The following is a 72089-nucleotide window of genomic DNA, read 5'->3' as shown; positions in this document are numbered from 1 at the left end:
TGCTAGCTTCATCGGTCAGGCTTCGTCTTGGACACAACGCGGATAGTTAGGCCGCCAGGTGTGGCACTTTGGATTACGTTTTTATAATAAATTAATGATAGTTTGTATTGTTTTGGTAATATATTTTATACTCGTATACTACTCGTTTGGTACTCGTATAAACCTAAACTGAGATAATAAATGAATAAAAGGAAATAATTAGTGAAACTCTGACATAAGTAATAATTAATGAGACTAAATGCGTTTTCACATTATCCGATCCGATATCGGATGTAGGACTGATACCCCATACATTACAGGCGCTATCTTGGATTTTTTCCATTTAAATCCTTCCGACATCCGATATCGGATCGGATAATGTGAAAACGGACTAAGACAATAGATACCTTGTTAGTGTTATATACCTATGCCTATGTATATCCCACCAAAAACATTCTGTAAAAAATAGCCGTCTCGATGGAGCTGCTTGTTTATCTCTAAAAAGTAATGAAATCTACATAAAGTTCCTTACTGCGATTTCTTTATTATTATAGTTAACTAGCCTTCGCCGCGGCTTCGCTCGCGTTAAATTCGAAAATCTCTCCACAAACTTCCATCCTCCATTCTAAGGAAGTGGGGGATATAAAAAGAGACAAAAAGTAGCCTATGTCACTTTCCATCCCTTCAACTATCTCCACTTAAAAAATCACGTCAATACGTCGCTCCGTTTTGCCGTGAAAGATGGACAAACAAACAGACACACACACTTTCCCATTTATATTGGGTTGGTAAGAAAGTAATGAGCGAATCATAACCAATATTGTAATTTTTATTTAATTTATTATTTTAATCATTTATCAAAAATATAACGGCCTTCGTTATCTACTACTTGTCTCCATCGTTCTGGTAAAGAATGAATAGCATCAGCGAAGAAGTTCTTAGGTTTAGATTCAAAAAACTCAGCTATGTACTGTCGTAGATGGGCTTGATCATCGAACTTTTTTTCATTCAAGGCATTGCTTAGCGATCTGAACAATGCGTAATCCGTAGGTGCCAAGTCTGGAGAGTACGGTGGATGAGGTATCACTTTCCAACCTAGCTCCAATAGCTTTAGCCGAGTCACTTTTGCAATGTGTGGGCGAGCATTGTCGTGTAAGAAAAAATACTTTAAATAATTTTTAAATAAAGAAAAAACTTTAGCATGCTGTGGACGATTCTGACAGATTTTTTGGTTTAAATTTTCAAGCTGATTACAGTATACTGACGGTACCAGTCATTCCACTTGGTAGGAGTTCCCAGTGAATAATACCATGAATATCCCACCAAACGGACAGCATAACTTTTTTCGGGTGAGGCTCTGTTTTTGTTGCCTCTATTCCTTTTTCGTTTGGAGCTAGCCACTGACGTTTGCGTGTGTGATTTATATATAAGATCCATTTTTCATCTCCAGTGATAAGATGGTCCCACCAGTTGAATGTGCGGCGAAAAGACAGAAGTTGTATGCAGATATCGGCCCGGCGGTTTAGTTGATGTCTATCTAGTTCGTGCGGTATCCAAACACTGTATTTGTAGTTTTTTCCCAACTCGTGTAAATGTGTTTCTATGGTGACATGAAAGCAGCCTAACTCGGTAGCAAGAGTACGACTCGTTAGCCTCGGATCTCCTTCAATTAAGGTTTTTAATTTGGCTACATCAATCTTCACCGGTCGACCAGACTTAGGTTGATCTGATAATGAAAAGTCGCCACTACGAAACCGCTGGAACCATCGTTTCGCCGTGGCCTCAGACACAACTTCAGGAGCAACACGCTGACATATATTACGCACTGCTTCGGCGGCTGAATGGCCAGACTGAAATTCATATAGTAAGCAATGCCTTACATGCACTTTTAATTCGTCCATTTTCTTCCTTATATTAGCTCGGCGACAGCTAGTGAATGACTGACGAGAAACTGTGCGACTCGCTCTTTATATACTTTCGACCATAGAAGATTCTAGAACTCTCTCAAAAATTTTATGTGGAATTCAATCGATCGCTCATTACTTTCTTACCAACCCAATAATATTAGTATGGATGTTGTGTGACTTGGCCGTTGAAGTGTAGCGGTGCTGGCGACAGATTGGTGCAATGGTGTCATAGAGCACCTGGTTATAAACTTCTTTATACCCTTGTGTATAAAGAAGTTTATGAGTTTCATATTCGATGGTCCGAGCTAAGGTTCGTAAAGCCATGAAGCCGAGCTGATAATCATTGTCGCTAAACGCCGATCGAAACGCAGTCTGAAGTGGGTGATAAACGTACGATACGAGCAGGTATGCGTACTTATGGCTCGACGACCTTTTTCGATTGTGTGTCACCGTAATTACGCGTAAAAACCGCTGCGCATAGTAGTCGACCATCCAACGCGTACTTGCTCGTACGCCTATCACCCACTTGACGTCGCGCCAACACTTGGAAAAAGCGGGTTTTCGACAACTACCAATAAGATTTTAGACATTCAAAAATCTTCAATAATACTCAACTGTTTCGGTCGCACTCGTTCAAATATAGGATAGGATTGGTATGAGCGAGACGGTCAGGAGATTGATTGTCAACATGATATCTATCATAAACACCGTTCGAAATGGCCTCATTAAAATCTAAATTTTAAATATATTGAAAGTAATATTACTAATCATTGACGTCACGCTCAAAATGAAAGAGATAGAAAATTTGACAGTATGGTACTCTTTTGCATGATTGTCATAATTCAAAATAAGAACGATGGCTGGCGTTGTAAACAGGGACTGAAACATGACACGGGCCCCTAGCGTCATCTATATACTTTTCACTGTATCACTTGTAATGCCGTTGAACTACCGCGTGCGTATTTAAAAAAAAAACGACATTTTTATTCAAATGACACTCTTAGTGACATCTAGTGACATAGATTTACGGCTGCCAACGGGGTACGGTATTTAGTATGGACTCTGCTGGTCCTTTATAATCGTCCTTGCTTTTACGCAATCAGGCAAAAACAACATCAGACATCTCATCTATAGATTTTCTGTGAATGAAGTAATTCAGAGCAAAAACAACACTTTCTGACACTTTAAGTACGAGGCATAAAGGTCATTATGTCAGTGATTGATTTGACACGAATTCTATGACGTCACTACATGGCCGACAACGTTTTCAGTGGACAAAATTTTAAAAAATTACTCAAATTTTTGAATTAAAAATATGTAGTCAGTCAGCGTACACATTTAATACCCAAAATAATTAAATATTTTATTCTTATGTCAAATATTACAGAAAACAATCATTTATTTAGTCAAATTAGATATGAGTCTAGTACTATTAAGATGCACCCTCAGAGCCTTATAGCGGCACTTACTGACCACAATTGATGCTTTGGTGCCAATCAGCTAAGTGCATTAAGTATGTCAGTAATATTAGATTTGCTATTTTCGCTACAGCAGCTGGTGGCTTTGTCCCTATTAGTAGAAAGTATGTTCTTAAAAGATAGTTCCGTGTGGAGACAGATAATAATTTCTGCGCCATCTTCTCTCTCGATACAAGTTAAGTCATAGAAACTAAAGAAATAAAGTTTTTTCTTAAAAAAAGTTTTTTCAAAAACGAAAGGTTCCTTCGAATTATTTAAATTAAGTTCGACGACCGGTCTATTATAACTAGTGGATAGATACCCTATCTGCGAAGCCGATGCACTGTGCTCCTTAGTTAGAATCCCGGAAAGGGCATATAATAAATGTATGATGAGCACAGATATTTGTTCCTCAATTGGGGGGTTATTCTTTGTATACTTAATCATCGGCTGGGTACCTACAACACAGCTTGAGCTTAGCGTGGAACTCAGTAAATCTGTGTAAGAATGTTCTATATATTCATTTTAGTTATTCAATTAGAAGCTATTTCTCATTTGAAATTATGAAATATGCTCGAGTCACAATGCAAGGGAAAGTTGCCTCAGTTGAAGGCCATTGAACTTTATAAAATGAGCCGGATAAAATTTAATTTTGGAACCTTTTGAAGTTGCATTGATTCAGCGGGGCGTTCTTGGTCCTGATCCCGCTCGACCGTTATCGTTCACGGCACGCTGGGTTTATTGCGTGCCGCACTAAATCGCATTATGTACGGTTAATTATTCGGTTCTTTATGCTTGTGTGTAGACGTGGCATTAGTGCCACAGTATCGATATCATAGTGTCACGGTAGTGAAATGTTTTTGGGTTTGCGGTTAACTCGACGTTATGACATAATACTGATATGTCATAATATATCATAACGTCGAGTTTGTGTGAAATTTTACATTCCCTGCAAAAATGTGCTGCATTATTGCTGCAACTTTGGCCAGCATCTATACAAGGAGTAGATTTTTGAATGACGACCATTCAATTTCGTGAATATCGTTTAATATAATATCTCCGCTACGAACGATTTAAATTCTACTAACAGAAATAAAAACGAGTGGTCATTACCACTAGATTTAAAATTACTACTAGCCTTTCTCAAAAATAGCATTTTGTCGTTTTCCGCAGACTTTCGAATGGCTAATTTATGCTTTTGAAATTCAAAAATTGGTCCCCAGTAGGTTTTATTTTGTCGTGAAAAATACAGATCGAATCAAAATGGACATAGACATAGACATAGACATTCTTTATTGGTAATGAAAATTACAGGTCATAACTTTTACCATATTAGATTATTGCACATATTTATGTAATTACATCTATACACATTATCTACATTTTATACATTTGTTCAATAACTATACATTTTTATATAGTCTGCGATTCTTTACATATAACATTATTATTTATTATCATTAATATTTGATTATTATTAAATGAATGATAGAGTGTCCAAAGGACTTCCTACTTTTGGGAATACCTTCTAATGCCTTAATAGCGCAAAATTATGAACTAGTAGTTCTCAGATTAGGAAGGAAGATGATATACAGTGTGTCCCGGAAGTACTACCATAGGTACGGCAGCTCAAGAGGATCCTAACCAACCGAACATGACCTCAGTAAAGTGTTCACCATTTTGGAGTTATTTCCAAACTAAGTTTTCCTTTTTCAGCACACCAAAAAATGACTTCTATAGGATTTAAATTGGATGCTAGAACTAAAATTGTAACGCGAAAGCCGATCCTGAAAAAAAAACTTATTTTGGAAATAACTTGAAAACGGTGAACATTTTACTGAGATCATGTTAGGTTGTTTAGGGTCCTCTTGAAATGCCCTACCTCTGGTGTCACTGTGGCGTGGCACTTCTTGTAGCGCAGCTTTCTGAGTACGCAATGGTTAAATAACACGAGACTGTTTAGGTATAATTAAGATATATTAAATAACGTGCATCCTAAAGTAAACAAACAAATCAAGTGACATGATATTGTCATGCAGACAAAAATAAGAACAGGCGAAATATAAAATTCAAATACTATGAAGAATAGACATGCTTGCTGTAAGCCAGTAACATAATAGGTAACATGCAAATAGTAAGATTATATAAATACACATTACATTTAAATCTAACACTTCTGGGACACCCTGCATGTTAATGTTGATATATGATCAGACATATTCATCTCATAGTCTTAACTCCAAGAGCATTGCCTCCGGTAGTATAAGTATGGCACTTCTTGGGAACCCGTGGTGACGGGTTAAGAATTTCACCACCCCCTTTCTTCCCGTGGGTGTCGTAGAAGTCAACTGTGGGATATGGGTTAAATCGTGGCGTAGGCGAGAGGCTGGCAACCTATCACTGCAATGTCACAATTTCGATTTCTTTTAACCCCTTTTTGCCAAGAGTGGTATTGCAACTTTAGTGGTTCCCCTACCCCTTTATGGGACACAGGCGTGATTTATGTTTGTATGTTATGTACTTCTTGAGAAAGTCTTTCCTGGAAAAGATGGCATGTCTTACAAAATAAAGTGGAATAAAAAAGACGTGTGAAAGAGAAGGAAAAGCCGCTTCTGCGTGTCATTCACCCTACGGCACTAGCTCCCTCGGCGATGGGATTAATCTTGTGGAAAAACGTTGATATCCGCGCGGCACCGAGTTTGTTTTGGAAGAAACGTTTCCTACATGGGGACTTGAAAGAGCATTTATTGGCTTTCAACACTTGCATGAAATAGAAACTTTCTTACTACTTCAGTTTCTTTAAGATCGCTCTCGTTGGTTTTGATTTTCTGTCATAATCATATATATATTGATTTAAACTAACACGATCTTCACTCATATTATTAAATTAAAACGGGACTTAATCGCGTAAAACTTACGTTTTATATTTAACCCGACGTTTCGGACATGACATTACGTCCGTGGTCACGGGTAGACTGGCTGGGAGTTGTATCAACATCTTCTAGCTGTACGAGTTTTTCGAACTACCCGCACTTGATTGTCATCAGTCACTTTTACGCTAGGGTTGCCACTCTGCCTACATACAACACTCACGACATCCGATGGTATGAGACGGGAAGTTTTCTCACGTTTACACTTGCTAATCACTGGATTCCACGAAGATGAAATCCCTTGCCCTTCATTTTGATTGAAATTACGATGTTTCCTGATTTCAATCGCTTCACGTACTTTCCTGCTATAGTAAAGACGTTCAGTTGAAAGGACTTTGGGATTATGCAGTTCAATCCAGTGGTTCGGTCCTGACTCTAGCAAATGCTCGGCAACCGCAGACTTATTTATTTGTCGTTTTTTGACCGCCGCGATATGTTCTTTGACCCTTTCCGCTATGGTGCGTTTGGTTTCTCCAATATAAGAACTACCACAGCTACAGTCAATCTTATAAACGCCTGGCGTCTGATATGGAATAACATCCTTTGCTGACCTTAGTTGCCCCGCCACCTTCGACAACGGCATGTACACAGTCTGTATCGAATACTTCTTTAGTATGGTACCAACCTTGTCTGTCACTCCCTTGACATAGGGCATAAATGCCGGTCGTCTTGCAACATTCGGATGCTTCTTCGCAGGCTTTCGTCTTGGTTGCCGACAATCCACCCTGTACCCATTCTTTCTAAGAACCTCCTGAATGTGTGACATCTCACTCTCTAAAAATTCAGGGTCACAAAGGTCATGTGCTCTGTTCTTTAGGGAATTAACGACGGACAGTAGGTGACGAGGGTGGTGGTGAGACTGAGCATTGAGGTATCTATCTGTGTGAGTAGGCTTCCTGTAGACAGTGTGCGCCAAGGATCCATCCATCCGACCTATCACTTTTATGTCCAGAAAAGGCAAACTTCGATCTGATTCCAATTCATACGTAAATTTCACCTTCTGATGAATGGAATTGAGATACTGGAGTAATTGCTCAACTTCTTGCTTGCCACCCTTCATGATACAAAAGACATCATCGACATACCGCTTCCATAACTTCACTGCCCATGGTTGCAGGTCTATGTTTGCCTCAAAATGCTCCATCCAGATATTTGCTAAAACCGGCGCCACCGGGCTGCCCATAGCAACTCCGTCAATCTGGAGATAATGCTTTCGTCGATATAAAAAGTAGCTCCCTTCTAGACAGTTTCGCAATAACACCATGACCGACTCCAGTATCTCATTGTCAGCTAGCCTTGTCCTAACTACCTCAAGACATTCCTTAACTGGAACATTGGTGAAAAGCGACTCGACATCAAAACTCACCATTATGTCATCTGGTTCCAGCTTAACATCCTTCAGAATGTCCACAAAGTGACGAGAATCTTTCACAAAGGACGACGTTTTACCCACAAGCGGCTGCAACACCGATGCTACATGCTTTGCCAGATCGTAAGTAGGTGAGGCGATTTGACTTACGATTGGTCGCAAGGGCACGTTAGCTTTGTGTACCTTCGGCAGCCCATACAATTTCGGCGATTGCACTATTCTAGGCCTGTGTAAACGGTCAAAGACATCATCCTGGAACAACTCCCTGTAGTCCCTAATGACAGCCCTTATCCGGCGCGTAACTCTGGCAGTAGGGTCATATGAAACGGGCTTATACACATTCGTATCATTCAGTAAAAGCCGAATTTTGTCGTCGTAATCTGTCGAGTCCATGACCACCGTGGCGTTCCCTTTATCCGCCTTTAGAACCAGGATATTCTCATTCGCTCTCAGGTTCTTCAGAGCTAAACGTTCTTCCGTAGTCACGTTACTCTTGGGTAATGTCGCCTTCCGCAAAATAACCGCAACATCCTGTCTAAGTACCTCCGCATCCCTAGACGGAACCTTGTTACGTGATATTGCCTCTTCAACACTACAGATCACGGCCTCATATGGAATCCGCTTAGGTGTCATAGCGAAATTCAACCCTTTTTCCAATATACCGACGGTCACTTTTTCTAAAGGAGTGGTTGATAAGTTTATTACCGTGGAGGTGGGATTAGAATTGTTATTTCCACCCGCAGTCTCGTTATTTCCATATCGATACATCAGCTTCTCATACTTCCTATCATGTACCTTAGTACGATAATAATAAATACGGTCCGCTTGTTCGAAGGTTATCCGATCCCACACATTAAAATCACTACACGATAACACTGCACTACACTCGCTATGCAACCCGTATAATTCGCACTGCACTCTATCTAACTCAGCGTAATTGTTCCTTATTTGCTGTTTCAATAGACGGATACTAGCAGCCCTTAGAATGTTTGCAGAAAACGGTATATCCCTACGCGGTTTAAGTCTTACGCACGTAGGCAATAAGTTCGAATCGCGACACTTAATTAAAAATGACAACGATGTTGTTACACGCACTCGTTTTTTCCGCAACCATCCTAGACGTTTGAGTTTTATTGCTATCTCCGGCCCGTACCGGTTTACAATATATTGATTTAAACTAACACGATCTTCACTCATATTATTAAATTAAAACGGGACTTAATCGCGTAAAACTTACGTTTTATATTTAACCCGACGTTTCGGACATGACATTACGTCCGTGGTCACGGGTAGACTGGCTGGGAGTTGTATCAACATCTTCTAGCTGTACGAGTTTTTCGAACTACCCGCACTTGATTGTCATCAGTCACTTTTACGCTAGGGTTGCCACTCTGCCTACATACAACACTCACGACATCCGATGGTATGAGACGGGAAGTTTTCTCACGTTTACACTTGCTAATCACTGGATTCCACGAAGATGAAATCCCTTGCCCTTCATTTTGATTGAAATTACGATGTTTCCTGATTTCAATCGCTTCACGTACTTTCCTGCTATAGTAAAGACGTTCAGTTGAAAGGACTTTGGGATTATGCAGTTCAATCCAGTGGTTCGCACAAAGCTAACGTGCCCTTGCGACCAATCGTAAGTCAAATCGCCTCACCTACTTACGATCTGGCAAAGCATGTAGCATCGGTGTTGCAGCCGCTTGTGGGTAAAACGTCGTCCTTTGTGAAAGATTCTCGTCACTTTGTGGACATTCTGAAGGATGTTAAGCTGGAACCAGATGACATAATGGTGAGTTTTGATGTCGAGTCGCTTTTCACCAATGTTCCAGTTAAGGAATGTCTTGAGGTAGTTAGGACAAGGCTAGCTGACAATGAGATACTGGAGTCGGTCATGGTGTTATTGCGAAACTGTCTAGAAGGGAGCTACTTTTTATATCGACGAAAGCATTATCTCCAGATTGACGGAGTTGCTATGGGCAGCCCGGTGGCGCCGGTTTTAGCAAATATCTGGATGGAGCATTTTGAGGCAAACATAGACCTGCAACCATGGGCAGTGAAGTTATGGAAGCGGTATGTCGATGATGTCTTTTGTATCATGAAGGGTGGCAAGCAAGAAGTTGAGCAATTACTCCAGTATCTCAATTCCATTCATCAGAAGGTGAAATTTACGTATGAATTGGAATCAGATCGAAGTTTGCCTTTTCTGGACATAAAAGTGATAGGTCGGATGGATGGATCCTTGGCGCACACTGTCTACAGGAAGCCTACTCACACAGATAGATACCTCAATGCTCAGTCTCACCACCACCCTCGTCACCTACTGTCCGTCGTTAATTCCCTAAAGAACAGAGCACATGACCTTTGTGACCCTGAATTTTTAGAGAGTGAGATGTCACACATTCAGGAGGTTCTTAGAAAGAATGGGTACAGGGTGGATTGTCGGCAACCAAGACGAAAGCCTGCGAAGAAGCATCCGAATGTTGCAAGACGACCGGCATTTATGCCCTATGTCAAGGGAGTGACAGACAAGGTTGGTACCATACTAAAGAAGTATTCGATACAGACTGTGTACATGCCGTTGTCGAAGGTGGCGGGGCAACTAAGGTCAGCAAAGGATGTTATTCCATATCAGACGCCAGGCGTTTATAAGATTGACTGTAGCTGTGGTAGTTCTTATATTGGAGAAACCAAACGCACCATAGCGGAAAGGGTCAAAGAACATATCGCGGCGGTCAAAAAACGACAAATAAATAAGTCTGCGGTTGCCGAGCATTTGCTAGAGTCAGGACCGAACCACTGGATTGAACTGCATAATCCCAAAGTCCTTTCAACTGAACGTCTTTACTATAGCAGGAAAGTACGTGAAGCGATTGAAATCAGGAAACATCGTAATTTCAATCAAAATGAAGGGCAAGGGATTTCATCTTCGTGGAATCCAGTGATTAGCAAGTGTAAACGTGAGAAAACTTCCCGTCTCATACCATCGGATGTCGTGAGTGTTGTATGTAGGCAGAGTGGCAACCCTAGCGTAAAAGTGACTGATGACAATCAAGTGCGGGTAGTTCGAAAAACTCGTACAGCTAGAAGATGTTGATACAACTCCCAGCCAGTCTACCCGTGACCACGGACGTAATGTCATGTCCGAAACGTCGGGTTAAATATAAAACGTAAGTTTTACGCGATTAAGTCCCGTTTTAATTTAATAATAATCATATATTTCAATAGTTTACAATTAGTACAGTCAACCAATTTGAAACATAGGCCACTGTAGATCCTTTTCACAGTCAACGTCAAAAAGTAACTTCTGGCCAAATGCACGGTGTCAATAAGACAGGGTTCTAGAGTGGCCTGTGATTCAAATTGGTTGACCGTACGTAGCGTAGTCAGCATCAATAGTAGCGAAGAAAACAAAGCACCAAAAGTAACTAAGATCCCGATGAGCTTTTCTAAATCTAAAAGATTTCTATCTGAACAGTTCGTCATTATTAGCATAGGTATGATCAAAGACATATATAACTCCGTATAAACAGCTACAGTCTAAGAAAAAAATGTACCTCAGAACCATATAGAAAAAGGTCCGGTGGCCTAGATGGCGTTACACTTTTGGGGGACGCTCGGCTAGATGGCGCTAATATTAATATATGACATTTTAACACAATCATATCAAGCTAAGAATATGGTCCATATTGTCAAAATTTATGTTTAAAAGTTTTAAGCTTGTGTCGAGAGATGGCAGTCTATGCACTGTGATTACTCATTTTACTTTGACAGTAACTCTGTATAATACTCAATCCTCTTTGGTATGACATGATGGTCTCATCTACTGAGCATGCGTGTCGAGCATACACTTTTACTTTAGAGTCAGTCCAAGAAAAGTTGGCAACGATTTTGAAGGCCCCGCCGATGCAAAATCATCATCCTCCTTGCGTTATCCCGGCATTTGCCGCGGCTCATGGGAGCCTGGGGTCCGCTTCAACTAATCCCAAAATTTGGCGTAGACACTAGTTTTTACGAAAGCGACTGCCATCTGACCTTCCAACCCGAAGGGTAAACTAGACCTTATTGGAATTAGTTAGGTTTCCTCACGATGTTTTCCTTCACCGAAAAGCGACTGGCAAATATAAAATGACATTTATTCCGAGCACATAAATTCCGAAAAACTCATTGGTGCAAGCCGGGGTTCGAACCCGCGTCCTCCGTAACGAAAGTCGCATGTTCTTACCGCTAGGCTACCAGCGCAGGCCCTGCCGATGCAAATGTTATATTAAATGTCAAACTTCGATGAAACTATGACATTTAGGTACTAACCCTTGTAGGTAACGGCTAAGCATTGGTCTAAGCGCGACAGCCGAGCGGTGAGCGGCGGCCATACATTGGAGCGAGACACAGCGATGGGACTTTTCATTCGTACGTATGGCTGGCGCTCACCGCTGTCGCGCTTAGACCAATGTCGTGGCTGGGCCGTAAACAGGGCTATCAAAATTGCTGTTGGAATAGGCTACTTTCCTCCTAGTCAAAACAGCTTCTTGTTAAGAACTGTCAAAACGACTTGCTAATATGGAATTAATATGAAATCCAGTTGAGTGACCTCACGGTCAACTGATTTACTTAATATATTTTTATCTGACTTATAAAATATAAATTGAAGTTAAAATTAACTTCTGTCCTTGTTTTTCTTATAATTATATGATGCTTTATTTCGTGCATGGTATAAAATATTTTATATTAAGTACAGTCAAGTTCCCTATTAAAGAAAACTTCCCATTTAAGTCATAGGAACTTTCTGTATACATCGTATACAAATAGCTTACTTATACACTGTATCAAATTAATGACTCTGACACGTAACTGAACCACCTTGATCCTAAACGTCGCTTGCATAAGTCCTTGTAAAATGTTTGCGTACGCACCCGTGAGGCTTAGGACGGCAAATTATGGGCTGACGTTTATCCCGGCTTTTAATTGTGTTTTTAAAGTTAAGTTTTAAAGAATAATTAGGGAGGGGATGGAGTAGTGACTTCATAAAATATAAGAAGATATTGTGATAAATGGGACTATCATGCTGCAATTCAAGTGATAAAATGTTATCTCAAGTGTCCATGCATTGTAAGAAGCCAAAAATCGACGACAAAAAATAAGTCAACTGTCAACGAAGTAACGTCCGAAATTTAAAAAATACACCGTTTTACAAGTGTTTCTGCGAAGATATTTACAGATGAGTATTGTTTTCATAATCTTTACATACAGTCTTCATGTAATCTTTCAAATTGCTAGTAGTCATTAGGTATTTGGTTATGTTTGTACATGTTTTGATGACAACTTGTTTAGTGTTTTAACTTACCGTGTTTCTTAGTTCATTGTTAAATCTCTTCAAAAACAATAAGACTACACACAGTGGAAACCAGTTAAACTTTCAATAAAGTGAATTATAAACCTACTATATGTTATCATACACTAGGAATTAAGATTAGTAAATTTTGATTTCCTCATTAAAGTCATATTGTTATTATTGAATAGTGTATCAAGTGCAAGTATTAAGTTAATAATTACAAATTCTCACTGCCTATACATATATTTTATTGGCTATATTGTCTCAAATTACAAATATGTCTTCAGAACAACCTACCAAGATGACTACAAGGAGGGACGTCCTGATTGCCAAAATGCAACAATTACAGAAGGAGCTCAAAACAGCCAACGAGCTGAACAAAAAGCTCCTTCAAGAACAAGAAGAGAGTGAACAGGAGATTGAGCGTGTTGTAAGAACAAACACAACACTAAAAAATCAACTCGCCAACCAAGACGTTGAGTATGAAGACTTGCAAGGGCAGCGCGATGAACTGCAGGCCATTGTCAACCGGTTCCAGCAATGCCAGGATATACACGAGCTGGCGTTACAACGCGTCCGGGACTTGCAACAGCAACTGGAGGAGTCGGAATCAAAACATGTTTGCAAGTATTGCTCCGGCAACCCCGTGCCCGCTGACAATAATATGAGTATTTTTGCTGAATTAAATAGTTTTGATGTAGATTTAGTTCTTGATAGTACAGTGTCCTCTCCAATAATAGAAACTTTAGATATTAAAAATTCTGTGCAATTTGAGGACCACAGTGATGTTAGAGTTACATTGAAAGGTAACAATAAAATTAAAAAATACTTGAAATTGAACAGATTCATTAAGAAATCAAAGCTTTTGCTGAAACGTCATACTTCACTGTTTAAGACAGTGCAATCTAAATGTAAAAGTGTTTCCCTCAGCGAGGAACTTTTAAACTGTCAATATCAACTAGACAGGACAACTGAGGAGCTGAATCTCCGCTCCGATGAATTAAAAAAATTAGAATTAAAGTTGATAGACTTAACTAATAGGGATGAATTGTCAAGTAAAGCTTTACAGGAGTACATAGCCTTTATGAATAATGTTCTAGAACCGGGCAGCGGCTACAACCTGAGCTTCGAGTCACCACGGCCACCGACGCGCCCCGCCGCGCCGAGTTCGCCCGCGCTGCGTGCCGTCCTAGCCGCGCCGGGATCGCCCGCGCTGCGAGCGCTGTTCGCGTCGCGCCCGAGCCTCGCGCTCGAGCCCAGCAGAGACCTTCACCCCGTCTCGAGCTTCGGGGATCCTGCGCCAGTACCGGCTCAACCGCCATCGTCACCGCCGGGCGTCGTCGAGCGGGTTCCATCGCGACCGTCCATCGCCGGGCCGGCTCCATCGCCGCCGGCCCTCGTCGAGCCGGCCTCGTCGCCGCCCAGCCTAGCTACGCTGGCTCTGGCGCTGCTGACCTATGTCTCGCCCGCTCCGGCGCCGCCACCCCTCGTCTCGCCGCCGTCGCCCCGCCTCGCGCCGCCATCCTCCCCGCCGCCGCCGCGGCGTGCTCCCCGCCGCCGCCGCGCGCCGCCCGCGCCCGCGCCGTGCTGTACAGCGACGAGGCGGGCGCCGGGCTGGGCGCGCTGCTGGCGGAGCGCCTCCACCGGCGCGTCATCAACCACTGTCACCCGGGGGCCACCGTCGCTCGTTTGGTCGAGTGCATCTCTGCAGGCGAGTTTGACCGCGATTCGACGCTTATAGTTTTTGTAGGGAACAGTTTAGACTGTACTAAACGCGATATTTTAAATTTGTCCGCTACTCTGTCGGCGCTCGATCGGGGAGAGGTAGGGAAAATAATTATGTGTGCGCTCCCATACAGAAGGTCGAGAAAGGTGAATAAGAGAGTTTACCATTATAATTCTTTGTTGTACAATCTCTCAGTATAGTAGTACGATTTCGTATTTTGATACGAATAAATTTATATATGATTTTGTAATGCCCTGTAACAGAACCTACCTACCGAAAAGATGTCTAGTGGATTGTGCTAACCTGTTAGCATATAATATTGAGGACTCCGTCGTATCTAGGGCGGCGTCTAGTAGTTTTACTTCGCGTAGCTCTTTATGTCTCGGTAGCGTGGGTTCCGAGACGGAGTCGCCTGGTGATTTGTATTTAAACTAACCGCTACGACAACGTCTGCACCGGCCGGCTCTGCTCGTATTGAAGCTAGTATGCTTAGTGAAACCGAGTTATTAAATTTAGTTCACCAGAATATTCAAGGCTTTGCCAGCAAGGAACTCGAAATAGATTTGTTTTTACAGTCCTCGAATATTGACATTCTCTGTATAACCGAGCACTGGCTTAAAGGGCATGAATTTATGTTTAATTACAATAATCATAGTATAGTTAGTTATTTCTTCAGAAGATCCTGCATTCGCGGCGGGTCATTGATAATGGTTAAACATAGTATAAAAAGTAAAGAGCGTAGAGACATTGTTGACTTGTCTGTAGAACGCGTTATAGAACTTTCTTGTGTCGAGTTGGAACGATTTATTGTTGTATGCGTGTACAGGCCCCCATCGGCGGACTATAATGTATTTGAATCGGTTATAGATGAAGTCCTTAGTCGTGTTTTTAGAAGTCAGAAAACTATAGTTGTATGTGGCGATTTTAATATTAATTTGCTAGAAAATTCGCCTTTGTGTGGAAGGTTACTAAATACCTTTAAATCTTTTAATTTAGTAAATTTATTTTGTGAACCAACTAGAATCACGGCAACCAGTGCAACATGTATAGACAACATCTTCAGTAACGATATTGCGATTAGTAAATCTGTAATAAACACCTTGAGTTCTGACCACTGTGGACTAAAAGCCTCTTTTGGCGGGAAGATAGAGGATATTCCACAAGACACTGTGTGCAGACTGATTTCCGAAAGGCGCTTACAGTCATTCAATCGTAATATTAGGAACAACTTACCTTTTCTTTCATGTAACCGAGAGAACCCTGACTGTCTGAGTTCTGAGTTGTTTAACTGTATAAAAAAGGAATTTGATGCCTGCTTCATCCCCAAGAAGATGCAGGGCAAGGTCAAGGTTAAATTTAGCGACTGGGCTACGCCGGATATTCACGATAAGAGACGCCGGCTCTATGATTTGTATGATCTGCGAACAACTGATAAAAGGCCGGAATTTATAGAGTACGTAAAGAATTTCTCGAAATCTTTTAAAAGAATGTGTGTCGCCGCTAAAGCTGATTATTTATCCAAAAAGATCTTAAATTCCAGCGATAAAGTTAAAACTACATGGCAAGTGATCAGCAGTGAAACAGGAAAGCGTAAAATAAAAGAACGGCACTACAACCTACGAGTTGCTGATACTTTAGTAAGTTCCGACCGTGAAGTGGCAGATCACTTCGAGCGATTTTTCTCGAATATACCGGCAGAGACAACAAAGTCTCTTAACTCATCGCCAATTGTCGCTGAAGAAATGCTGCAAGCTAATGTAGAAGAATGTTCAGAAATATTCACATTTTCTTATGTTACTCCGACCATAGTTATTAAAACGTTCAGATCTTTAAATTTAAAGAAAACTGAAGATCTATGGGGCTTGTCAGTTAAAGTATTACACTCAATAGTAGAATCAATCGCACCCTATTTAGCTGAGATTTTCAACAGATGTATTGAAACTGGCATTTTTCCTGATATTATGAAACACAGCAAAATTATCCCGCTGTTTAAATCAGGAACGAAATCAGACCCGACCAACTTTAGACCTATTTCAATATTACCAGCGCTAAGTAAGGTCTTTGAGAAGCTTATTCTTAATCAACTGTTGTCTCACTTTAACAGAAATAAATTGCTTGACAATAATCAATTTGGTTTTACCAGAGGTCGTTCAACTACTGATGCCGGTGTGGTACTTCTAAAACACATCTTTGACGCCTGGGAAAGAGCTCAAGATGCTGTTGGAATTTTCTGTGATCTATCAAAGGCCTTTGATTGCGTTGATCACGAGAATTTAAAGAGAAAATTGAGCCACTATGGGGTTAAAGCTGCTGCCCTTGACCTTGTTTCATCGTACCTTTCCGACAGAACTCAGCGAGTTGTTATCAATGGGACTCAATCAGCAGGTTCACCGGTAGCACTTGGAGTGCCTCAAGGTTCAATTCTCGGTCCCTTCCTGTTCTTAGTATACATTAATGATCTACCGAAACTAGTGCAAGATAAACATGATATAGTGTTATTTGCTGACGACACTTCTCTTATATTCAAAGTTGACAGAAAGGAAAGCAGCTTCGATAACATCAACGATGCACTGTCTAGCATAACAGACTGGTTTACGGCGAATAACTTACTTCTAAACGCCAAGAAAACCAAGTGCATCAGATTTGCGCTTCCGAACGTTAAGCAGGTAAATAACAGTAAGATCCAAATGAAAGGTGAAACGCTGGAATTTGAAGATCGAACGGTTTTCCTTGGAGTCACTTTGGATTCAAAACTGCAATGGCATGCACATATAGCCACTTTAGCTGGCAAACTTAGTTCTGCAGCTTACGCAGTAAGGCGAATCAGACAACTAACAAACGTAGAGACGGCCAGGCTGGTATACTTTAGCTACTTCCACAGTGTTATGTCATATGGGATCCTGTTATGGGGAAAAGCTGCAGACATTCAGGCTATTTTTGTGCTGCAAAAACGAGCAGTCCGTTCAATCTACGGATTGGGCGGTCGAGCATCTTTAAGAGAAAAATTCAAAGAGGTGAACATTCTTACCGTTGCCTCTCAATACATATACGAAAATATTATGTATGTTCGGAAAAATATCCACGAATTCAAGCTTAACAGTGACATCCATAACTATAACACAAGGAACAAACATAAACTTGCTGTGACCGCCCACCGTCTCCGTAAGGTTGGTACGTCTTTCGTCGGGAACTGTACACGTTTTTATAACAAAGTACCAACCGATATAGTGGATTTGCCATTTGACAAATTTAAGGCACGCATTAAGCGTTTGTTGTTATGTAAGGCGTACTACACTGTGAAGGATTTTATAGACGATAGGGATGCCTTTAAGGTGGTTGCTTGTCAATAGATGAATGAAGTCGTATATATTTTTTCATTTTCTCTGCATTGTGTAATTAAGCATACTAGTGTTCAATTGACGTATGAGAACATATTCTCGTCTGATTATATTGTTTTTATTTAAGTTTAGTTGTGGACACTTGGAGACCTTATACATCTCCAAGATTATGTGTTTAATGTTTAATGTTTATCTTACTTTAATTTTATTGTATAAATCTATATTTCCTTCCTTTGTAACATACGAGCACAGAATATAGTGTCTTACAGCTATGTTTTATTATTTGAATATTTAATTTAGCCTGGCAGCTTGAACATGTCATGCACACTTAAAAGTCTTTGCTTCGGTGGCGTCGTTGATCGGGTCGCCACCTTCCCGAATAAAGGTTGAGGGAGGCGATGGCTGAGATACGCGTCATACTCGTGAACGGGTGCCGTCTGTGAAGACCGGTCTGTTTAAGCTTACTGGGGCTGTTATAACTTAGTAACTTTAATTCTAATTTTTATTAAATTAAGACACTTTGTTCGGTTGTCGTTTGTTTCCTTTCTTTTAGTGAATATTTTAAATATATGATTTTGACTCATGGAGACCATATACATCTCTAAGGAGAATTAGATTAAGTAGATATACATTTTATTTTTAGTTGTGACATTTAGAGTCATTTGCACCTCTAAAGTAATTTTAGACTTTTTTTTTTTTTTTGTATTTGTACTTTTTATATTAAAATTTAGTGTAGTTCTTGGTTGTAATTCGACATTTAGAGACCTTCTACATCTCTAATTAATTGTATAGAGTTAACTTTAGTTAGAACTTAGAATTAGTATATAATAGTATCAATTGTAATTTCAACTCAATTTTAAATATTTTTTTAAATACCTATGTACATGTGACGTGTAAAAGTGCCCCTGTGGCCTATTTGCTGAATAAATTATTTTGATTTTTTTTTTTTGATTTTGTAGATCCTTTTATATAAGGTAAAATTCAATTTGGTTCTATATTGAAGAAATAGCATAAACTTCAGTCTATCATGTATACAAAATAGTCTAATATATAACATAAAGGTAAACATACGCTGGCGCTCGACGCTGCACATGGCAATTTATGTCAACTTGATAAGGTTCCGAATATAGAAAAATATTCGCTGTTTTTTAATATAAAAAGACCATACCATCCCATACATTCAAATGCGACTGCCTAAGAACGCGCATACACTACACCACACATAGATGACGCCACAAAAAATCGATGGATTATTTGTACATTGGCGTTAAGTGTCACTTTCGAGTCATAAATCTATGTCAAGAGTGACACTTAAAGCCATCTACAAGTATAATCGAAAGCTACAAGACATTTTTTTTGTAGCGCCATCTATGTGTGGTGTAGTGTATGCGCTTTAGGCGGTCGCATTTTAATGTATTGGATGGTACGATCTTCTTATACCTATTTAATCTATGATTTAACCAGCCGGCGTATCATGCTTCAAATTTTATCACTTGTCCACGTGGATAAGACATCTGTCACTCTCATACTGACATACTTGCTAAAGCGTGACGGATGCTTTATCCACGTGGAAAAGTGATAAAATTGGCAGCATGATACGCCGGCTGTCTGACTTCGACATAAATTGTCCATATTGACTACTAGCGTGTAACGACGACCATTAGTACTTTTTCATTAAGTCGTACGTAGATACAGTTGCGTTATTATGCTAAATAGTTGTATATCCCCTATGCACCTAAAATATTTACTTTTTTTCAGACAGATAACAATCCTGTCCCATAACACACTGCGTACTTAACACAGCAAAAGGGAATGTACTAGTGTCTAATAGGGTGGCAACGCGCATGTGACACTGTTTGAGTTGCAAGCGTCCATAGGTTACGGTGACCGCTTTCCATCAGGCGGACCGTACGCTTGTTTGCCACCGACGTAGTATATAACAGTTCAATACACCCACGAACGCTAAAGCTTAACAATAGGTTCTTAAAAAAATTTTGGACAAATGAGGACTTATTTTAAATACACCCCAACAAAAGATAAAAGAGAAAAAAGATACTTCTTACGCTACGCATGTCTACTGTCTCCCCTAACTTCTAACAAACTTCCAACATTTTTAAAACGACATAAAAATCAACAAAATTTCCGATCCACGTCCCCGATGACTAAATCCAATTTAAAACTTCTATTTACATAGCATCCCCTGGCTTCAAAATTAGAGCAGACGTTTGCGTTTTCCTGGGGCTTTATTCGACATGAATAAGTGACAGATTTGGTATGATTTTAAAATCAACAGTTAATGGTAACTAAATACAAGATGTCGATCACTTGACTAAATAAAACGTGTAAAAAATTAAATCATCTTTTAAAAAAAAAACCGAGAACCTAGTCTCACATAGTGCAACGGGTACAACAAGGGAGTTTTGACATGTTAACCTCCTAATTAGTTCAACCAACGTTACCTACTTACAATACTTAGTCAAAAATTGTGTTAGACTTATCCCACTACACCGTTTAAAGATCATTATTTTTTGGCATTATTTTTTTATTAGAATCCACATTGATTCTATAAAATCTTGATTCGATTAACATGAAATAAATTCTCTTTGGTCCACTACATTACCGTTTATAGTATGATAGTTAGGATTGTTTTTGACACTTGTTACCTAACTTTAGACAAAGAGGATCGATATATTGACCGGGATATAGACCGTGATTACCTTTTTGATTTTTGTCGAGCTCCCGATATTTCGACGCAGTTGCATGCATCATGATCACGGAAAAGGTAATCACGGTCTATATCCCGGTCAATATAAGTCTAATGAAAATAACCGTGAATCATTCAAAACTCTTAAAGAGGATCGAGTATTATAGAGAGTTACTGTTAACGTAAAATGAGTAATCACAGTGCATAGACTGCCATCTCTCGACACAAGCTTAAAACTTTTAAACATAAATTTTGACAATATGGACCATATTCTTAGCTTGATATGTGTTAAAATCTCATATTAGCGCCATCTAGCCGAGCGTCCCCCAAAGGTGTAACGCCATTTAGGCCACCGGACCTTTTTCTATATGGTTCTGAGGTACATTTTTTTCTTAGACTGTAGCTGTTTATACGGAGTTATATATTATGTCTTTTCTTTAGATAACTAATGACGACGAATGATTGTAACAACTAGATAAATGACAAATTGTCCAACATCAACACACAATCAACATAGAACGTCAGTGTTCGCATCTCAAGTAAAGCCCCTGGAGCATGCTTAAATGCGTAAGCAAATGTAATTATCTTTGGATGAATGTCGCCCCTCGGATGGTGATTAAATCAGTCAAATTTAAAGTCCGCTGGAATGTCAGTAATGCTATTTAATCATGCGATGGGGTTACGATGTTTATTACGAAGTTTTGGAAGATTAGAAGCCTGTAGATGTTAAGGAAAGAGGGAAGTTATTGAAATGAAATGAAATGAAAGCATTTATTTCGGACAACAATACATCCATATTATGTTAGTAATAACTTAAAAACTAAACTAAATATATGTTAGTAGAAAGTATAGCTACAATTAGACTGAAGATGCAAGGACATCCAGTGCGTGAGGATAGGGCTGTCCACCCTCTCAGCAATCACCTTCAGGAGAGTGTTGGTACTGCCTCGCACGCGCTCGCACAGAGACGCCACCCGCTTCCGCATCACGGCGTGGAAGCCGAATGAAATTATTGAATGTAATTATTATTTATTAACTTGTTTTAAGTTGGTTTGTCAGTTAAAACATTATATTGCATGAAACAAGCGCATGAAATTACAACGTCCTACATACTAACGTAGGTACCTACGTACTTAACTACCAATGTCAGATCTCAGAAATTCTCATCAAGAAGGTTGTATTTGTACATTTGGATCGATTCTTCACCATTGATAAGAATTGGCAGGCTGGCAATAGGTACTAGGTACGTGATGTAACAAGATCTATCAGATTTTCCAAAATGTCCTCGGAAGTTTGTATGAAACCTTCTTCTTTTGTTAGTAGTGTTACCGAAACTAAATGGACATTTTCAGTCTTCCAGTTGCAATCTCAGTACATCTTAATTATCTAGAATCTTCCAAGTACCAACCTAACGGCCCAGCCACGACATTGGTCTAGCGCGGCAGCGGCGAGCGGCAGCCATACGTGCGAATGAAAAGTCCCATCGCTGTGTCTCGCTTCAATGTATGGCCGCCGCTCGCCGCTGTCGCGCTTAGACCAATGTCGTGGCTGAGCCGTAAGGAACAAATAAAATATCATTAAATTCCACGCTTCCTTCGAACTCATTCAGGGTAACTAGCCAACACAAAATACATTTTCTTACGCGTCGTAAGCGTACCGTAGCTGAGCATTTCTTTTTTTTTGCCACTTTTATGAAGTGTGATATTTATAAAAAAAAATATGTTATTTCTACTCAGAATTACTAGCTTTTTCAATCCTAGTAGTTAAAAAAATTGTCCCATCACTTTTACGAAGTGTGATATTTATAAAAAAAAATATGTTATTTCTACTCAGAATTACTAGCTTTTTCAATCCTAGTAGTTAAAAAAATTGTCCCATACGGTTTTTTCTTATTTTGTTACCATTTCCATACATGTTGTATGGGGTAACAAAAGAGGAAAGTAACAAAAATGTATGGAAATTCTGGGACACTTTTTGTCTCCCAGTGAGATTGAAAGTACTCGTGATTCTGAGTACAATTGACCTAAAATTCCCTAAAACAATCAAAATTTTTTTATTGGCAAAAAAAAGAAATGCTCAGCTCTCTCTATCGCTCTTCTGTAGTGGCGCGATAAAACCAGACTGCGTTTTGATCGCTACGTCGCATCAACGACTGTCACTTTGGCTAGACCAGCAGGTGAAGTAACGCTTTGTTCACCTTTAATATAATTACGATCTTACGCACCCAAGTTAAGGTGGCAATTCGATTGATACGAGTTAATAAGTCGCCAGGATCCAGGGCTGTAACACAATAAAATCCTTGGAACGGTAACTTGGCTGTCAATTAGGGGCGACACCCACTTGGCGACATTGTGATGGAAATTATATGAGACTTGCTAATTAGGTTCGCTGCGACAATACTGCTCTGTGACGTGCCGTTTTCATTTGCGGTTGTAAATTTGGTGATAAAAATGAAGAAAACTTGCACTCACTCGGTAGTTTTTTTTTACTGAAGTACTCGATATCGAATAGTGGTTTCAATAGATAAAGAGATTTATGGGGTAACGCGGTAGCTCTAAATTTATGCTATATTGTATAAATGTTTCCCATTTACTTACCTACATAAAAAAAAAATCTCCGTCAAATTAATAAATAAAAGTCACTGATTGTGTATAATTATGAATTTTTAAGAAATAATCAAGCATAATAACTAGTGCCTACGCCAAATCTTGGGATTAGTTGTCAACAGACCCCAGAATCTCATGAGTCGCGGAAAATGCCGGGATAACGCAAGGAGGATGATGAGTTAAATAAAAATAGGTATGAAATAAAGGAAGTCGGTTAAAAATAAGACGGAATAAGACATATACCTATCTTGTACAATACATATATAAACCTCACGCTTGTTTTTTCAAAGAGTATACCTTTCTTTCTTTTTTTTTAAGGTTGGGGAAATTCAAAGATACCTAGGCAGAGGATATGAGACTGCGCAAGTTTCAGTTCCACACTTAGCAATTAAGGGGTTGAAAATAAACGCGATATTTTGATATTGCAGTGACAGGTTGCTAGCTCATCGCCCACGACATAATGGAGCATATGAATGGGGGAATTTTTACTTATTTTTAAAATATACCGTATACAATAACGAAGTTCCAAAGGAAAAACTGGGGCACACAAAACTCGGGTATAATGGGGAAGCGTAATATTAAGTGTTATGTAAAAAGTTTTTACATAAATGAAGGCAAGTTACCGCTCGCTCATAAAACTTCAAGAGCATATGCTTTGTGATGGGTTTGACGGTTTCCTGTTTGTTTACATCATCAGGATGTAGATTCTTTTTTTTATTTTGTTATGGTTATGAACTGGGTTTGACATGATCCTGACGATTTCGCATGTCTTTGTGACAAATTCGCTTATTACTCTTATTAGGTACTTACATATCTTTTCGAATTAAAATATGCATGACCTTTTGTACAACGTTTTGTATATATAAATAGTAATCTTATCGTCTTAATATTTCATTTCTAATGTCGTATGAAAATAAGATCAGATCCGTAACAAATTGTTAAGTCTATACTTTATTATGTTTTCCAATGATAGTATATTATAGTAATAAGCGCTTAAAAGAATAAAGGAATGATACGTAAACAAGTTATAATAAATAGAACTTTTATGAAGTTAGCTATGAACATATAAGTATTTTTGACTTTTAAGCAACTTTTGGACACTAAATCTTCTACTCGTGACTATACAAGGGCGAACTTATCCTTCATAAAAGTTTATCCGATATCAATTCTGTTTGATATGATTTATTTTGTACCAGATTTTTGATTTTCACTTGCTTAGATACTGTCTACTTGGTCCAATAAAATAAGTGCCTTTAAATGTTATTGCTGCAATTTCAGAAAAAAGCAAGCTTACTCATATTTATGCACACATTGAACAAGGACAGTGTACGAACACAGCCACGCAAACAAGCTCCTTGAGCTCATAAAGTGAACTCAAGCAGTTAATGAACAAATGTTTTCGCCGTTCTACAATCATAGGGACAACCGGTCATTTTTCATCATAAAAATGAGGCGAACCATGCCATGCCGGCCTAGCCCAAGAGGCAATCATTGACGCTACGTAGCGATCGAAACGCAGTCTGCCTCTGTCTATCCACACAGAAGTGTGATAGGGAGAGGAACGTTTTCGAAGCTTTTTTAAGCGAATGTGACATTGGCTTGGTGCCCTGGGGGAGTTTTGTGGCCCCAACAACGGGTGACAGACAAAGTTCGACTGCTCTTTATAGAGGCTGGCCTTGCGCTTTTTACGACACATAGGAGGGTGTATCTGAATTTTTTAAATAGCCTTCTCCATAGGTGCAGACAAAAACTACGATTTCTTTATAAACAGGATACTTAGATTCAATACCCTGGCGGATAGGAAGGTCACTTTTTTGATTAGGGCCTACCGCGAAACTAAATAATCCTAATATTAACAGGACTTGGACATTGTCCAATCGGGCGATTGCGGCTCCGTTCGTCTCGATTGCTACGTTACAATTAGTACGGTTGGCACAACTTGTCGCCCCTTCGTGCGCCTTTGCACTGATAAGATAAGATAGATAGCAGGTAATTTGCTTGTGTGTCATATCTATATATAAATTATATTGAGACACTTGAGACCTTTTAGTCTTTATTTTGAATTTATCTAATTAGCGAATGTTGGATGAATAAAACTTGCATTAGTTGAGTATGTACAGTCAACCAATTGGAACCCTAGGCCACTGTAGAACTATGTCATAGTAACGTTATAAATCAGATTGTAAGAAATCTCTTACTGCTTGTCATTTTGACATGGTTGTAGATTGATCTAGGACTCCAACTGGTTGACTGTACTTAATACTTACGTATACACGATTTGGTACAATATTCAATAAGGACTGTCGTGCGGTCATGGACTTTAATTGTTGATCCAACTTCTAGCTCATTTTATACTGGATATCTTATAATTAAGCATGGTTAAGCTATGAAGTTCCAGTATAAAATGAGCTAGAAGTGGATCAACAATTAAAGTCCGTGACTGTACCATGTAGCCTGGCATTGTCATCTACCCCTCTCTAGCCCTCAACAGCCGCACCCTCATCTTTCAGGGGCGGGTTTTATTTAAAGAAGCGAAAGTTTGACTCGGGCGCAGCCGCGCGTAAACATTTACTTGAAAGGTTTATTGATGTTGGTCACCGCAGGTTGGTTTATGGCGACCTCAGGACTTGTTGGGTTTATGCCCGTACGTAAATTTTCTTGTAACTTTGGAGATTTGCGTTTTAATATACTTTTTTATCACTTCAGCGATTGACCTTAGTCATAACTGGTGAAAAGTGAAGACAGAAGCTAAGATGAGGTTCAATTCATATCCTGTTACTTTGCTCTTGCTTTAAAGTGGCCCTGGGTCTTTTTCAATGTAAATTATAATAATACAAATGATATTAACGCATTCCATTATTTCATAGTTCGGGCCACAAAAGATGAGGCAAATAAAACTAACGTTTAAAATAAGTAACAAACCGTACCATATAGGTATAGTGTTATCACTTATCAAATTTTCTGCAAAGTAACTTTATCTAAGATTGATGGTTATTATTGAATGCAATTGCATTTAAAACTTACGTCTTTTGTGTAAAACTATCGCGTTCTTAAATCCATTGAATAGCGTGTAATAAAAAAAAATCCATTGAATAGCGTGTACTGAATACAGTACAGGTGCCGCAGCCGAATGGCATTTCTTCGACGCGAAACGAAAACGAAACGCCGCGAAATGTAGTCTGGCTCTGTCGCGCCAATACGCACGAGCAATAGAGATACATATCTACGAGCGTTTCGTTTCGTGAGCGTTTGTGCCATTCGGCTACGTACCCTGGGAGTATAATATTATAAATATAGATAGATTATAGTAGGGGGAAATTAGCTAAAATTACGGCATAATTAATGGAAGGTTTTTTTTAATTGAAATATGTACGTTATAGACCGAAGTTATTTTTCATCAACCCTCCCCACTCCTCCCTCCTCTGCGTCACCCCTCTACCCTCCCTTAAAGTGCCGAAAATGCGGTTTTTCTCGATTTCTGACAAAACTGTTGAAGATACAGAAAAAGCGCGTAGCAACGAAGTAATCCTTAATAAATTTACTACAAATCATTCATTAACACTTTGGTTCTAGCACTTATAGTTTTCGCGTGATCCATCACGAAAGTTGGTCCTTTGCTGCAATTTTCTTTAGTGAATGTTAAGTTTTCGCCCAAAATGCATACGAAATCGTCGAAATTTGTTTGATATAACTAAAATATTGTAACTCCATGACTTAAATAAAATTAAGGGGGAAAAATCACTACCATGGGTGGAATTTCCAATATGTCTTGGAATTCCAGTAACTATTTAAGACGTAATATTTTCACGGTAGTAGTCGCTAGGAGTATCATTGATCTATATAGTATATCTATGACTGGGGATGAGCTTTTGGTAGCTGTTGGTAGAGCCCTGGAGTATCAATCCAGTAGCCGTGAGTTCAAAACCCACCCATGGTAGTGATTTTTCCCCCTGAAATTCATTTTCAGTTTATAATATTTTAGTAATATCAAACAGATTTCGTAAGCAATTTGGGAGAAAACTTAACATTCACTAAAGAAAATTGCAGCAAAGGACCAACTTTCTTGATGGATCACGCGAAACCTATAAGTGCTAGAACCAAAGTGTCAATGAATAGTTTGTAGTAAATTTATCAAGGATTACTTTTTTCCTACACGCTTTTTCTGTATCTACAACGGTTTTGTCAGAAATCGCGAAAAACCGCATTTTCGGCTATTTAATGGGGGGGGGGGGGAAGAGGGGTGACGCAGAGGGGGGAGGGATGGGGAGGGTTGATAAAAAATAACTTCGGCCTGTAATGTACATATCCCAATCAAAAAAAAACTTCCATTAATTATGCCAACATTTTCATACATAACTTTCCAGAAGCAACGGACTATTAGGTAATAACATAACCTAAATTTTGCTATACCTATTACCTATGCTCATGCTCACTAAGCACCATGTCCACTTATCACCCTAAGTTCAGTCCTCCAACCAGACACTTACATCCCTTCAGTCGTTATTTGGTCACAAAAAGTCTTAATTCCACACATTATGAGTCTGCGACGCCTCGCACTCCAGCCGGCGTCGCCAAATGGCAATCGTCGACGCCAAACGCCGGCCGAAATGCAATCTGGTTCTGTCGCGCCAATATGCAAGAGCGATAGAGATAGATAGCTACGAAACAGATATCATTGTGAGCATTTGTGCATTTGGCTACGTAGAGACAGACGAGGCATTACAACGCGTTTGAGGGGGAATAATCCCGGCACAATGCCTCATAAACGAACTCCACTGAATTAGAAACGTATGTTTCCGGGACATGCGTACCTAAAAATGGCGACGATATTTTGGTTCGAGGAAATATTGAAATTGTCTGAATTCTTGGAAGAAATATGAAGAATTTCGCTAAGAAGCCTCCATTGACAAGGAAATCAGGAGTTTTGGCTCACGTACTCTTTTGCGTTACTGATATAAATTTTTCCACCCGTCATATCATTGAATGGTGTATTGTAATATCGCGTTCAAAGTAAGAAGCACTAGTGTTATTCAGATCACATCTGGATATCAATCTGTAGCTTTGTATTGCTACGTTTTTATTACTGAAGCGGCATTGCCGCTATACGAGTTGGTGCCTTTCAATTTTTTATTGTCACTAAAGTTACCTGGAGTATGTACTTATCCCATCACATACAACTTCATGTAAAATGTTGCCAAGAAGAGACCATAAGACTGGACAGAGGAAGGGTAAATAGTGCTCTTACGCATCGCTTGGCTCATTTTGGTTGGAGTAGGTACTACAGTCTCCACATACATACATATATCATCATAATTAATGTGTTAACCACCTCTGCCTGTCACGCTCATCTCATAGGTAGACTTATAACTTATTTACCTACTTAAAATATACTAATTAGCTTGAAACTTAAGAAAAGACATACTTGGAAGGGAATTCATAAGTTCCTGTTATAGAAGCTCGTAGTTTGTGGTCATGGTGTAGTATGAAAGCGTATTAATATAGCTTTATGCTTATAGCAATAACTAGACCAAAAGCTTCTCGAATAAGCCCCCAGTTTTGCATACTAGCTCTGAATGCTAATATCTCGTGCAAGTTGCATACGTTCTGGGAAATCGGTTTAAAGTAGCAAGTTAACGACTCTGAATTGCAATTCGACTTCGATCTGCAGAACTGTTTTAGGTAGTATGCAATGAAAATTTAGCATAGGTAACTCAAAAACTTCGGATGTATAATTGGCTTTTGCCAGAACTTCTAGTGTAAATTTTATGCGAATATCGTAACGTAATATGCGTCTCATTTTGAACTGTGCGCCAAGTGGGGTGTTTTATGTTACACAAACACAGATCAGCTGTACAAAATGACGCTACCTTAGCCAAAATGCGTAACCTACGTCTCGTTTTGGAAAATGTAGGTACACCAGGGTACAAAAGGTCGTCAATATCTATTCCTATTTAATTGGGAATATCAAATTACTTTTCCATTATGCGTACAAAAATATCTAATTTAGTTTTGATTCACCCCTAAAAGAGGGAATCAGCTTAACTCGATCGTAATACAGATATTGAAAGATATTCACCAACTTGCATGAAACTTTGTGATTTCTTTCATGCAAAATTACATTCGGGAAGCCCCGAGAATAGAAATTTCTGAGGGTCGGGATTACATTGAGCGGTGAGAATATTAAAAAACTTTTGCTGCCAAACTTGGATTGTCTTTTTTGAGAGGTTGTTTACTTCCGAGTTGGCCGCTTTTAGTTGGCTTTTGGCGTTTTAACGCCCATTTGGTTAAATTAAACAAAACTCGTTGATTTTTGTTCAACTTATTCGCAATAAAGTTTGATACAGTTTTTTACCATTTATATTTAATTATTTACTTCTGTTTTGAAACGCAAATTAGACACGCTACACAGTGTAAAACACAGAAACTTTGCACATAAAATATATTCTTGTAATAAAATCTTAACTTTTTTCTCTCAGCTGTGAAAAAGGCTACGTTAAATCCCATACATATATCGATTAAATAAGCTGAAACGATCCTTTATGACATCAGTATACGATTTAAATTCAATTTACGTCAATCATTCTATGCTATTTTAATAAAATTCCCATCGTCATTTCACTACGCAGTACTCATAACAATAAGCGTCCCCCGCATTCCAAAAGTTTGAACCCCCTACATTCCATCAGTCTACGTATGTAAAAGCCTCGTGTAGTATGAATACACTTCAGATTTTCCCGGACAATGCGACCTCCGGCTGGGTCCTTTGTAACTATGCTTTGAAAATGGCTTTTACATTTGGAATCAAAAGGTTCAAATGTTGGTACGGATACCCTCTGGTGAATTAACAGGGCACGTGTAAATTCTCTGAGTCTTACAAACGTTCGTTTTTTCATCCATGCGTCTGTGACATCATTGTTGATGCTAAAATTAACATGTAGTAGATACCTATTAAAGTTTCGACTTATAACTGAATAGATGAATTTAATAATGACATTAATGACACTAGTGGATTTTTAAAATTGTTTATTTTTTGTATGAAATTATAATTTGTGCAATTCGTCACTAACGGATGCCGATATTGAATAAGTTATGTTTTAAACAGATAAACGCTGAAAAAACCTTTATTTAACGTACTTTTCAATTCCATTCCTACTGTTAGCTCCTTCTGGTAAAAACATTATTTTTCTTTCTAGCCTAATATAATTCTAATGTAATTTTTGTCCATGCTTAAACCAAAATAATTAAGATTAAAATCAAATAATAAATGAAAGTCAATGATACTGAAAAAACGTTTACAAAATATTGTTTATATACATAGGTGATATTGATAAAGATATCGATTGAAATTGCAGGTTACCGCATCTGCAGCTTACTACCTACAGGTCCATACCGTTTAAGTACGTTGCAATTGCAAGACCACAAACTAAAATCAAAGCGCTGCTTTGACCGTTCAAACCATTCGATTTTGCCGATGCTTTCAGAGCAAATTGCCAACGATGTCGGGAAAGAAAGCGCAGCGCGGGTAGTTAGCGTCGTGTCCGATCCGAGCGGCGGGGCGGAGCGCCCTGTTTCTTGCGGACCGGACTTTGGCTGCCACTTCACGCTGTCCAAGTCATAGACTCCAAACTATTTGTGCTATTATATTAAAATGCGAGCATACATAAGTCGTTCTGTTCATTATCATTCCCTTGCCCTTTTCCCATTATTTGGGGTCGGCGCAGCAGATCATCTTCCTCCATTTCTCTCTATCAGCCGTCATTTCCATACTAATACCTTTCACTCTCATATCATTGTTCACACATTCCATCCATCTTTTCTTAGGTCTTTCACTACCATTGTATCCATCCACCTTCATATTTACTACTCGTTTTATAACATATCGCTTTCATCCCTCCGCATTACATGCCCATACCATGCTAATTTACTTCCTCTCAACTTCTCTGTCACTGGCGCTACTCTCAGGCTTCCTCTTATATACTCATTCCGAATCCTATCCAGTTTTCAGTATCCTATTCAGTAAGTTGTTCTGTTATATTACAAAAATACTCACCAAACAAAACCAGTAGGGTACCTACGCAGGAACATAAATTTTACAACATTTTTACTTCTACAGCTTTACCGAACTGTGTCAATAGAAGCTCCAGTCAGTGCAACCGTCCTCACTTCATTGAGTCAAATGGACAGATTTTCAAGATTATGTGCCTTGCACCAATTTCAATGAGTAAAAGCAACTTTGAGTGTGTTCTGCTAAAGGAGCTTTTACTAACACTTCATTGAAATTAAAATGTTTATTGTTATACCGGTCTGGCTCAGTCGGCAGTGACCCTGCCTGTTAAGCCGCGGTCCTGGGTTTGAATCCCGGTAAGGATATTTATTTGTGTGATGAGCACTTGTGCACAAAATTGTTTCTGAGTCATGGATGTTTTCTATGTATATATGTTTTTTTTTATACAAACTATATTTATTCAAAAGACATCGGTACATGTAAAACTAACTTAAAAATACTAATTAATATAATACTAATTTATTAAAACGAACATTACTATAAAACTAAATTCTATTCACAAAACTCGTTCCGAGCCCTCTCAGATGCAAAGGTGCCCATTACACTCGATGCGTTCCCACGCTGAATTGCGATAGACAGCCTTTGCATCAGAAAAGACCCGGAACGAGGGTCATGGCCTCTCTCGCTGAGCCTGTATATGTATTTATCTTTTTAAGTATGTATATCGTCGCTTAGCACCCATAGTACAAGCTTTGCTTAGTTTGGGGCTAAGTTTGATCTGTGTAAGGTGTCCCCAAAATTTATTTATTAATTTATATTGGAGGTATCGCCACAATTAACCGTGATGCGACATACGATATGTGTAGTAAGTAGTAATGCTATTATTACATCAATGCTAATATTAGCAATACTTATATGAACATAAGTACCTTTCTCTCACATCTCTGCAAGTTATTAACTTAGGCTACCTTTCGATCCGTCACTGCACGCGGCGGAAGCGAAGAAACGAGCTGCGGAAATTGGCCGACTGGGCGAATTAAAGCGGCCGATACACGGCAGAAAATCTCACAATTACCCGCTGGCTGTGAAGGAACGTGTCACACCGGCAGGGCTAGCATATAATTGGCGCGACGGTATCTCACTGCGATATAGATTACACGTATTGTTTCCAACTGTATTAAAGACATACGGTTGGTAAATTGTCTATTTCTAAAATAGATGCGTTCGAAATGTGGTGTTGGCATAAAATGTTGGGAATTTCACGTCACACTAACGTATCTATTCTACAAGAGCTTAAAGTCAAGACACGCCTCTCCTGCTATCTGCCGGGAGAGAGTTATAGGCTTCTTTGGCCATTTGGCCAGACGAGATCCTGACAGCCTTGAGAAGGCGTTGATCATCGGACCAGTGGAGGGCCATCGTAAAAGAGCCGGGTTACCCACGCATGGTTCAGCATAATCATGAAGGTCACACGTAGGGCTCCAGGGATCCTTTAGGAAGGCAAACGATGCCTGAGTGGAGAGCATTGCAACGTACAGCGACTTATGAAGTTTCGACGAAGGAGAAGAGAAGTCTATCTCTAATACCCGCTTTGGTTGAAATTTGGATGAAAATTGCTAGTTGTAATTAGTACAACAGCCTGATATAAATAAATAAATATAATAAGACGTTATTACACCAGTAGATTGAGTACCACAATAAGCTCAAGATAACTTGTATTATATTTTGGTTGGAATCAGGCAGTTAAACAATTTTGATTGCATATTCCAGAAACATTAATTCGTCAAAATTTTGTTACATAGGTACCTAAGTACCTACAGTACCTATCCGCCAACTATGCATCACCACCTGTTTACGGTAGAACTCATTTAAATTTTAATTTACATCCCTCTACTCGTACTTTATGTGTGTCGTATATTCGGATGTATTGGTTTTGTGAGACTATTATCCTAACCAAGTAGTGGTAATTCCATCATTTCACGCTCCTGTCTCTTTTATCCCACGGAACATGTTTTGAATCTGAAACTACATTATTATTGTGAGCTCCTGGATGAATCTAGCTAACTCCGAGCACCTGCGAGTTGTCAGAACAAAGCAAACAATACAGTATTGTTTGTACCTACGTATTGTCGAGCGTGGCACAATGCCAGTTTCCCCGTGATTCACAAGACATGCTGTCTGGATTTAAAGCTAATCTCTGATATAACTTGAGCTGAGAATATTTTCCATCTGCTCTTGACCGAATTTTTCCGTGATACTAATATAAGCATGATCTCTTGGAGCATTCCACGGGTTGTCCCGTACAAACGCAGTATGTTTCGTATGTTCCGATTTGGTTTTTCGGCGTGGGATTTAGGGCATGCAATCAATTTACTGTTCGTAATTCTGCACATTACCTCAGAAAAAGTTTTACCCCAGCGTTAACGCCAAAACGCGTTTGTACGGGACATTGGTAGTCTTTTTCATGGAATGCTCCTCTTATATACTCAGAGAGAGAGGGATCTCCCTCTCGCTAGATAGCTACGAAACATTACGAAGCATAAACAATTTTATTGGCCCCTTGTCTACGCTGGTGATAACGCAAAAAGCATCAAACGATTTTCTCTGTAATTTACTTGGAAATATTTATGTCACGAATTCGGAGAGAAAATTCTGTGAAAGGCAAAATACATAAATAAACTCTTTCAAACGTGGAGAATAACACTTCCGCTTCCTTTACTTGGTGATTATCTTTGAAAGATATAAAAAAAATACCTTATAAAAATTACCCCTGTAAATTAGATAAGGTATTTTTAAAAGATCACAAAATTTTTAACGCGCGTTTTTAAACGTGCGGCCAAAACCGTTGAAGTCGCTCTGACTAACATAGCCACGAGGCCTACCAGATGTTTGGATTTTTTGCCATGAAGTTAATAAGGATTTTTTTATTGGAAACAGGTAAAGCATTTACACTTCATTCTCACCTGATGGAAAGTGCCGATACAGTCTAGGATGGAGTATGTTTACCCAAAAGACGTCTATTCACTTTTGATGCGTTTTCAATGGGTTGGGAATAGCAGCTCACTATACTCGCTTGATCTTTGGCATCAAACATTCTGATAAAAGTTTCTTGCACAAAAGATATATGGAGACAAAGTTGTCGTGGTAACTGTTCTGGAACGGCCGAGATTTGGGACTGAATTAAACTTATCCATTGTATTGTATTGTATTGTGATTAGGTCCGTGCACATACGTGTGTACATAAAATGAGTTAAGCTCAACCGGGATAAATTAGCGCTTTGAAGATTATATGTATTTTAAACAGTAGGTATATTTTAGAACTATTTTTTAAATAATAATAATATTGGGGGACACCTTACACAGATCAACCTAGCCCCAAACTAAGTAAAGCTTGTTGGGCAGAGATCGGAAAAATTTGCGTCATTGCTCGCAATAATGTGGACATGTCTCCAAAATTAATCAAATAATTAATCATTTCATTTATTTCTTACTTGACATATAATTTGATTCCTAGTCAATAAATACAAAAGTTTTATTAAAGAAAATAATCAGTATTTATCGAAAAACTCCGCTCGCAATCTACTGATGTTAATGGGACAAACTTAAGGCTGCTTTAAAAAAAAACGTCAAAAGAATGTAAAACTGATATTTTTAGTCGGTGAAATACTACACTTTCCGTTATCCAATAGATTTATTTAATTCAAGTTCCAGTTAGAGCATCTTATTATCTTGATTTTTATAAGACTGGATTTTTGAAAACTAACTCATTAAATTAATTATGAATTTTTCTCTAATGCACGTTTAGAAAAACGCACGCATAGAGCTGAATCAGTCGATCTTATTTGTAAAATTTGGACAATTTTGAATATTAAAACGGGTAAATTTATAATTCGTATATCCTGTACCATAATCATTTCAGACTAGATTTTTTTTTTTAAGTTTTTGAAAAAGAGTAAACTAGCCTAAGGCGAATTCAATTTTTTTCAGAAATTACCTAAAATTAAGTGACAATTTCTTTGAAAATCTACATCACATCGAAGTAAGTTTATGATTAAACATAAACACACAGTATACACATAATCAGCCTTAACATCTAAAATTTCAAGGACCTTACAAACTAAACTATCAAATAAAATCTCCCAAATCTGATCCCTGCGGAAGAGTACCCATAATGCTGGCCACATTTCCCCGCTGGATGGCAATGCCAATCCTCTGGCCCAGGAATGAACCAGCCCTAGGAACCCCTGGTGGTGTCAAGGAGCCTTTTCTTCAAATCCTTGAACAAAGTTCGCGCATCCTGACACCAAGGCCCTAAGGTCTCCACTGCAAACGCCGCAAATACGTGGCTACTCAAAAGACCAGCATATTTGCGGCGCTTCAGTGCTTCAGCCGTTGCCGCTGCCCTCTTTCCGCCCGGCCTTCCAAAACGGAAGTAGAGGTCAAATGGGACGGCGCCAAAATATTCAACGACAGGCTTATTCATCCCAGATGGCGGCCGTCCCACTCTTCCGGCACGAAAGACCGGATAACCTCGACCAAAGTCAGGTATTGACGGAGAGAGTATCTTTCCAACGATGGATAGCGTACCATTGACGGATGACAGAAAAGCCGGCAACGCAACACAAGAAACGCTCCTTAAACCCAGACCGCCGAAACGGATCGGTAAAGTCGCCTGCAGGAACTGCCTATCGTCGAGCTTAATATTGAATTTTTTTTGTACTACAACATGTATAATGTATAGTGTTGTCGATCGCCTGGCACAAATTTAAATGTCTGAAAAAAGGACTGCACCTCATTGCATAAGTCAGCTTTGGAACAAGAAGGCAGAAACGAATGATAAAAAAGGCCATGTGGGCGTTAATTTTGAGTAGGCGGTCTGAATGCTCAGAGAAACGAAGCATTTGGCCATCAACAAAGTCGGGGATTGCCTCGTCAAACACTGGGGCTCCAAGAAGCTGAAATGAGCTTTTTGACAGCAACTTTATACCCGGACAACCAACCTCAAACTCCCTGACTATTTCCGACTTGTTTGGATGGTCGGGACTTATGTAGAGCTCACATTTGCTTGTATTCAACTCCAGGCCAATCTCAGCAAACTTTACGATTAGGGACCGTAGGTCTTCCAAAACAGATCCTGCCTCCCCACCCAAGGTACCGTCATCCAAATACCAACAATTAAATTTGGAATTAAGCGCTGAAATTATTAGATGAATCGCGAGGCTGAAGATAGCGGGCCCCATCGGATCTCTCTGCTGATAGCCCATTGCGGAGGGAATATTGTGAGGACCATACATCAGATTAGAGGGGTACCTATAGCATTTTTTTATTAAAGGAAAAAATGGAAAAAATTACGCTTCCGGCGGGACTTGAACCCGCACCATTTTTGCAATCCGTGCAATGCTCTTACCAATTGAGCTACGGAAGCCACGCCGGACTTCGCAAATCTTTCCATGCCTTTCCTTTTGTTTAGCACATTGTTACTGGTGAATTCTCAATATAACTTGAGACTCCAGTGCCGTTACAAGATGTAATAGTCTGTCGGTAGTTGGCGCTAGACGTCACCCCAAGACGTGTGTACAAAAGGAAAGGCATGGAAAGACTTGCGAAGTCCGGCGTGGCTTCCGTAGCTCAATTGGTAAGAGCATTGCACGGATTGCAAAAATGGTGCGGGTTCAAGTCCCGCCGGAAGCGTAAATTTTTCCATTTTTTCCTTTAATAAAAAAATGTTTAGAATCGTTAGTAGACGTTTCTGCTTAAAAAAATTAATTTACCTATAGCATTGCCAGAGGTAGGGGTACAACTTCGGGATACTTTTCTGCACCTCCGTCAACATGGCGCCACGGTCCACAGAGTTAAAAGCATTCTTGATGTCCACCTTCAACAGGACTTTGTCCTCAGAATAGTGCAAAAAAGTTCGACAGGCATGGACTGCCGCCTCACAGCCCCCCTTGGAGCCGAAACCCAATTGAGTCGGCCGGAACATGGACTCCAGGTCGCTGGCGACACTCCTGCAAGCGACCTTCGAAGCAAGCCTCCGGAATGTTGACCCAATGGCAATGGGGCGAATTCCTGGCTGCTGGCCTGGGGGCTGTAAATTGTCGACAACATCATCAACTTTTGTATTTATTGACTATTAGGAATCAAATTATATGTCAAGTAAGAAATTAATTAAATGAATAATTATTTGATTAATTTTGGAGACATTTCCACATTATTGCGAGCAATGACGCAAATTTTTCCGATCTCTGATTATGGGTGCTAGGCGACGATGTACTTACTTATATAGATAAATACATACTTATATACATAGAAAACAGCCATGACAGGAACAAAGATCTGTGTTTATCACACAAATAAATGCCTTTACCGGGATTCGAACCGGGACGGCGGCTTAGCAGGCGGGTACCTATTACCTTTTCCAGTCATAAAAAAAAAGTTATACGCGCGATTTGCACCCACAATAAACTTGAATTAATAAATAACCCGGAATAAGTATAAAATTGCAATTAATGAACCCTATAAAAAAGAAATAAGGTAAAACTCCGGCGGTCGGTCTGGTACAACTTTTAATTGACTCTGGTTCGTTAAATTTAATATAACTATCATGGTTAACAACGGCCAGCATAATGGATTATTAAACGAGTCTATGTATTTTGGTCCATAGGGACCTACTTTTTTTTATTTTATATTTTATTTCAAAACAAGCAGTCACATACAAGAGAATACAGAAAAATGAGAAAAATCACATGGTATTTATGTTTATTTTAGTAGTTACTATTTTCTCTTACCACTATTTCACTATTATGTCTGCTGTCATAACAACACAATGAAATCAGTTGGACACCGTTGTCACCTATTGGCTGATGTCACTGCTGGTGTCAATGTGGATCAACGGAAATGTGTACGGCGGAAACTCGTACACTGTTGTTATTTTAAATTACCTATCGCTAGTTTGGAAACATTTTGACTGTTGAATTCGCAAACAACTACTTACATAGTAAACTTTGAACTAAACAGAGATTATCTTTGTTTCTTTATTTAATAACTAAAGTCTCACGATGTATTGTTTCTTTTTGTAGTTATTATTCGTTCACCATTATGTCTCCTGTCGTAAAAATACAATCAGTTGGACACCGTTGCCACCTACGGCCGATGTCACTGCTGTCAATGCGGATCAACAGAAATGTGGACGGCGTAAACTCGAACACTCTTGTTATTTTAAAGGATCGCCAGTTTATAAACATTTTCACTGTTGATTCCGCAAACAACTACATACCTTGTAAATTTTGAAATAAATAGAGAGATCTTTGTTTCTTCATTGAATAACCTCGTAAGGCCCAATGTACATTACAATGTACATATTGTTGCAATCTAATTTGAATCTTTCATGAACCAAATAAAGTAGAATTTTCATTGACACATTGATTTTTGAAACAAACGAAATTCGTACCAATTTACTTACAGAACAAGATTCAAATTCAAAATGGGAAAACTAACTATGGTGGGCCTTACGAGGATAAAGTAACACACTGTATTGTTTATTTTTGTAATTATTGTTCTCTCACCATTATGTCTCCTGTCATAGCAACACATTCATTGGGACACCGTTGTCACCTATGGCTGACGTCACGGCTGTCAATGCGGAACGACAGAAATGTGGACGGCGGAAACTCGTACACTCCTGTTATTTTAAATAATCGCTAGCTTGTAAACATTTTCACTGTTTAATCTGCAAACAACTACATAGTAAATTTTGAAATAAATAGAGAGATCTTTGTTTCTTCATTAAATAAAGTCACACACTGTTATGTTTCTTTTTTAGTCATTATTCTCTCACTATTATGTCTCCTGTCATAGCAACACATTCATTCGAACACCGTTGTCACCTATGGCTGACGTCACTGTTGTCAATACGGATCAACAAACAGAAATGTGGACGGCGGAAACTCGTACACTGTTGTTATTTTAAAGGATCGCTAGCATGGAGACATTTCCGTAAACATTTTCACTGTTGAATCCGCAAAAAACTACTACTCTACAATAAACTTGTGTTTAAAAGAGTCTACATTTGTTTTTTTTTTGTTTTAAAGGAATAAAGTCACACACTGTATTGTTAATTTTAGTAGTTATAGGAGAACCTTTCCACTATTTCACCATTAGGTATATTGTATGTCTGACAACACAATCAGATGGACACTGGTACACTTTGGAAACGGAATAAAGGTTTAAGCTTAACAAACTTTTTTTAACGAAGTATGTAACAAATCAAATTATTTTATTAAATATTTTTTGATTTGTTTTTTTAAGTAGTAGGACTACTGTATATGAATAAATTATAAACTGAAATAGATACCATGTATGGTATCTATTTCAGTTTATAAACTTTTTTATTTAATTTATAATCTGTCAGTTCTGTTGTTATTATGCATATTAACATGTCTAGGATACCATCAAGTCATCTATGAACGAGAAATATTTGTATTTAATATCAAAATTATGATATCACAGTGGTTTCATAAGGCTCAATCGTTTTCACCAACATAGCTATCCTGGTAAAATTATTCTTTGACATTATGAAGATGTTTTCGTACCTTTGTTTGTATTTGTCCGTGACGCACTTTGTTCTAGTGAAGGAAGTGACTCACCCTTATAGATAAGCCCAGTTTTATTAGAGTCCATTGTGGCGGAACTTAGAACACGTACGCTTTAGGCTGTGATTCAAAATACATTTTGAAAGCGAATTTGTTACATACCCAGCTTCAAAATATAAATACTAGGAGTAAAACCTTTATTCTGATGGTAAAAATTTGGATTTTATAAATAAAAGCCTGTCAATCGGCTAGTTTTTTACCTAAACCACCTACAATGGTACCACTGATATTGGAGTTAGACAGCAGTAACCACCTTTAACCTTATCTACAATGTTGTGCCCAGAATTAGGTACAAAGTTTAATTAAGCGGTAAACTGTTACTATAATAAACGCGTTTGTCCCCGACGTAGACGCGGTCCAAGTTCTAACCAATGGCGACTTCTTAGTTCATAGTAATCGTAGTAGTGATTCTTTATCGTACAAAATCCATTAAAATATGATACATTGATAAGTGAAGTGCAGAGACGACCTTATCCATTTGAGGAATCTTCCAGTTAACAATGTTGTACCTAAGTACCACAAACACGATGGATATTAATTCACACATAAGTACATAGCCAAAAAATAGCTATAGGATCACACAAACAGTATGCCTTATACCATGAAATGATTACATTTTCTCCTTCAAGTAAGGTAGAGGTGATTTCAGCTAATCGAAATATTTTTCATGTTTAGCACTTTTAACTAGAGTGCTATGTGCCCATACGCGTGCCGTATGTGACCAGTATGTACTTAGACAAATTCACAAACGCTAACAATAATATTTATCGTTATCGTAGCCAAAGCTCTGCTATCTTTCAGTATTAGCGCGACAGAGCAGGCTGCGTTTTGATCGGCGTCTAACATAAACGATTTATTATTTATTTATTTAACCAACTTACATTTACAGAGAATCCAGGCATGCAAGTTATGGGTTATAAACACTTATAACTAAAATAAGCTTATAACTAAAATCAATTAATATTAATAGATGTGGGAGTGGATATGGACTCGAGGTAACGGGCTGCAGTGGCTAGGACCTTAGGCTCTGTCTGCGAGAAAATGTCAAGATTGGGATTATGTAAAATTATGTCATTAATATGGTTAAGTGCATCATATACCGGGTGCCCGGTAATTAATGGACAACCTTTTAACCACCAAGAGGGCACCTTATCTTATACTGATCCAGAAAATCGACTTTTAGCTTTAGTAAAAGTCGCCTGGTTTTCGAGATTTTCACACTTTTGAAAATTTTAATACTACCTAAAATTTTAAAAAGTGTGAAAATCTCGAAAACCAGGCGACTTTTACTAAACCTTAATGTCGATTTTCTGGATCAGTATAAGATGCCCTCTTGGTGGTTAAAAGGTTGTCCATTAATATCCATTGAAATTTTAAAAAGTGTGAAAATCACGAAAACCAGGCGACTTTTACTAAACCTTAATGTCGATTTTCTGGACCAGTATAAGGTGCCATCTTGGTGGATAAAAGGTTGTCCATTAATTACCGGGCACCCTGTACAGGACTACGGATATAGTGCGTAAAAGTAAAAGTGTTTCCTTCGGAAACGTTCGTATTTGTCATGCTAGTTCAGTCAATAGCATGACACGTTCGTACGTTACCGTAACAATACGAAGGCAAATCTTTTCGTACTACATCTGGGTGGCTAGCCGAATGGCACAATCGCTCACGAAACGCTCACGAAACGAAGCGCTAGTAGATATCTATCTCTATCGCGCTTGCGTATTGGCGCGACAGAGCCAGCGGCGTATCGCTTTCGTTTGGCGTCGGAGAAATGCCATTCGGCTACGGGGCCTGTAGTCACTAGTGTCATTGTACTGGTCCTGGGTATTACGAATAGAGGTGTAATGCGAGGTCTGAGAGTGGTTCTAACAAATGGTGATGGCACCTTAACATAAACATAATTTAGTAACAACGGATTATACAGCGTGTGGATTCCATACGGGCGAATAATGTATCCAGTTATAGTATCTAACCATACATATCATATAGTATAATCATTTTTTTAAAAAGTGTTATTAATTAAGAGTAATTATTTTTAAAAAACCGGCCAAGCAGCAATGTACGCCGTCCATATTAACTTGACATGACATAAACGTCATGTCGTAATGACGTTTAGGTAGGTACGCTAATTGATGTGGACGTAATACATTGCTTGCTGAATTATTATGTAGGTATGAAAAAAAAGATCTCATCTATTCAATAAAAAAACCATGTAGTTAGGCTCCTTAGGTCCAATACTAATCGTTATTCAAATATTCGCCCGTATGGAATACACACGCTGTATATTGATCCACGTATTAACCTCAAAAAGTCATCCAACGATTGTCATTTGGCATAGGCAGGCTGATCTTATCTAGTAATTCGACGGAGATGAAGAATAGTATTTTTTATTCATCCTTAGTATCCTTACACAATTAAGATTAATTTCAAATGCGTGAAATCATATCTTAAAAAATCTAAAAAGCTCCTTCCTTGGACGGTATTTCTGAGTTATAAATCCCCCCACCTTGGGTATAATTTACCTGGCACTTCGCTCAGTTTTGCGGCCGCCATAACTAACTAAATTTGCGACTTGGATCATGTTTCAATGTAGTCATAATCTTCCATCTATATCTCTGTTTAAATGCGACCTTAATGCCTGTTTCTGAACAGTTTACTTGAGATTGTGATATCACGATTTAGATTGTTACTTAGTTATTATTGGAATCTTGTTCGATATGCGATAACTGACACTTTGTGTTGATATTCCGTTATGTAAAAAAAATCATTAAGGAAATCACCAAAAAACTTGTCAAAATTGGACATTAAGCACAATTAGATGACAAGTGTGACAACAAAACCAAAATACGTATAATTATATATATTATATAGATATTATAAACCGTACCTATAGTAAGTGTTAATTAGCCAAAAGAAATTGATGCCATTACATTTATTAACCCCCGACGCAAAAACGACGGGCTGTTATAAGTTTGACGTGTCTGTCTGTCTGCCTGTTTGTTTATCTGTTTGTGTGTGTGTCAGTCTCTGGTATCGTAGCTCCCGAAATGATTAACCGATTTAGATTTAGTTTTTTTTTGTTTGAAAGCTTAATTATCTTAATAATAGGTTTTGGTTTCGTATTTGACGACTTGAGAGAATCAATAATATGTGATACTGAGAATATTTACTAAGTATTACTTTTTAAATTACATATGTTTGTTATGAAATTTGACAGTTATGCATGTCGAATAAAGCCCCAGGTATCAGTATGGCACAAAATTTATAATGTTTAACAATAGTCATTAAATCGTCACTACTTTGAAAAAATCTCGTATCTCAGACTGCTCCTCAAAGTTAAAACGCAGTAAGTCTACAGAGTGGGGCCTGTAACAAAGGCGAAGAATTGAACTCTAGGCTATTCTCCTTATACTGATCAACATTTGTTCGGAGACTTTTAAAAATAACTTGTATTTTGATTTTTATCACCCTTGAAAGTTTTTTCTAAGAGGTAATTATTGCGAATTCTGTTAAGTCTAAAGTGTGACAGACAACGTCAATGACAACAATAATGGCGTACATTGAAGCTAATATTTATTTTGTATGAAAAATTAAAAATTTAAAGACTTTATAATTTTTAAAAGTCACTGAACAAATGTTGATCAGTATAAGGAGAATAGCCTACAGTTCAATTCTTCGCCTTTGTTACAGGCCCCACTCTGTATATGCATTGCATACATACTTATTACATTTTTCTTTTCATTGACAGAAGAAGATACAAGTTTTTTTCAAAGTAGTGACGAAATATAAAATTAGTTTTCGATATTTTCAATCCGGTCGGAGCCAGGATATATCCAGTTGGGTATGCAGGGTATGAGTAAATTCGCTCTATTAGCACAGATACTATGTAATTAAATTATTGGGGCATTAATATAAAATTTAACAAGCTAATTTTAACCACATAATGCTACGCTCTAGCATTTAGAAAATTCAGTCAGAAAATATTTTGCATAGTACCAGGCAGCCTAGCCAAAATGACAATCGTTGACGCTAGACGCCGATCGAAACGCAGTCTGCATCCATCACGCTAATACGGAAGAGCGATAGAGATACTACTACAATAATGACATTATATAAGTATATCTATTAGGGATGGGCCGAATATTCGGTAAATATTCGGTATTCGGCATATTCGGCAAGATTTTCAATGTTCCTATTCGGCCGAATAGTTCGGTTACATTGCCGAATATTTACCGAATAAACAAAGTAAATAACTAATGAAGATCTTAAGTATTCCATTGCATAATAAGCTCCTATTTTAGTAGCTTTCAAAGGAACTACTAAAAATGCGTTTTGTAAACAATTGTTTTGTAAAAAAGTTAAGTAGTAGTAGTATAAGAGTTGAGAGAGTTTCAGAGTTGTTTTAACTAAGTTTTAGTTATCCACTAAATCATAAGAACATAATTCTAGTATGTATGACAATTATCAATTATTTCATAGTTTTAATCTTAACATTCGCTTTAAAAATATGGCGTAACCGAATATACAGCCGACTGTTCCGTTCGGTAAGAGCTGAACCGAATGTTCGGCCAAATATTCATATTCGGCAAAGTCCATATTCGGCCCATCTCTAATAAGTAAAGTATAAGTATGTATTTATCTATTTAAGTATGTATATCGTCGCTTAGCACTCATAGTACAAGCACAGTATAATAAAGAGTACTATCGTACAAGCTTTGCTTAGTTTGGGGCTAAGTTGATCTGTGTAAGGTGTACCCAATATTTATTTATTTATTATTGCAAGCGTTTGTGCATTTGGCTACGCACCCAGATAGATTTATCCATACTAATATTATAAATGGGAAAATGTGTGTGTCTGTTTGTTTGTCCGTCTTTCACGGCAAAACGGAGCGTCGAATCAACGTGATTTTTAGGTGGTCATAGTTGAAGGGATGGAGAGTGACATAGGCTACTTTTTGTCTCTTTCTAACACGAGCGAAGCAGCGGGCAAAAGCTCGTAAGGCCATATTTGCTAAATTTTCACACGATTACATATATATAGTCCTCCACATCGATTTCGATGACGGCGACCTGAGCAATCAAAGTTGTTTTCTCATATGAGCTCTTATATGGCTGGCCAGGCCAAATTTACTTTTAAAGGCTCGGTCACAATTATGGCAGTATAATTGACCGGTCCTGTTGTACGTATACACGTAGGAGGGCTTAGGTCTTTCCTTGCGTACGATTACATAAAAGGTCAAGCGATGCACTATCAATGGCCTGTTTTTGGCACGACAAAGCTTAGTAAAACAGCTTTCAGCGTACGCTCGAGTTATTGAGTGTAGTCTGACAAAGGGAGGCTTTCTCGCCCTTCAATCGGAACGGCCTGACCACTGACATAGAAGCTAGCGGATGAGGAAAACGGATACCTGGCTGAAAAGTTATAAAACAAATTGTAGTTAATAATAGGTAACATTTAATTTGAAGTCACAATATTACTACCTACTTGTGAATCTATGTAAGATTAGTCTCCAGATATTTGTTAACTTATATATTGTATACATACATATATACATACAATCACGCCTGTGTCCCATTAAGGGGCAGGCAGAACACATGAAACTACTCAGGTTTCAGTGCCACTCTTGGCAAATAAGGGGTTGAAAGAAAACGAAACTGTGACATTGCAGTGACAGGTTGCCAGCCTCTCGCCTACGCCACAATTTAACCCATATCTTATGCTTATGATTATCATTGACATAAATATTATTGTACCTATTATATGTTTGCATGCCTAATTATCATTATCATTATTGACGATCATAATGTAAATTCATATAGGTTAACGTAGATTAATTTATACTGTAATTTATCATTATGTAATAAATAAACTAAACTAAACTATCCCACAGTCGCCTTCTACGACACCCACGGGAAAGAAAGGGGGTGGTGAAATTCTTAACCCGTCACCATACGGGCCACATTGTATAGCTGTATAAATTGAACTTTATTGTTGCACCAGGTTTAATTTTTTTTTAAGGGTGGGTAATTAATTAGTACCTGAACTTATTGGCGCAGCGACCCAAAATGAGTCTTGGCCTCCGACACGAGTGTACGCCAATTATCTCGATCCTAAGCGACGTCCCTCCAGTTGTATGCTTCGAGATCGTGCAGATCCGCTACAACGGCATCACCCCAACGATATCTAGGTCGTCCACTTGGCCTCCGTCCTACTGAGAGACCTAGGTATGCCCTTTTCGCGCCACGATCATCCTCCATTCTTAAAACGTGGCCGAGCCAACGGAGACAATGGGCTTTATGATAGTCTCGCCGATGATGTTAGGTGTAGCCCCAAGGTCTTCAATTAATTAGTACTTATTACATTACATTAGGTGGCTTGCTTGAAGACAAGATGTATCGGTGAAGGTTCCCATATATTCGTTATATTTTTATAAAATGTAGATATTATTACCACTCTTCTATGTATATTCCCTATATTCGAAGTATATCTTATCATATGTATCTTATTAAAAATCGCCATTTCTTTGTCACCCCGTCGCTTGCACGTGCATAGCGGAATGGGCCGGGTGCCATTCAGCCGCGGGTGCTGCGAAAGTGCAATAATGCATATCTAGAGTGCGGCGCTTTACGCCACTAAACTTTAGTACTTAAGATATTGCTCCGGTGAACTATCTGTTTTTGTAGTGTATTGTGTTCTTTACTAGTGTCAGTGTGCGTAGTGATGTGCAAGTTGCGAAAACTTTCCAAAAAATATCTTAAATTTCTTGATAACGAAACTTTCACGAAAAATAAAGGGAATATAAATTTATGAAATGGAAAGTTTCCATCCATACAATTGTCCATACAAAGTATGGAAAGTTTCCGAAGTTTTCCTATATGAAAATTTCAGAACTGTGTAACATTTTATAATAAGGTACCCTTAGAGGCATGGGATCTGCCCTTTACTTCATTCAAGAAGTACATAAAAAGTGCACTTCTCAAAAAGGGGTACTACAAAATTGATGATTACCTGGGAGATACTACACCATGGCCGACTATCCAGGCTCAAAATCTGTCATAGTTTTGCTAGCAGTGTCCCGGGGAGACATTGTGTCATGCTTAAGGCGCTGTTGCTACTGGCTGTTTAAATTATTGATCCTTATTATTGTATAATTATAATTTGGTATATATATATATTGACTTGTTGAGTACATACTAGTTATGTATTCTGTAGAATTAGTTGGAGATTGCTAGCTTAACAGTCTCTTGACGTGAAATTTGTATTTCATACGCATTTTTTTTTCTATTTCTAGTTCTTTTGACACTTGGAGAACCTTTACACCTCCAAATTTTTATTTTTTATTATATCCCATTAATTATAATTGACTGTGGGGACCTTTTACATCTCCCAAGATCTTGTTTTCAATTAAGTCAATTTAAACTATGTAACATACAAGCACGGAATGTTGTGTCTTACATCTAGGTATACCGTATTCACTTATTATTGGAATATTTAATACAGCCCGGACAGCTTGAACATGTCATGCTCGCTAAAAAGTCTTTGCTTACGGTGACGTCGTTGATCGGGTCGCCACCTTCCCGAATGAAGGTTGAGGGAGGCGATGGCTGAGATGCGCGCCATATTCGTGAACGGGTGCTGTTTGTGAAGACCGGTCTGTTTCAGCTAATAGGGGCTATGCTATTCTATGTAACATTAATTTTGAATGAGATTACGTTGAGGCACTCTGTTCGGTCCTCGTTTGTTTATTTTTCTTTCTGACTCTTGGAGACCATATACATCTCCAAGGAAAAAAGTAGATTAAGTATACATATCGATACCTCTGGGTTCAATTGGCGTAAAGGACATTTTGGCGAAAATGAGTTATATATACAGTTTTGTTCAGAATTTCAAGCGCTATCGATCTGTGTAGTTAAAATTTCGATATCTCTTAAAAAGTTGCCTTTACGACCAAGATTTTCTACTATGGACTTGCAAAAATAGCTTTTCTGAAGGGGCGTAAATATCAAGTCATTAATTATAAATTATTATTTGTGTCGTAAAGGAAATCTACAAATAAAAATATAGTCGTAAGTCACCTTGATATATATTATTGCCCTTTAAGCCCTTACTTTTTAAGGATCACTTTCTATAGTAGTGTGGTAAAGTTGGGCGTAAAGGACAAGTTTTTTTGTTCTTCGTCCTTTACGACCAGCACTAAAAATATTTTATCCGCAACTGTAATCGATATCATTGGGTTCAATTGTCGTAAAGGACATATAATGCAGGTTTCCAAGAGAAAGATAAACCCACTTTTTTGTTTTTTTGGCCTATATTTGTGACGTGTATAAGAAAAATATGCAGATTATGAGTATCTTTAACCTAGTGTAACAACCGTAGTGATAAACTAAAGGATTTAGAAGATAGATGGTTGTAAAGGACACGTCAAAAGATATTAACGTCCTTTACACCCATGATTTGATAGGGTCGTAAATGACGGTCTTAGATGATTTTTATACAAAACCGGGGCGTAATTGTAACCGAAATGGTACAAATGTTGTGCTAAGTTTACAATTAAAAACTGGAAAAATGTGTCAAAACGTACTTAATATGGCATAGAATAGACATTAGTTTAATGCAGTGTATTATTTATCTAAGCTATCTTAGAAACAAAAAAGAACAAGACTATTTTATATCCAGTTTTGTAATAAAGAAACAATATTTGCTTAAAAACGATCTACTAATACTTTGGCAACAAGCTCAAAGTTATTTTTTTAGTATTCGCCACTGTTGAATAGTCAGTAGGTTACGCATTCAGCCTTTAATTCTAGCGGGGAAACGCTTTCGTAGTATTATTATACTGCGACGAGATGTAGGTAATTTAAAAAAAACACTATGGTAATCAGGGTACGTACCCACAACGTATGCACAAACGCTCACGATAATATCTATTTCGTAGCTATATATTTTTTTCGTAGCTATAGCTATAGCTTTATCGCTCTTGCGTATTGCACCAGACTGCATTTTTGTCGGCGTCTGGCGTCGACGATTGCCATTCAGCTACGCCGCCAGTAAACTTTAACAGTAGACTATACTAACATTTAGTGCGACAATAACAGGTGCGTTTCGCTAGCGAATGAGCGTTAGCGTTTGGTGACTTGGCTATGTACCCACAGGTACTTAAAGCATTGACTATAATATTTCTAGGATTGAACTCATAATTAAGATTATTCTTACTTAACAGGTTAAAGACTAAATAACAATCTACTGTTTTAAAATTATCAAAAATATGCATCAACATAGTAGGTAGTCTTGACTACAGTTACTATTATTTATTAGTTGGTCACAGTTTGTATACGCGTCTTAACTTGCGTTTATAAATTGGTACTTAACTCTTAGTTATTCTTAGAACTTCTTTCTACTTTATACTTAAAATTATTGTCGTATTAATATAGTCTACTGTTCACAGTTGCTGATTAAAGTTTACGTGATTACCATTAGTGTTTTTATATTTACTTAAACTACGAAAGCGTTTCCCTGCTAGAATTAAATACTGAATGCGTAACTTATTGAGAGTTGAGACAGCGGCGAGTACTAAAATAATAACTTTCCAAAATACTAGATAGTTTTTAAGCAAATGTTGTTTCTTTATTGCAAAACTGGATATAAAATAGTCTTGTTCTTTGTCTCTGCTAAATATTTAGATAAATATACACTGTAACACTATTGTGGCTATTCTATGCCATATTAACTACGTTTTGATACATTTTTCAAGTTTCTCAATTGTAAACTAAGCTAAAAACAGTTGCCATTTGTACCATTCCGGTTACATTTACGCCCCGAATTTGTATAAAAATCATCTAAGACCGTCATTTACGACCCTATCAACTCTAATTGTTCAAAAAAATCGTGGGTGTAAAGGACGTCCATAGCATTTTGACGTGTCCTTTACAACCATCTAACTTCTAAACCGTTTAGTTTATCACTACGGTTGCTACACTAGGTGAAGGATACTAAAAATCTACATATTTTTCTATATACGTCACAAATATAGGTCAAAAAACAAAAAAGATATAAACATTTTTCTAAAAAAAAAGTTGTTTTTTGCTTCTCCTGAAAACCTGCATTTTGTCCTTTACGCCAATTGAACCCAAAGGTATCGATATATTTTTTTTTTCCTTTGCTTAAGACAACAAGAGTCTTTTACAACTCTAAAGTTATTTTAGTTATTCGGTTTTTTTCTTCATGTATAATTTTTTTAGATGTACTTTGACACTTAGAGACTCTATACATCTCTAACATCTCTTATTAATAATCATAATAGCTTTGTACTTTGTATAATTTCTTGTGTTAATATTTTTTTTTATGAATACTTTTGCTTATTAAATTGTATCTTGTTTTTTTTTTTAATGCATGTTAAATATAAGATGTAATGTTTTGAAAAGAAGTGGCCCGCCGAGTTTCTTGCCGGTCCCATAGTGGATACCCTCCTCCAACTGAGGGGGGACTGAAATCTTCTCGAGGCTGAGGCGTAGGGTTAGAGCCGGCGTAGTTTTATTTGACGTTCATAAGCGCATTGTAATATGCCTACTTGGAAAATAAATATTTCATTTCATTTCATTTCATTTCATTTCATTTCATTTCATTTCAGAATTTTGGAAACTTTCCGTCGACACATCAGTAAGTTTGCGTAGCCGAATGCACAAACGATCTCGAAACGCTCACGATAATATCTCTTTCTTAGCTATTACTATTTATTATCGCTCTTACGTATTGGCGCGACAGAGCTAGATTACATTTATGCGACGTTTCGCATCGCAGAAATGCGATTCGGCTACGGAGCCTGGTAAGAAGAGAAGATTGATAATTTGAAAATATAATAATCTCATCTATGCATTCGATCACATATCATTGCCTAGGTTTCATAAATCAAGATAGCCATGCAGCCGCGGCTGAAAAGCGCCATAATACATATCTGGAGTGGAGTGATAAGCTTTACGCTGGTAAACTTCAGGCAGGCAAGCACGGTCGCGTGATAAACGATATAATGTCAGGTCGTCCTTTTCGCACTATTTTCAAGTGCGATAGGGACGCACCGATGCGAAAAAGTTTATCCAACTAGTGTGCTACGCCCGCGGTAATTCTCAATCGTCTAGTCCATATTCTAATTGCCGCGACGCTTCTATTTTCAGTGGAATTTAAATTCTGATAAATTTGAATTAAGACTGATATTCCACAGAAAACAAATGAGTCGCGGTAATTAGAATCCGCCCTTATACGTCTTGAGAATGACCGGCCCGCAGTTAGTAGTAGTAGTTAAGAAATGGCTACAGTGAATTCATGTTTTAAGTTCTCAATTTAAAGACACAAAATGGTTTCAACCAAATCGCTAAGAAGTTACACATGTTTACTTACACGACGGCATTGCTCCAAACAACGATTGTTATTATGAAGCAATGTTCTGCTTTATGCATAAACAATATGTAATACTCCAAGCTCCGGCCCATATTACTGGCGCATGAGACCCAATGTGCAAGATAGGACTTATAGCTTGGGAGTGGTACGAGTTATAATAGAAAGCGATTTAATAGCTGCAGGCTTACTTATTGTGCCAGTGTCAGATCTTTTAAAGCAGTCGGGTTACAGTTTGAGGGCGCTGGGCCGTGTTTACTGAAGTTAATAAATTCGGGACATTCTGCTTTCGTCACCCATTCTCCATTCGTCACAGTCGTCAGTAGTCTTTGTCTTTTTGAAAAATTTAAGAACTTGACTAAGGGTCGGTTGCACCAAACCGTCTGTCACCTTTAAAGCGTTCGTTAAATTTTATTATATGGGAAGTTCCATAGACGTCTGCTGCGTGATGATGATGTGTTTGTCAAATGTGGTTGATGCAACTGGCCCTAAAACCGAATCAATACGAATATGGCGGTCAGCTCGTAACTTAGACCCCTGGCAATGTAAAACAATCGTAAATATTGAATGAGCTGCTTGCTTTGGCATAGATGCAGCTGAGTCCAATAAGTTTACGCGGAACTGCAGCAGACTTGACCAGCGAGCCGTTATTACTTAGTGTTTAGGCCACTTGCACAACGAAAATGGGTTTCGGGCTCGGGTTAACCCACCATTTTATATGGAATTTGGAATTTGACAGATGACAGCCCACTAACCCTGAGTTAAGTGATTGGTGCAAGTGGGCCTTAGTAGCTTACACGACATAAATACAGGTAAGGGTAAAGTCACATCTTTGTATTAGCATCAAGCCGCATTTTATGTATGAAATCGCTCGTTAGTATGAACAGTTTTATTTACTAAGGAGTGATTTCTCATACATACAATGCTGATAGATGTGACTTCACCCTTACTCGCACTTTTGCTTTCACTGCACCATACTGTTGTGGTTTCTATGTTTTTAATACGTTAGGTACTCAATATAGATAACGTCAAGATAATTGACAAAATGACATTAATAGTGTGGAGAAATTGCCTTATTGTTTTAGCTTTTGCTGACTTTGGGAAATAAATTAGCCTCGATGTAAGAAATGTGATGAGATAACTTTTACTTAGAACTGAAACCAAAATTGTAAGTATCCAATATCCATAAAAAATAATTCGCTAACATTAAACGCTCATTGACAGTTACTTTTAAAAGCTCTTATCGCGTACTTAGTTAGAATAGAATATAATTTATTTGCTTAAATATGGTACATTAAGTTGGACAAAATATAAATCTGCAGTCGGTATCACATACTTATTTAGCCAAGGGCGGCATGCAAATATTAATCTTAAATCTAACTATTTACATTATATACATTTTCCATTACAAATTAATATACAAGTAAGATAGTAGGTAGTAGTAGGTAGTATTATAGTAAGATATGATAGTTAAGGCCAATGAACTATCATAATATCATATCGCAACCATTGCTGGTAAAATTTTCAAAAATAATTGTAAATATTAAGAGTACCTAATTTAAAAACACCTCATCATTAATGATAACACAAATCGATTAATTATGTCTGGTTTAATTTATGGGCCATAATACAATAGTCTTAAACACTGTAGATAAGTAAGTAATATTTATAATGACAGTACAATGCTTTGCCTCAGTAGTATAGGTTTAGTAAAAAAAGCTGCAAGCAAAGTGCTTATTTTCTCTCAACAATGCCTTAAGTTTCCAGCTTTAAGACGCTCAAGATTTCTGCAATCAGAACTGACAGCACTACAGCAGCCTGTAAACTTGCACAATGCAATGGAATGCAAGATGGATTAACTAACGAAATTTTCAATTAAAATAGTCCACTATTTGTTATCTCAAACAACTGGGTCATTTCTTCACATAACTATGAGATCCTAATACAAACATACTGTGCAGCTAAAGGATTATATTTTTAATACCAGTTTAATAAATTCTAACACACTAGCAAAGTTCAGAGAGACCGAAAATATGAAGAGTCCTTTAATACAAAAATAATAGTAAATTTTTATTAGAACCAATTTGAACTCATCTGTGTGCGTAGCCGAATGCACAAACGCTCACGATAATATCTCTTTCGTAGCTATCTATCTCTATCGCTCTTGCATATTAGAGCAACAGAGCCAGACTACCTTTCTGCGGCGTTTCGTAGGCGTTTCGCATCGCAGAAATGCCATTCGGCTACGTGGATTGAGCTACTACCACACCTCGGACACTGGCGATCAAATATATGAAAGAGGCGCGTTCTTAGCACACAGTCTAAGCTCGTGTAGGTGAACGCGTACTCTGCTTGTATGAGTGAGATATGACAGGTCGACTGTTCGCGTGGGCGGCACTTTCAGCGGGGAGCGGGAGTGGCCATACTGTACGATAGTACTCTTTATTATACTGTGCTACTACCATGAGATTATGATATGACGTTTTTGAAAACGTTGTTTCATAGCTTCATGGTAAATAACATTCATTTAACATCGCCCTCAAATTTTTACTTTCTAGAACTAAAAGCTACATACATTATCTGTGAGACCACAGAACTTAATTTAGATAGAAGAAACAAATTCATATATTTGTATAGGGGCCGAGCGTGTCAAATTTTGTACTGAAGTTGATTCTTGCCTGTAATTTTAAATATGTCTCAGTCTCTTGATTGTTCATAATTTTTGTGTTGTTGCAATTGAATATCAAGTAACGAGGCATTTTTTATGCTTTGGTTGACTTCAACTTACAAAAATTAACGCCCGAAAGCTGCAAGCTGCGAGTAAAGACGGACAACTCAGTGGATTTCACTGAGTTCATTTGACACGCTAAGTAGATACGTTTGCTTGATCTATGGTATATATGACATCTGTGTGTGAGACCTACATAATCGAGTAACGTGTTCTAAAATGGCCAGAAAATTATAGTAGAGACAAGTACAGAGGTTATTGCGCAAAATGTTCTTCCCTTTGGCCTACTCAAGGCCCGTCAGCACCAGATGTTGCGGATACTCAACCTGTCCAGTTAATATCGGCCGCGTGCCGCTGACATTGTATTAAACGGTGGATCCTAAAATGATAAAGGATGGTGAAGGTAGCTTTTACCGACAGAGGACAAAGTGTCAGATAAATTAAAACTTTGTGTCGAAAAGTTATCTTTATTGCATTTGTGTTTCAGCGGTGACGTATTTAAATTTTTTTCGCGTTTGATAAAACTTGGGCATTAGAGTTTTTTCTTCTGCATGTCCTACTATGTTCACTGAGTTACGAAAAAATATGAAATGTTCGTAAGATCCATTTGTCCCTTTTTTCATTACATCCATTCAAAATATTAACTAGAATAAGATCTCGTCTATAAAATCAGTTTCATGTTTTTTATACCTAGCGTGTATATTATGAAATAAAAAAATCTACCATCAACGTCGCTAATTTTCAAATTTCAGTGGCAATTTGCGCCGCGCATGATGACGTATAAAGTAATTCAATATGGCGAGGCCGCCATGGCCGCAGGCGTGTCATAACCTCAAAATCGCATTAGGCGACAGATTACCGCTAAATTAACCCAATGTCGTTAGGCATGGATACCGGCGCACCCTATGGGGACTGAAAATGGTGGTAATCTAGTAACGGCGCGATTGGCTGCGATAATTTAAATTTACTTTTTGATTTGTAGTTTTAATATTTTTTACTAACGCAGGGCCAACGATTTCAGGCTTAAAAATATAGCTTTTGTTTATTTTTTTACTACGACCTTAAAAGCAGAAGTTAGGCACGCAACGTTAGGTCCAAATTGGTCGTCAAAAAACACACCTTACAGATAAATGAAGTAAGGTGTACTCGGGTAATTCCGAACGTCAAAAACCGTCGGTAAATTCCGAAAAGGGATCCTTATTACTAATTATTACCCTTACCCGACCGTTATTATGGAATCAAGGGTGATTATCATTTGAATTTCGGAATTTACCGACGGTTTTTGACGTTCGGAATTACCCGAGTACACCTTACCTAAGCTATTCTGTACATCCAATGAAACAGAACGCTTGTTTCATATGACATTATGTATGTTAATATATCGGACAATTTACAATAGGTACCAACCTATTAATACATATTAGAAATTTTCTAAATTGTCTCTTATAGAATCTAGATAAAGAGACCTTAATAAAGAAAAAAGAGAGAAGAGAACCTTAATAAAGAAAAAACGATGCCGCAGAAACCAGCTAAAGGTCAGACATTTCAACTGAACCACACCATCGTCAAAATAGTGTTTTTAGGGTTCCGTAGCCAAAATGGCAAAAACGGAACCCTTATAGTTTCGTCATGTCCGTCTGTCCGTCTGTCCGTCTGTCCGTCTGTCCGTCTGTCACAGCCGATTTACTCGGAAACTATAAGTACTACAGTGATGAAATTTGATGGGAATATGTGTTGTATGAACCGCTACAAAATTATGACACTAAATAGTAAAAAAAAGAATTGGGGGTGGGGCCCCCCATACATGTAACTGAGGGATGAAAATTTTTTTTTCGATGTACATACCCGTGTGGGGTATCAATGGAAAGGTCTTTTAAAATGATATAAAGTTTTCTAAAAAACATTTTTCTTAAAGTGAACGGTTTTTGAGATATCAGCTCTCAAAGTCGTAAAAAGTATGTCCCCCCCCCCTCTATTTTTATAACTACGGGGTATAAAATTCTAAAAAAAATAGAGGTGATGCATGCTAATTAACTCTTTCAACGATTTTTGGTTTGATCAAAGTATCTCTTATAGTTTTTGAGATAGGTTGATTTAACTGTAATTTTGGCAGGTGTATAAATTGACATAATAAGTTTATTATATTTGCTGCTACGGAACCCTTTGTGCGCGAGCCCGACTCGCACTTGGCCGGTTTTTTTTTTTAATATTATTAAAATCCCTTTAACTGATCTTGGAAGAAGTGTTTTTATTTTTGTACACAATAAAGTGTATTATTACTACTACTAAAATCTGATATATATTTGTATTGCTACGCCTGTTCTAACCTGTTGATATCAATAGCTTTCCTCCGTTTCAACATATTCATATTTAAGTAAAAACACAACACCACACACCACACAACAGCACATGCATACAGAATTACGAGAAACCTTGTGAAAGTGGTTTGCCAGAAGCGTGGTAAATGGAAATCCGTAATCTCTGCATACCCCTCTGGGAAACAGACGTGAATATAATATTATGTATGTAGAAAAACAACGCCAATCTTGGTGCGATCGGCCGGCGTATTATGCTTCAAATCCTATCCGTCACGCTTTGGCAAGTATGCCAGTGTGAGAGTGACAGAATAGATGTCTTATCCACGTGATAAGTGATAAAATTGGAAGCATGATACGCCGGCTGCCCTTTATCTATTTTTCGTAGCCAATCAGCCCCTGGAAACCTGACGCTAAGTCCGCATCAGGGGTCGATTCCCAAATTGTAGCTCGTTAGCATTCGGACGCGATTTCCGAATTCGTTAGACCTTAACAAGGCTTCGGGAACTTTAGTTCGGCAACAAAATGGCCGGACATGCCTCAATTAGTAGCGGCCCGGGAATACAATATGATTGGATGTGGCATTGATTACAATAATTACAACTTGCCGTTGGAAAGTGTCCGAAGTTTTCAAACAGTAAGTTACCGAGAACACCGTCACACCGTCCGCCGTCGGGCTGAAAATTTCACCTACCCTTTCCCTCCCGTGGGTGTCGTAGAAAGCAACTATGCGATATGGATTTCAAATTGTAGTGTGGGCTGGATACCAGTTACTGCATTATCACAATTTCGTTTTCTTTCAACCCCGTCACTGCGAAGACTCACTAAAACTTGTTGAACTTTTCACGTGCGATGCTTACCCTGGGAATACAGGCGTACATTTAATGTAGGTTGAGGTGCCTTTGTCTTTTAAATTAATATAGGAGTCCAGTGAGAAGAGTATCAAAGTCTCCAGGATTAAGAAGAAACCGATTTTCCGTGTATGAATACCGCATCCATATAATTGATATCGTCAGATCCAGCAGCAAACAGTCGGCGGCGGGATGAGTCATGTCCGAAGTTTTGAGTAGATGCTCATTTGCGGCTCCCACGGGCGATTTAAAAACGGAAACATTGCTTTTAATTATGTTCTGTGCTGGGAAATAAAGTTTCAGATTTAATAGAGTAGTTCGTATTTTGTAATTATTTTCAGCGTGTTACTGGAAAAAGTAATGGAATTCCTTCAATGGAAAGTACCTGCGAATATTGAAAAATGATTTTTTTGAATTGTGGGCTCATTTCATCACAGTAACATTGATACTTGACACTGACAATTAAGTGCCTAATTCTGTGTTAATAAGTAATATTGTTACTCAGCGTCAATAATTTCTTGTTGAACAGGCAAATTCAATGAACGGCAAAGTGTCACTGTCGGGCGACAATTATAGGCTACTAGACTCTTATCGAATTTGGCACAAGAAATGATTGTTTCCTGTAGTATTTGACATAACAAACCAATGTTTATAGATTTTGGGTCTTAAAAGTGTATGGTGGCTACGTATTTTCGATTAAAAATGTGTGTAATATTTCTTTTAACTTTGGCCACCGAAAACGCTGTCAGACATGTAGTGACGTCATATTTAGAACCTAACTAACTACATGTCGAGTTAATCACTGACATGATGAACTTTATGCCTCATACTTAAATGTCAGAAAATTTTGTGTTCAATTCGATTTACGTCATTCACAGACAACCTATAGATTAACATGGCTAATGTTATAATTTTAAAACAAAACGGGACTTAATCGCGTAAACACTTACATTTATATTAGACCCGACGTTTCGAACATCACATTATGTTCGTGGTCACGGGTAGACTGGCGAGGAATTGCATCAACATCTTCTAGCCGCGCGAGTTTCTCGAACTAAGTACCCGCACTTGTTCTTGATTATTCACTTTTGCGCTAGGGTTGTCACTTTGCCTACACACAACACTCACGACATCAGCCGGTGTGTCCCTCGGTGTTTTTTCACGCTTATATTTGCTAATCACTGGATTCCACGAAGAAGAAATTCCCTGTCCCTCATTTTGGTTGAAATTTCGATGCTTCCTAATTTCAATCGCTTCACGTACTTTTCTGCTGTAGAACAGACGTTCCGTTGATAGAATTTTGGGACTATGGAGCTCGATCCAGTGGTTTGGTCCCGACTGTAGCAGATGTTCAGCTACCGCAGACTTATTAATTTGGCGGTTTTTGACAGCCGCGATATGCTCCTTGACCCTTACCGCTATTGTGCGTTTGGTTTCTCCAATATAGGAACTACCACAGCTGCAATCTATCTTGTACACACCTGGTGTCTGATACGGGATAACATCCTTTGCTGACCTAAGTTGCCCTGACACTTTGGACATCGGTAAGTACACGGTACGTATAGAATACTTCCCTAGTACCGTCCCGACCTTGTCCGTCACACCTCTGACGTAGGGCATAAAAGCTGGTCGCCTTGGAACATCTGGATGCTTCCCCTCGGCTTTCGTCTAGGCTGTCTACTGTGTAATCTGTACCCATTCTTTCTAAGAACCCCCTGAACGTGTGACAACTCACTCTCAAGAAATTCCGGGTCACACAAGTCACGCGCCCTGTTCTTTAAGGAGTTCACGACGGACAGCAGGTGACGGGGGTGGTGATGAGACAGAGCGTTAAGATATCTGTCTGTGTGTGTAGGCTTCCTGTAGACAGTGTACGCCAGAGTACCATCCATCCGACCTACCACTTTTACGTCCAGAAAAGGTAAACTGCGTTCCGATTCCAGTTCATATGTAAATTTTACCCTTGAATGAATGGAATTGAGATACTGGAGTAGTTGCTCAACTTCTTGTTTTCCACCTTTCATGATACAAAAGACATCATCGACATATCGCTTCCATAATTTCACTGCCCATGGTTGCAGGTCTATGTTAGTCTCAAAATGCTCCATCCAGATGTTCGCTAACACCGGCGCCACAGGGCTGCCCATAGCAACTCCGTCAATCTGGAGATAATGCCTATGCTGATATAAAAAGTAGCTACCTTCCAAACAGTTTCGTAGCAACACCATGACTGACCCCAGTAAATTATGAGTGCAAATCGTGTTAGTCTAAATCAATATATGGCTAATGTTGTTTTGCCTGATTAAGTGAAAGTGTACTTTATAAATGTTTTTTTGCAGTTTTCAAGTCGTAATACAATATAGTAGAGTTGTTAACGCCCTACCACGACTCGCGGACCGGTTCCCCCGCCTCCAGCTCTCCCCGCGCGCCGCCCCCGCCGGCTGTCTCCACGCCGCGCACCGCGCCACCATTCCTCCAACGGCACTCGGCATAGGCGCGCGCGCACCGATCTATATAATTGTCATTGTAATTTAATCGCTAAAGTTTGATTAAAATAGTTAAAAAAAAAAAAAACTCTTTTGGGAGTTGATGACATTCAATCACATAGCCCTGGGCAAGAATAAACCCATCTTAGTTGAAACAACACTCGGATGGCTTGTCGTAGGTTCTATACACACACAAAACTCTAAACAAAAGCAACCTTATACAGTCCACTGCAATCTAATAAACAACATTGAGCTTGACGCAAAACTAGACAAGTTCTTTGAACTAGAATCGGTTCCATCCACTCAACAAATCCACAATAAAGGTGAGAGTGAATGTGAACGCATATTCACACAAACAACAACACGCCACCCAGATGGTAAGTTTGTTGTCACAATACCCCTAAAGGAATCCCCTGAATGTTTGGGCGATTCAAAAACACAAGCATTACTCAGATTTCAAGCACTAGAGCGTAAATTCAAGCGCAACCCAGAATACAAACAAAAATACATTGAATTCATCGAAGAATACCTAAGGTTAGGTCACATGTCAGAAAACACTAACATACATACAAACGAAATTTCATATTTTCTGCCTCACTTTGCAATTTTGCGCGAGTCTAGTCTCACTTCACGCTTGCGCACTGTTTTTGACGGCTCTGCAGTTTCTAGCTCAGGAAAATCGTTTAATGACATACAACTCGTTGGGCCGACTGTACAGGATGACTTGCTGAGCATATTAACACGTTCGCGGACGCTCAGTCACCCCTCTGGGACACCAATATTTTGTATGGGAATTTTTCGACTGCTATAGCATACCTGTCCTTAGACAGCTTATATTAGGGTTATTATGTGACGAGGAACGCTATAGCATTCGGATGCTATAGCATACCTGACAAAATACAGAGTTAAAATGTGATCTTATGTGACACCGTATGCTATAGCATACGATGCTATAGCATACCGTGACACAATACTGAGTCAAAATGTGATCTTATATGACACCGTATGCTATAGCATACGATCCATAGATGGTGATACAGCAGATTCATTCTGTAGAATCATATCAAATAAAACATTTAGTGTTTCTGGCTGCGGGGATTATGCCCACAAATAAAAGTATAAAGCTTGTTCACGAATACAGAGTTTTTTGGTACAAGAAGAATTGTCTAAATGTGTATCTCCTACAGACTCTTTTGGAGTACCTAACTTTCGTCAGAACTGTAGTCACCCGTTTCGTCATTGAGACTAGAATAATGTTTGTTCAAACCTGCTGTTGTATTAGGTGCTAAAGGCCTTCATTTGGTGTGATGATTTCTGGGTAGAACTTATCCACTACCTCTCACTACGCGATGATTCGCCCAGCTTTATATGCTATTTTACAAGCATCTAAACCAAGTTCAAGTAGTTAAACACCAACAAAATTCACTCAAAAAGATATAATTTAACGTAAACAGTCAGTATCAACCAGAAATAGGGTTTATTCACAATTATATGAGCAAAGCAATGACTAAGTACGAAGGAAATTACTCAAATAATAGGTGTAAACATGCTTCGGTTTTCTTAATTTATCGTAACCAAAATCACGGTGTATTATTATAAAACGACAGTGGACATGTTTGTTAACAAAACCGCAACACAAAAATATATATAAACTGTAAAAATAATTACTTATGATTTTTTAAACAATCCGTAAAATTGCGTTTGCGCTCGAAATTTGGCCACATTTCACGGGCCAACTCCCGGTGACACTCGCGGGGCTACTGCGCAAATTTCCATACAAAGAGGTATTCTATAGCATACGCGTCACAAAAAGGTGAACTCGATCTGTGACGCCACAGCATATTTTTTAACTGCGATAAAACTATGTAATGTTGCAGTATGCATACTATGATTCTAGTGAATGGTAGAGGAAATGTTGGTGAATAATATTATACTGTGAACAAGAAGATTACTAAGCAAACAGACGCAGAAATTCAAACCAAATAACGTATTCTATAGCATACGCGTCACCAGAAGGAGTACAAAAACGTATGCTATAGAATACGCGTCCGCGAACGTGTTAATTCGATTCCGACAGCACAAGTTTGTAGTAACTTCAGATGTCCAGAAAATGTACAGACAAATCTATGTAACTGAAAACCAGCGAAGTTTACAACAAATCCTGTGGCGGCCAGACTCATCACAGCCAATAAAACAATACAAATTAAACACTGTCACATATGGCACATCCAGTGCCCCATATCTTGCCACTAGGTGTCTCGTACAATTAGGTCAAGAATGTGCAGACAAAACTGTAAGTGAAACAATCTTACATGATTTTTATGTTGATGATTTCATCTCGGGCAACGATGATAAAGACGCTTTGTTAGAAACGTGCAGAGGCGTCATAAAAACACTAGAAAGCGCACATTTTCACTTACGAAAATGGCGTTCAAACACACCAACACTACTAGATAACTTGGTTGCAGATAACAGCAGTGATGAACTATTTAAATTAGACAAAGAAGATAACTCAAAAACTTTAGGGTTACTTTGGTCATGCAAATCTGATGAACTGCTGTTCTCTGTAACTGACACTTTAAAACAAAAACCCATAAACAAACGTAGTATTTTATCCACCATTGCCACTATTTTTGATCCATTAGGACTTATAAACCCTTGTTTATTGCCAGCCAAGATAATTCTACAGTCGTTGTGGGCTAAAAACATTTCTTGGGAAAGCCAATTACCCGACGAAATAGAGAGCCAGTGGAACAATTTTGCTAAACAAATACCTGAAATAGTCCAAATTCGCATCCCGCGGAGAATATTATGTGATTTTTACGTCAAGGTCGAAATTCACGCTTTTAGCGATGCTAGTAACAAAGCTTATGCATCATGCATATATATATACGCTCAATTTCCAATGCAGGAAAAGTAAATGTTCACCTAATACTAGCCAAAAGCAAAATTGCTCCACTGAAACAGAAATTAAGTACCCCACGATTGGAATTATTAGGAGGCCTTTTGTCAACCCAACTAGCAAAAAAGTGAAAAATTCACTGCGCCTAACAATTGACTCACATCATTTTTGGTCTGATTCAACTATAGTTTTGTGCTGGATAAAAACATGTAAACATCAATTAAAACAATTCGTCCACAATAGGGTCACAGAAATAACTAACAACTCTAACCCCACTGATTGGCACTATGTACCCACAAACATGAATCCTGCCGACATAGGCAGCCGGGGTCAGAGTGCATCTAGCCTCAAGGATTCATCCTTGTGGTGGGAAGGACCGACCTTCCTCCACGAAACCGAAATACAATGGCCTACTCAGCCTCAAAACTTACCTTTGCACGATTTGCCTGAAGTCAAAACACATTGTCTTGTTTCAATTAAAGAACAACGTGAGGATAATTTCACTTCTAAATATTCAAACTTTTGTAAACTGCAAAGAATTATAGCATACATGAATAGATTCGTTCATAACTGTAGAAATGAAACAAGTAAAAGCACTGGCCCATTAAAAGTGTCTGAACTAAATTTAGCTTTACAAATGTTATGTCACCAAGTGCAGGCTGACAAATTCGCTGAGCAACTCTCGCGTTTGCAAAAGAAATGCCCACTCTCTCCTAAAGACACACTTTTGAAATATAACCCATTCGTAGATGATTTTGGGATTATGCGAGTAGGCGGTAGACTTGTAAATTCATATTACGATTATAACACAAAACACCCTATTCTATTACATGCATCACATCACATCACTAAAATATTGGTACACTACTACCATCGAATGTTGTTGCACACTGGACCGCAGCTGATGCTAACAACATTACGCCACAGGTATTGGATAATTAACGGCCGTAACCTTTGCAGAAAAACCTCACAAAGCTGCATTACATGTTTAAGATATGCAGGGAAAACTCATCAACCTATTATGGGAAACTTGCCGCTGCAAAGGGTACAGTCTGAATATGTATTTGCTAACACATCTTGCGACTACGCTGGGCCGATCTTGATAGCGAGCAAAAAGGGTCGTGGTTGTCAATTAAAAAAATCATACATAGTGGTTTTTGTCTGCTTAGCAGTGAGGGCGGTACACTTGGAGCTCGTCACTGATTTGACCGCAATGGGCTTTATTGCCGCTCTAAACAGATTCATAGCCCGCAGAGGCAAACCAGCCACCATTTTGTCAGATAATGGTACTTGCTTCGTAGGGGCTTGCAACGAATTAGCAAAGTTCCTCAAAAATAATTCTGATGAAATAACATCATATTCAGCTGCTAAGGAAATAGAATTTAAATTTTGTCCTGCTTATAGCCCGCATTTTAATGGTTTGGCAGAGGGAGCCGTAAAGCAGGTAAAATATCATTTAAAACGAGTTACCTCAATGGCCCACTTAGATTATGAAGAAATGGTAACATTTTTGGTTCAATGTGAAGCTTTGCTTAATTCTAGACCTTTGACCCCAATTTCATCTGATCCGTCAGATCTCACTCCTCTCACCCCTGCGCATTTTTTGATAGGTCGAACTCTCACAATGACACCTGCTCCCTTGGTGGAAGATTCGCCGATCCACACCCTTGCAAGATACAAAAGAATAGAAGCGCTCAAAGCGCATTTTTGGAATCGCTATTATAAAGAATATATTTCAGAACTGCAGGTCCGAAACAAATGGCGCAGGGACGGAGGCCAGCTGAAGCTCGGTGAGATGGTCCTCATCAAGGACGACCGCTTGCCGCCCAGCAGGTGGCTACTCGGACGAGTCGCCGCTGTCTACCCGGGCGACGACGGAGTCAGCCGCGTCGCTGACGTTACCACCACCACAGGGACGCTGAGACGAGCCTACAACCGGCTCTGCCCGCTCCCATTCACTTTGGACCAGGACGGTCCAAGGGGGCCAGCTTGTTAACGCCCTACCACGACTCGCGGACCGGTTCCCCCGCCTCCAGCTCTCCCCGCGCGCCGCCCCCGCCGGCTGTCTCCACGCCGCGCACCGCGCCACCATTCCTCCAACGGCACTCGGCATAGGCGCGCGCGCACCGATCTATATAATTGTCATTGTAATTTAATCGCTAAAGTTTGATTAAAATTGTTAAAAGTTAATCGGTGTCGCCTACATTATTTCCGAACCTTCGTCATCAAGAGTTGTTAATTGGACAGTAATTAATAAATATAATAATATAAGATAGACCTTAAAAAAGGGTCAAGTAGCCTATTGTCATTATTGTTTTGAAACCAGTGCGAAATATTTTTCTTTCGTATTCTCACGGAAACTCACGGAAGCATTTCAGTCTTCTTAGTATATCGGATATATATCCAGCTGGGTTCGACGATATAATTATATCAATGGATATAAATATCCGATATAAATATATATTTTTTTTATAAATATTGCAATACAAAAATGGTTTAAAAGAATGAAAAATTGTTAATAATATAGTTTTTTATATTGATTTAAACTAACACGATCTTCACTCATATTATTAAATTAAAACGGGACTTAACGTAAGTTTTACGCGATTAAGTCCCGTTTTAATTTAATAATATGAATATAGTTTTTTTTTTGTGTTTGTTACTGTTTTTCTACTAAATGTTATGTTTTTAGCAGATTTTTCCTCTTCTAAATCAGTATTTATAAATAATGCAACAAAATAATAATATGCCTTCATACAAAATGGATACATGTCAAAGTTTAATATATATCCGATATATATCATAAATATCCGATATTTTGATATTTATTATAAATATCGGACATTTTCGAACCCTGGTTTCACTAATATGGAAGTCCAAGTTTTAGATACAAACCTGTAGCACCAATTATGGACAGTTTTATTCCACCCCCACACATCGCAATATCGCGTCTCATTTTCAGGCCATTACGCCGAAACGAGTTTACTGAGCGCCGTCAGGGATTTTAGTTCCTACCGCTTTCCGAACGTCGCGCTTCAGTATGTTGTGTATACCGGACCTTATGCCGCTTAATTTGCGGACAGGTGACTGTTGTAATGATGATCTTCTTCAAAACTTGGCAAAAATGTCAATCATTCGTCAATCGGAAGGTTCAAGCGTCCACGGATACTGATTTCCCTTAAGTAATAAGAATCACTTCTGAATGAGATTGGCTTATGAGTAGATAACTCTTGCAAAGTGACCTACTACAAGAGAGGCCTATGTTCAGAAGAGGGATAGGTACTTATAAAGTTATGATGAATGATGATGGATGCTCGTTCAAATGTAACTTAAACGGCCGATACGGAAAGCAAGTGCAACTTGTATAGGACGTGTACCCGTGTACCCGTAAGCGGCAACCCACACTCAGCCGACGCATGTCTTAAGACGCGGAACGGACACGCCGCCCGAGTGTAATTTAAAAAACGTCTCCTCAGTACATTTTGTATAAAAAGGACGTAAGACGCTTGAGGTGTCGCTTAAGACATGCGTCGCCTGTGTGTGGATGTGGATAGTCCCTAAAAGGCGATTTTTAAATAGAAACAGAAATTGAAACCATTTTATTCGTGACAAGTGACAACAGAAATTATTTACACATAACACAAAAATATAGGTACCTACATTCGTGCCACGAAATGGTCCCGACTCAGCATGGTGTTTTTCAACATTGCTTTAGGTTTTTATCGACGTTTGGGTCAGGTTGCACTAGCCGTGGTCACGACAGACTTGCGTGATGTACAAAACGCAAGAATTTAAAGTCCTACATATACCCTTTGTATGGTACGTTGCTTACATACATACATATATACATATTGGGGAAACCTTACACAGATCAACCTAACCCCAAAACTAAGCAAAGCTTGTACTATGGGTGCTAGACGACGATATAAATACTTATATAGATAAATACATACTTATATACGTAGAAAACATCCATGACTCAGGAACAAATATCTGTGTTCATCACACAAATAAATGCCCTTACCGGGATTCGAACCTGGACCGTCGGCTTAGCAGGCAGGGTCACTACCAACTGCGCCAGACCGGTCGTCCCTTAAGTTCTTAAATATAATAACAAATTGTGGTTTGGGTATCAGCCCTAAGTGCGATGAAATGAATGCTCGCCGCCACTCGCTAAGCGTTGCTAATAATACATTTTAATATCCATGTTGCGGCGGGATCAGTCTATTTTCTCGTTTCGTTTAATTCGATTTTGCAACGGAATATTGAGCGATGTTTATACGGGCTGGATGACGTAATTTTACAATCATCTCTATAATGTATGGAAATAATGTTGTTATTACCAAGAATTTCGTGTTTTTCTACAGTTAAATTGGTGAACATATTTTCATTTACGAGTACTTATTGTTTTTAGATCTTTTTGAAGACAATCTCACACGTTTTTAGTTTACTAGATATAGTATACTACCCGTGTGGTGACGGGTTAAGAATTTCACCACCCCTTTTCTTCCCGTGGGTGTCGTAGAAGGCGACTGTGGGATATGGGGTAAATTGTGACGTAGGCGAGAGGCTGGCAACCTGTCACTGCAATGTCACAGTTTCGTTTTCTTTCAACCCCTTATTTGCCAAGAGTGGCACTGTAACTTTAGCAGTTTCATGTGCTCTGCCTACCCCTATATGGGAAACAGACGTGATTGTATGTATGTATGTATTATACTAGTTTACATAAAGTAGAGTGGCGTGCTCTTGTGTTGGAGGTCAAGACTCACTTTGGGTCGTCGCGCCAACAAAGTGAGTAAAATATACATATCTGTGTAAAAACATAAATAGAATAAAGAATAAAGAATTTTGATATTTAACAGCAAATTGGAATAAGGTAACAACAGGCGACATTATCTTCCAGACAACCTTTGAGTACCTATATCACCATTTTGTTATGTTTTTACCCTTTAATTGATAACCCTTAAATGCATGGTGATGTATATATGCATCATATATTTGATGGCCTGTGGCTCAATATGTAGCTATCCAAAATCACATTTGTAGCTTAATTATTATTCAGTATTTATTGTTATTTAATAAATAATTTAATAAATCAAATATTATAATGATTTACTATTTATTATTTAAGGATAAAGATGAAATGGCGGAAAAGTGTGAAAAAACAGGATGATGGCGATTTTTAGTAAGTATGTGATTTAGGCAGATTTTTTCGGAGTTAGTAATTAGTTTATGTTTAAACATTTTATCATGGGGGTTTCACAAATAGTGTACCTTTCTAATAGTAGTAAAACTTTACAAATAAAACTTACCAATAATTATATATTTATATAAATAAGTTTTGGTCTATTTAACTTCTAACACTGATTTAGTATTAAAATCGGTATTAAATATTTTTTTTATTATTTTTCCCAGAGTCAAAAAACCGTTCTCTATCACATATATTAATATCTCGTTAAAAGAAAAATTCATGCATTTAAGGGTTAAGAGTGCCGCTGAAAATTGAGCAGTCTCTTTTGGGAAAGCAGGCGTGAGTTTATGTATATATTTATATGTGTTTTTTCTTACACAGATTGGCTGAGGCCCACGGTAAGCTCAAGGCTTGTGTTGTGGGTACTCAGACAACGATATATATAATATATAAATACGTACATAGAAAACATCCATGACTCAGGAACAAATATCTGTGCTCATCACATAAATAAATGCCCTTACCGGGATTCGAACCCGGGACCGCGGCGCAGCAGGCAGTGTCACCACCGACTGCGCCAGACCGGTCGTCAAATGGTCGTGTATGTCTGTAATAATGTATGTATATGCAAATGTGTGGTAAAGTAGCCGCGACCTTCCACCCTGCAACAATACACCGCAATGCACTTTAATTTCGGCTAAACGTTTCCGCGCCTTAATGACGGCCGGTCGGCCACTGTGTAGAGAGAACTAGAGAGAAATGCTGACCTGAGTGAATAATTTTTTTTTATTTTTTTATTATGGACTGATCGGCGATTGACCCTAGTCACACCTGATGGGAAGTGAAGACAGAGTCTAAGATGGAGCTCACCGATTCAGTATTTTTTTTACAAATGAATAACAAATTGATGTCTCGCAGTACGCTCAAGATGGCTTGCGTAGAGGCCTAGGCCAGACCATCGGCACAGACTAGACAAATGTTTAATCTGTGGTAGCGGTAAATTGTGTAACTATTTTGCGCGACGAAAAAAGAAAACACTTTTGATACGATTAGGTTAGCTTTAATGAATCTTAATAATTCCAAAATTTTGAAATTCCAAATCAAAAGCTAAGGTAGTTCGGATAATTGGATTTGTGACAGACAGACAGACATACGGACAGAGTCGCACTATAAAGGTTATTTCATTATCTTTAACCGATTTCAAAAAAAGGAGGAGGTTCTCAATTCGACTGAATGTTTTTTTTTTGTATGTTACTCGATATCTCCGAGAATCATGGACCGATTTTCAAAATTTTTTTTTCAATCGATCAGGTATAATTCAGGTCCCATTGGCACCAAGTCGGGGTCTGATGATGGGATCTTGGAGAAATCGAGGGAACTCTTCAAATGTTATAGGCACATGTAATGTTTTTAGTGTATTTTTCAAAGGTACACCAGTATTTACGCCTGATGGTAATAATTTTATGTGGCTGAGCTGATGATGGAAGGTCAACTCCTCAATGGTTAGGACTGTTAGGAGTTAAAGGATAATTCTTTCACTACTGTACATATATTCGGACTGATACATATATTATAATATCAATAGGAACCACTAAAAATCAACAAATAAATAAACTTTTTAACAAAAAATAAAACCGCCTTCAAAAATAAGCGCATTACAAAACACGGAGAAACTAAAAAGCAAAAAATAATAAACCTTTGAATTCAGATTTCTTTTCGGATTGCAATAATCTAAACATCCAAATTATAAACAAATCAATTATTTTTGGAGTCGGGGCCAGCCTGCGTATGGTTGGGTGGGAAAATAGCAAGGCGACGAACAGGTCTGGTACCGACTACAAAAATAATTGACGGCAAAAATATAGATGCGCGCCAATCACAAACTAGATCAGTTCAAACTATAACATATATAAATGAATTTAATTGCCTTCCTGCACCTTACGCCGTGGCTTGCGTGGGCGACGGTCGCGCGCTGGTCGTGCGACGGCAATGAGACGCATACGAAATCAAACCTTATCGATATGGAAGTAGACGATGCGATGAGACGCGACGGCGACGGTCGCGCGACCGTCGCCCACGCAAGACACGGCGTTACCAAAAAGAGGTTATCTTTTATCACTTAAGACTCTAAAGAGAACTCACTCATCTTAAGTGTAAATAATTGTGCGCATATCTGAAGTTGATATAGTGGGGAAATACGGGACTACTTTCAGTTAATTCGTAACCAGTTATTAATAGGTCTAATCAAGCCAAATAAAAATAAAACAAATAATTACCTCATGACAATTCTGTCCTACAGTATTTAATTATTGTTGTTTTTTCCTTGTATTAGTTTTATAGTAACTAAAACTATCAATGGATGCCACAAATAGAGCGCGGACGCGGCAGGCCCATAAGAAGATGGAGGGATGACCTAGACACCTTCCTCACCAACTGGCCGGAAGAGGCACTAAACCGGGTGTCATGGAGGTTAAGGGGAAAGGCCTTTGCCCAGCAGAGGGACACCATTATAGGCTAGATAAAAAAAAACTATCGAACTCGTACACCTTATAAAACACAGATACTTCCGACGTGTGTTTGTTTTTAAGTTCGCAATAAATTCAATAATTTCTGAACGGATTTTCGTGCAGTTTTCACACACACACATGAATACCATTTAGATAATTATAAAGATTAGGTGCCTACATAACTTGTAAATTATAATAAACATATACCTACTGTACTGACATAGAAAAACATTCACGTCAATTTTAATATAATTTCAACGTTATGTAACAAAATGTCACGTTCACACTAATATCACTATCTAGTAATGTATTAAAAAAATCACCGACGCGGATAGACTCATCCAAGCAAAATTGGCAGCAATTTTGACAGCCTCACAGCTGCAATAGTTATTTTTCACCACACCATCACGGTTAAAATACTGACTTTAAAACATCAAACTAAGTCACATCAATCTATTCAATATTTATGATTCAAAATCATCATTTATTGGTAAATTCTATCAGCCAGCTTATGACATCAAGTTAAAATTTGTATGAAATTACTTTGCACTCTTGTGGATAAAATGCGATTTTGCTATTTGTTTTCGAATAGCAAAGTAAGCCTTTACCAGTTGGTGTGGTGAAAATACTATTTTAAACGTCAAACCTCTGCAGACGGAGCTATGAAAATAGGTTGCCAACTTATTTTGGTCTGACAACTTTGTTATCCTCACTGCCCTCTCTCTCGCCTCATCCCTGCCAGTATTCAATTATCATTGCAAAAGTAAAATACGAATAGCGATGGACTCGTAATAGGACCCACGGGTCGTGCCGATGCATACATTACTCCCACTTAATTCCACAGGGCGACACTCAATAATATGTGGCTTTACTACACTAAAGGGTTATTACGCTTTATGCAATAAGGCCCCTTCTATATGTATTCATATTCATATTTATTTATTCATTAACAATATTACATTGTGTTTGAATCTTAAATCTAGGCACACAAAAACAAAAACAAAACATAATATTCACATGCATGCAAAAATAAAACATAATATTTGGAGCAAACATGAAAAAAAAGTAGGTATGTAATACAATATAAATGTCCACAAGTAAAGCTAGTAATGTACCTTCATTAAGCAATTTGTGAAAATAATTAAAGAAAGAAATAAAAAAATACAATTACATAATAGAATTTAAAGAATAAATAAATCATGAATAATCATTAAAAAAAAAACATAAAAATTCTTTAATATAATATAAATGTCCACAAGAGAATAAGTAATTAACATTAAATCATTAATAGGTGAAAATAATGGAGAAAAAAATATCTAGGTATCTGATATTATGACAGAAACTCTTATGATTCAAAGTGCGGACAAGAAATTCAAATCGAGTGGTTTTTAAACTCGAAATCTTTTTAAAGCATTTGAAATCGACACGAGTTACGAATTCCTTCATTCCACGCGTATCGTGAGACGTTTAAAACGTACTACTTTGCGAACTAGTGCAATAAAACATCACTGTAGGTATGTACCTGATATAAAAATTCTTCCTGCGCATTAAGTAATAAGGTCCCTTCGTCAGTGGAAAACCACACATGTCCCCGAAATTATTAACGCAATTGAAATGGACGAAGAAGATATTTTGCGGAAATTCGAAATGTTTCACTTCAACATTAATCTCGGTTCAATTATACGCGGTGGACTCGAACAAGACAAT

The 72089-nt window shown here is 38.3% G+C and overlaps 1 protein-coding gene across 1 annotated transcript; it reads left to right on the top strand.

Annotated features, from left to right (window-relative positions):
- The first annotated feature begins 13257 nt into the window (after nucleotides 1–13257).
- On the top strand, nucleotides 13258–59468 carry LOC125229871 (protein enabled homolog). The gene is made up of 3 exons (XM_048134809.1): nucleotides 13258–13648; nucleotides 14081–14522; nucleotides 59378–59468. Exons 1-3 carry the CDS (start codon nucleotides 13258–13260, stop codon nucleotides 59466–59468), a joined length of 924 nt encoding a protein of 307 aa, XP_047990766.1.
- The last annotated feature ends 12621 nt before the right edge of the window (nucleotides 59469–72089 follow it).

Source organism: Leguminivora glycinivorella, chromosome 9 (genome assembly GCF_023078275.1).
Source record: "Leguminivora glycinivorella isolate SPB_JAAS2020 chromosome 9, LegGlyc_1.1, whole genome shotgun sequence".
Classification (NCBI taxonomy): Eukaryota; Metazoa; Arthropoda; class Insecta; order Lepidoptera; family Tortricidae; genus Leguminivora; species Leguminivora glycinivorella.
Note: the sequence above shows the minus strand (reverse complement) of the source record. Positions and strands in the feature narration are given on the sequence as shown.

Bases quoted from the DNA above. Each gene is read 5' to 3' on its own strand.
- LOC125229871 (XM_048134809.1), top strand. From the start codon at position 13,258: ATGTCTTCAGAACAACCTACCAAGATGACTACAAGGAGGGACGTCCTG. The intron at 13,649-14,080 runs GTATTTTTGCTG...ATAATGTTCTAG, and splicing joins GCCCGCTGACAATAATATGA to AACCGGGCAGCGGCTACAAC. The intron at 14,523-59,377 runs GCGTGCTCCCCG...CCATGGTTGCAG, and splicing joins TCCTCCCCGCCGCCGCCGCG to GTCTATGTTAGTCTCAAAAT.